Below are 72,089 nucleotides of genomic sequence, written 5' to 3'. Positions count from 1 at the left end.
GGAATATTTCTATAGATCTTTTCTATAAATACAAACTGAAAATCACGTGGGTATCACGTGGGTAGAAATGTCGTCACAGACATCTCTGTACCAAAAGTTCTATTTTACGCAGTAATTTCGCATAATATCTACGTTTCATAATAAAAATAAAACCAGAAAATGGTAAATATTAACAACATGATTTGATTACTTATTTATAAACTCTATAAATAACAACAAAAGGTGTTAGACATGACAATGGGAAAGCATTCGTAGCGAGTAATACATAATTTGATATTTTATGTATCAGTTCTATTATGTAACGAGCTCTTGACATTTCAGTTTGAAACTAATAACTTGTTTATACGTCAAACAAGAATAATCCACCTTTTTATATAACAGTTTTCATTTAACAAAAGAAGTGATCGTTGAAAGTAAAACTAAGTTTGATCATGTTGATACAAGAAGAAAACTGGAGTTAAAAGTATAAGGTACCTGCGGCAAATAAGGCCCACCTAACTTTAAAACTAAAAAACTCCAAAAATATTTTAAAATATTAAAAAGAAATGGGTTCAGGAAAAAGTTTTTTTTATTTAAGATGAGAATAAAAGATAAAGAGTAATATAGAAATCAGCATGAAAAGAAATATAACCATTTTTAAAAACTCTTGCCATGGGCCTTATTAAACTACCACTGTAAATTAAGGCCCAATATTAAAAGTTTCTTTTTTATGAAATTATCAACAAAATAAAGTATTTGACATTTTCAGCTAATCATTCCAACAATTTTTTTTTAACATTAACTTAAAGAGATATTGACAATGGGCTTTTTTAACTCCTAGGGTTACCACCTAGGAGTTAAAACTCCACTTAACTTAAGCCACTATTTAAGTTATCACAAAATTTCTTATGACTTAAATAACATATTCTAAATCAAACTTGCAATTAGGAGCTTCGGAACTATATTCATTTAGAAATATTGTCCTTTAACGACTAAGAACTTACGAGTAAACAAACATAATTTTTTTTTTTTAAAAAACAGGTACTAATTTGATGATGAATGATAACGATACTTATTCATCACCGTTTTGACAATAAAATAATTTCTTATCAATTTTGGTCAATCCTAGGCATTTTTCGTGGTACCATATGTGACATTTAACACACCGTCTCATATCCGACGCACAATCTTCTTTGCAAGCGCAGCAAAACCAAGATTCTTCTATGAATTCCAGAAATAATTCGGTTGTCATGCCTTTCGGTAACATTTTTATGAAACTGCCAGTTGGTAAATTGTCACTAAATTCAGGCTTCTGCCTCTGCTCTTTAAATATTATCATTAGCGGAATAAGAGTCCCGACAGCATTGATCCACATAGCGATTGATACATTTTCAGCATGCTCTGGTGCAATTAAATGGACTTGTCGAGCTCCTTTTTGCGCTAAAACAGTCTGCTGATTATGAAAGACAACCGGCATCCCTTTTCGTCTACGTTGTAAAGTTTTTCCAGGTGTGTTAATATGTACATCCAGTTCGTCATATAATTTTTTAACTTCTTCAAATTGTTGGCTTACGATTGGTCTGTTCAATTTTTGTGCCCTGGCTTTCATTCATGAACTGTGCCTTTGTTTTTGAAATTTCTGAATGCCGCTTCAAAAAAATCTTTAGCCAATCTTTGCCAGCAAGGCCAACCTGTTTGTTGAAGTTATGTTTTAGCTCATATTTGTCGCAAAACATTAATGCTTGTCTACGAATAAGCTTAGGGATTACTTGCAACACAACTTTTGCAAATCTTATGATTCTCTTGACAAGATCGAGTTCTTGAGCTTCATTTATCATTGAAATGCGTCCTAAGTGTCTTATTATATTTCCGCTTTTCAAGTGGATCCTCAGCGTACATCTAGGAATGTTATATTGGTCTGCTACACTACACTGCGTCAACAGCCCTCGTTCGAGAGCTGCCATAGCAGAACGCAAGTTTTAATGGGTCCACTGAGCTCGTCGTGGAGGCATATCTATTAAATCTGTGAGTAGAAAAAATATGTTGAGTTATTAAGAAAGGTAGGTAGGGTAATAAGGCCCATGACCTACTCCGGTGGGTCTTATTAGCCGCTTAGCATTATTTTATAAAATCATCGATTTAGGACAAAAAAGCTCTTACTTTGGATTAAAACCATAGAAATTATATACTCTTATATCTCAAGTGTAATAAAATTATCTTACGTTATTAATTAAAAGAAATTCAATCAAAATACTTACATTTATTTGTCACTAATAATTATAAATCCGAGTTCTGTAGCGTAGCCTGTCACAAATCATTTGCTACTGGCAAGATGGCAGCGCGAACCGGCCGCAAGCTAATGTCGCGGTATACCTATCGGTCTTATGCATGTGTGAGTTAAGTTTGAGTCAGAATAGAAGTATTTTAGCGCGAGTTTTCAAATGTGGGCCTTATTACACCTCGGGCCTTATATGCCGCAGGTACCTTACTAAGTTTTGTATTTATTTGCAGTCTATATAAATATTATACAAGAAAGTTTATGATGATAGATGGACAGATGGATTAATTGATTGATATTTCTTACTCTTTGACGCCAAAACGCGAAATCATGTGAGAATAAACTTTGATAGAACATGCACAGACTGACTTGGTTTAAGGCGTGAATTGGGACATTTTACACTATTTATTACAAACTTGTCACAGTATTAGCATGGGTTACTATGATATATATCTTTCTTCACGTTGAAATTAATTAAGGGCTATCTATGCAAAATGTCATTTATGTCATATACGAGTACTAGTTAGCCCCGCGATTTCTTACGCGTAGATTTAAAATTATTCCATATGTTATGCTATATATATAATATATATTTAATTTTTCCGTGATAAAAAGTAGCCTAGAATAGACTGCAACTTATTTGTGACAACTTTCATCCACATCCAGTTAAACATTAAAGCGTGATTAAGTGACAAACTCATCAAAACAATCTTATTTATAATAGAAGTAATATTACGCAAAAGAAAATAAAAAATAACAGGGTTTTAATGCAAGAATGTTTTGGCTTAAAATAAATTTTAAAAAATTTGTTGAGATATTTGATACTAGGTTATTTGATTGCTATATGTGTCGTAACGTTTGATGTCCCGGAAACAGGGCCACGAGCTTTTAGCACGCTCTCGACACACACCAACGCGCCGACGTGAAAATAACAAGCTTTGGAATTTCACTTAATGGTTTTAAGGTCTTTTGATTTTGTTTTTTCAGTAGGTTATATTGTTTTTTTTATGATTGTAATATGTGTTACAGAAATGTTTATTTGAATTATTTATTAGAGTTCATATTTATTTTTTGATATTTATGGAAACAAACAGTATATCATAAATTTTAAACATATATAGCACTTATTTTAAAATAATTACCAAAATAGTTTCCAATGATTATTTAATATAGGAATAATAAACTATGTGGCGTGGATGCGCCTTGCGAAACCAATCAAAACTTAATTTAAATAATTAAGATTACAGAGAGAGGGTGAAATATTCAAATAACCGATTAACATTAAAAATAATAATAATAATAAATACCAATTGTGTTAATCATTAACAACTTTGAATTATTAAATAAAATTTCAATTAAAAATGAATATAAAATGATAGTAATAACACTACTCGTATTTCAAATAGGATTACCGTTTGATAAAATATTTTCAATATGACAATTAAACTTGGTTAATGAAAGATGAAATATATGAAAGTCTAGAATAGCTAACCTGCCGCCGTAATTGCCCGCCCAGCTGGTGATTATCGGGTACCGACCGGGGGGATTTATCATCCGCATTTCACAGTCCCGAGGAGCGAGGCAACCTTAGTGTTCGAGGTAGCCTCTCGGAGGTCGCTTATGGTGACGGGCCCGGGTTGGGACGGGGAAATTGTGCAACGCCGGCGGGATCGCGGAAGTGCCTAGCTTCCCCGTGATCCCACCCCAGGCGAGCGCAGGAACACCCCAGAGGTTTTCATCATCATCATCATCATCATCATTTCAGCCGATCACAGTCCACTGCTGGACATAAGCCTCAATAAGTTCACGCCAAAAATGGCGTGAACTCGTGTGTTTTCCCCATAGTCACCACGCTGGGCAGGCGGGTTGGTGACCGCAGGGCTGGCTTTGTCGCACCTAAAACGCTGCTACCCGTCTTCGGCCTGAGTATTTCAAAGCCAGCAGTTGGATGGTTATCCCGCCATCGGTCGGCTTTGTAAGTTCCAAGGTGGTGGTAGTAGAACTGTGTTATTCCTTAGTCGCCTCTTACGACGCCCACGGGAAGAGAGGTGGTGGCTATATTCTTTACTACCGTAGCCACACAGAACTTTAGTCCGTGCAAATCGGACATACCCTCCAGCTCCTCTGGGCTGGAGGCATCCGTTAGGGATTTCTTCTGGGTCAATAAAAAAAATGTGACAGTCTAGAAACAACTTGTTGTACTTATAGCAACTTCTATTAAAAAACTAGCTGTGCCCGCGACTTCGTCCGCGTGAAATTTAACAAAAAAGTTATTGTTCAGATCGCAGAGTTATAAAATAAATAAATTTCTAAAATGAAAGTAGCCTAAGTTACTCCTTACTACATCAGTTATCAGCCTGTGAAAGTCCCGTCAAAATCTGTCCAGCCGTTTCAGAGATTAGCTGGAACAAACAGACAGACAGACAGACAGACAGACAAAAATTGTAAAAAAAAATATTTAGTATGTTTTACATATGCATTTGGTAAAAAGCGATTATTTTAATATTATAAACAGACACTCCAATTTTATATATTTCTATAGATAATATTATATACATATTGGTGTGTTGACAGCGTTGCAAGTGACTTTTTTCTGGTATCGTGGGTTCGATTCTCACCACGAGTCTAGGTGTTATATTTAAATACATGTATGTTTAATATTTATTAGAAAAAGACATAATAAATATCTATGTCAGTCGACTGTTACCTAAAACACAAACAATACGCTGCTTAGAAACAGATAACCGTGTGTGTAATGTTAATGTCTAATTGTGTATGTAGGTATTATTTAATAATATAGTCGTACATTTTTGAGGAAATTTAGAATATAATGTTAGATATTAAACCCTTATCGAAAAAAAACACGACATTAATTTCAATTATTTAAATTACTTTATTTCAACGCTATGCCAATCAAATAATTTTAATATAAAATATGAGTAATCAGCAAATATCCAAGTGTTAGAACAATAAAACAAACATCATCACCAATTGAACTATTGACAATTGATTTGATCTGTGATATCATTGGTGATATATCATTTCAAATTGGTAGGTCAATACGAATACAAAATATATATAACTACGAATTCACCACTTCACGTGTTGAAATGATTCAATTTAACATTTCCGTAGACCTCAAACTAGAGTCAACCGTCATTGTCTCTTGTCTGACAGCTACTTCATCTAATTATGATAGATCACGTGGAGGTGGAATAACTAATGATTTAAAGTGTACTGCAGTGAGTGGGATTTGTGACCTAACTAATTACTTTTAATTTCTCAAACTAGACTAGGAATTTAAAGTAGAAGATCCTAATCGAAGTTCGCAAGCTTAAATTCACTGACAGAATTGAGATGTTTTTATATGTATACAGTTTATATGATTTTGTACACATAAGTCTATAAAACCATTAAAATTATATAAATTCTTTATCAGTTGTTCAACTAAATATCATCATCATCATCATTACAGCCTATACAGTCCACTGCTGGACATAGGCCTCCACCTCGGCTCGGTCACCAACCCGCCTGCCCAGCGTGGTGACTATGGGCAAAACACATGAGTTCATGTTCTTTTTGGCGTAAACTTGTGGAGGCCTATGTCCAGCAACTAAATATAATAAATACGAAAACAATTTAAATACTAACTGTAAGATCTCCAACATATCCTGTGCGGATTCGCAAATAAATAATGGAAAGAAAATTCTTCAATTCTGTTGATTAAAAATTTCGCTATGTTTTATTTATTGCCAGAAATCGGATGAATTTAAACGAATTCAGCATTTGACTATACAGTTTACCTTGGCTTATTCATGGTTTTCATTGAGTTAAAAAAGAATTTGAATTCCTGAACTCACCTCAATGTCACTTTCCTCAGCAGCCATGGTCGCTTCCCTCTTCAAGTGTTCCTCTGCCTTATCAAATTCCTTATCTAAATCCAGCACCTCGAGCTCCAGTGGTGGAGACGCTTGCAGCTCCTCAATACCTATACAGTGTTCCGAATCATTTTGAAGCATTTGTGGAGTTGGTATTTTTACTACAAGCGGACGAAAGTTCAGACGAGAAGTTTCTGAAAACATGATAATTTACGTTCAAATGTCTAACAATTTATTAGGAACTATAGTCGTCACAAGATAAGAGGCCCGTTTGCACATTTGAGAAATACCCTAGAAAATTCCTTTTGTACTATTGTATTATTCCAAATAACCTGCAATATTCATGTTTAAGTTAAATTTCCGATCAAAATTTTAATCAAATGCACTTTACATTACATAATCAAATCGATCAAATACTCATACAAACTTGAATCGATTTATCGTGAGTATCGAATACCGGGTCGTATGGTTACTTCGCTATTTACGTCCCGATGATATATGTCCAAACGGGCCTATTATTTTGAGACGACTATAGAAGGTTTGCGCTGTGTTACCTTAGAGATTAGTCATTTGCATATAGGTCGTTGGTTAAGTGTGATATAGCCTAAAATATCAATATTAAACAGAATTAAACCGATCCAATAGATCCTGAGCTTAACGAGATCCAATAAACTAACGCTCTCGTCTTAATATTACTACAGATATAGAAATAATTGATTTGACCAGTGTGTGAAGTAGATTTTTTTTATTTTTTAATCTTAACCACTCTAAACTTTTTAGATGTTTTGAAGTATATAATTATCTCACTTTAAGTAATTAATAATGACGAAATAATGATATGTAGATGTAAATTATGTTTTAAAACATTCATCAAACTATCAATTAGTAGAGCTTGATTTTGAACGGTGTAGGTAAAATTTCTATTGACCTTCAGATATTAATGAACTTAAATAGCTACTTACATATGATATTGAAATTACAGTCCTATTCAATTTGCGTAGGTTAAATAACAAGTTTCGTCTAGTAGCCTTAACCGATTTTACTTCGGGCTTATTTAATTATATTGAATATTTAATAATAAATTCACTTACTTTTATTTTCAGTCTTTTCCTTTTTCAAGTTTTTGCCGGCCTCTCGCGTGTTATTTACTTGTGTTATGTTAGGACAAATTGGCTTAATCAATATTTTCTGAAGGCCACTACCAGGAAGTATCGTCGTAACCACTCGTTTAGGTCGTTCCCTTTCAGGACTTCTCTGGTAACTGTTAAAAACTTCTTCTGCATCTGCGTCTATATCCAGCAAACAATCTTCGAATTGTTCAAAGTTTTCTAAATCAGAATCAATTTCACTCCTCGACCCGTTGGAATCCGGCCTATAAAACGATTCTGAATTCCGATTACTGTTTGATTGTTTGGGCTCAGGCGATGAAAAACTGCGCATGACGAAACTTTTACTTGAGCTGCTTTTAGGACAAGTTTCATTTTGGGAAGCGGGTGTGGAGTAACTCCTCGGCAATTGACTTTTAAAACCTTGCATTCTTCGCTGTTGTTGATTTGTTCTATTCGCAATTAGACCGCCTCTTTGAGGTGGTGGTAGTTCCTTCCGACGCATCACTAAATCACAATTCAAGACGTGCTAATAACTATGGGACGTCCGACCAACTGTTCTGGAAACAGCCCATATGTAATTTTATCGTTTCAAACGCGTGTCAACTTCTTTATGATTGAATTACTATATCGAATAGCAAGGCCGGGTGCAGCTCAGAGTAGATGATATATAATATGATAATCACTAGCGAGCACGAACGATCCACAAACACTATTGCTCCATATTGAAATTTTATTAGTCTACTCGATTTTAGCCCACGCAGATCATTGATATGATTAATATGATAATCGACCGCTCACGCTGTCATGATCAGGTACCAGAGCAATGAATAATAGGAAGCTTTAAATTCACGGTTAATGGATTTAAAAGTATATGAGAACGAAATTTTGTAATTATAAAATTAACAACCTACACACAATACACGCGTGCTTTTGGGACTACGACTGAGTTGATCAATGACTGAGGTTACGCTACGTTACGAAGAAGCGTAGGTTACGCTCAGGAGGTGGACAACTTTCTCTTTGCGGTTTCTTGATGACCATAATAACTATTATCCATTAACGTGCCAAAAATATTGCAGTATTCGAGTCTCACCTCTTTATAAGGTCTTATATTTACCAACTAGCATGAACTGAAAGATTTTTTTTATGGATGTACCCATTACCTTGACCATCCTTAAATATTTTTTGAATTTAATAGTATCTTCGAATTGTATCGATAATAATATTATAAACCTGTTTATCTCTCTTGTCTCTCTACTTGACCTTCCGATACGCTGTAACGAATAAGCTACTAGATTGTTTAAGATGCAATTTAATGTGTGTTTGAAAGGAAATATACAAAAACGGTATAAAATAATTTAAAACATGAGCGGACAGGATGTTAGGTTAATTTTTAAGAATAAAGTAGCTTGTTTTTTCTCAGATAGCTCACAGATGTCATTTTTCTTTCCATTATGCATTCGAGTGCAACTGTGCTAAACTGTTTTACCTTGATATTATGAAGCCAGAAATGCAAAAAAAAAAAACATTAGAATATTCTAATAAAATATTCTGTCATAATATTATAAGTTCAATAATACCAACTCTTAATTGACTTAAAAGTCAAGATGTACAGATTAAAAAAGTGAGTTGGTATTTTTTATATTTTAAAATATTTTTACCTCCTTTTTAAAAAAATCTTTACATGGAGCATGAGGTAACTGTAATATATTCCCTACTTTTTTTTACTCTTTTTTTTACCCAGAGGAAATCCCTAACGGATGCCTCCAGCCCAGGGGAGCTGGAGGGTATGTCTAATTCGCACGGACTAAAACCTCTGGGGTGTTCCTTCGACACGCCAGGGGATCAAGGGGACGCGGTTATACTTCCGCGATAATATAATTATTATCTACCCTAACAAATGCGTTACACTATTGAAGTAGGCAATGATCGTCGTCATATAAAATATACTGCAAATATATATATATATATATATATATATATGGAAATATTAAGCTATAACTCTATTAATGATGACAATTACGAGTAAAATATGGACGAATACAACTTAACGTGTTTTACTACTAACTTAAAGTCTGTTGCACTGATTCCTGATAAAGCTACCTGACGTATAACGGTATCCAACAGATAAAAATGTGATAATAAAAGTTTTTACATATTTTTTGAGTAATTTCACTTTATTGAATATTTCGATTCGCAACTTGTTAATTCAAATTTGGAGTTAAGTAGTTTGGATACTGTTGATTAAATCTGATACCTATGTGATAAAATTTATCAACGCTCGGCGAAACAGCCCCTAGTCTCTAAGTGCCTAGTAGTCTAGTCGGGTTAAATCACAATAAACTGTTTTTGTAAAACGATTATTAAATGCCTAGTGATTTTGTAATAACTGACTAATAAGTATGATTTTTTTATCAATTATTTCTTTCAACATTTTATAATTTCAATAATAATACAGTTATTATGGTCTTAATCTAACAATAAATTGCTGTTAATACATATTCAAAATCACTGAATTACTAAATCGTAATTCAAAAACGTCGAACACTTATTTATAACTAAATATTTTAATTTTAAGCAATTACAGCGCCATCTAGGTTGAGTTTTGGAACTTTTTGATAAAACGACACTTTTTAACGCGACACAAGACACCAGATAGTTTTTACCCTTGTCACTAGATGGCGTAGTTTAAGCTACTAATAAAATTAAATGTTATCTACTTATAAATCGTTATGAGATGTTATATTACTATGCATAATATACTGGCAATACCCGTGCGAATAATTCGCATTAAATATCATATAGGGCAAGATCATTCCCTGCGAACTGTTGTGGCAGCGAAGCCTCAAAAAGAATCAGCGTGGAAAGCCACGATCTCCTTCTGTGAGACTGTAATGTCCCAGAAAGAGACATCTGAGAGAGATCGAGACAGGACCAATCCATCCATTGAATCGTCTACGCCGGGATGGACTACGGCGTCATCGTCTCGGCTTACTTGATCCTTCAATGCCCGGGGCACAATAAATAGGGCCTTTCCCCTTCGGGCTGTAGACGTGTGAGAGGAGTCGCATATTCATTTTTCGAACAGCCCAGTGGCAGCCGGGATGGCCTCGTGCTGTTGCTCATTCAAGTTTAGAGAAAGCATAATAATGCTTGTATGCCCTATGACGGGCTCTCTCAGGTGGAGCAAGGCACGGGTGCACATGCGCAAGCAATACCGTAGCTTCTCCACCTTTGTGTCGAAGACGACAATCGCAGAGATTTTAGTGGTTAACAAAAAAAAAAAGATTATTCTAATATGGGTATTAATTATACATAACTTGAATAAACTGAACGTTGTAGTTATAAGTTTGTAAATGTCTGTTATGTCCTTTTCTTTCTATAGGTTATATAGAAGCTTTAAGATCGCAAAAAATTAAAGTACCAGAACTACTCACAAGACTAAATGTTTCCATAATTATATTATTTACTAATATTCTTTTAAAGTTTTAATAAATTTCTACAGGAATAATTGTGTTTGCTCGCAAACGAAACAAGAAAACCGACTTCAAATACATCCACAAAGTTTTACAACGTTAGGTACACGAAAAAATAAATAGTAGGTACACGAAGAAGTAAATACACGCTATTAAAGGTTGCTCAAAAAGTAAATGGGACTACGTGGCAAGCATCAGCTTTCGATCATAACAAGAATCATCAAAATCGGTATACTCAGTGAAAAGTTATACGGTATAATACAACGTAAGTCGACGAAAAAATGGCCAAGTACGCATTATTTGATATAACTCGAAAAGTACTAGTCAGAAGTCAAATAAATTTAAATGGGACAACATGAGACGCAACACCATTAAATAAATAAAAAATATAGGTATATTGAAATCGGTCAACCCAGTCAAAAGTTCTGAGGTAGCATATCTAAAAATCCGAGTGTGCTTTAGACTACACGACTGAAGTAAAACTTCTTTAACTGCATCTAACTAATATCTCTAAACTTCCGTTCGTCTCGCCCAATCACAGTTTTCGTAACGCTCTCGTCACGCATTCACCGATTTACTAAACAAGTCAAGCGTGCTTCTCCCTTTTTGGAAGTTTGTTCAAAATCAGTGAAATTAGTAATAAAATGTTTTCAGAATATTATAAAAAAGCATTGCATGATTTGAAGTGCTTAGGTAATTTCGCGTAAGTGTTACGGAGCTGTATGTACTTTGCACGCAACTATGAATCTCCTACCAGCAGTCAGACGAGTGAGTATACAAGTTATACAATAGCGCGCCAGTTGGCCTGCGTCCGCGCGGAACGCATAGCGAAGTTAACGGTCTATTCTTAGAAAAATAGTTATTCGGTAAGCATTTTAATTTATTTTACGTATATTTATTTGATTTATTATTTTAAATTACGGGTAAGTTATCTTAATTATTATATTAACACAAAACTATTACTGTTTGGTCTTTATAGAAAAGTAGCGATAAAATAAATATTATTTTTAAATTACTTTATTTTATTTATTGTCAACTCTTTGCTAGCATATTTCTGCAAGACAATAATTATGTTTAGCAATGTATTTGTAAACTTTAAGTGAGAAACAGTTGTGAATGCAACTATGTACTTATTATGTATTACTTCATAATATTGGATTTCATTAACTCGATTACGCAACTAAGACTAAGGGAAATGTGTAAATAGTAACTAAGGTAAAGTGTGTTGGAAAAGTTTAAAATTAGTTATCGCAATAATAGTTTAGTTTTTTAGGAAAATAAATTGTTTGAAATAATTATATTTTGATAACTATTTTCTACGATAGCCTAGCCGTGCTTTTTAAGTAAGTATTTAATGTGTAACCAAAAGTGCGCGGAAATATATTTAAACTTTTAAGTTAAAAATGTACAAATTTTATTTAAGTTTGAATTCGTTTGTTAATAACTCCTTTATATGGGAACTTGTTTTCACGTTAACCATGTTTAGAGTGTGATGCGTTTGAAATAAATTACAATAAACAGTAGTTAATTATAATTGTTATCTATATCAAGACGAAAAGGACACTCAGTTTTTTTTATTGATTGATTGGTTTAATGGCTAGTTTTTTTTTAATTGTTTACATTATTACTTGTCATATATATTGACTGTTTCTTTAGTGCTGCCCTTACTTTGAACGCAGTATAACATTAATACCCTACGTATATTGATTGGTACTGTCTCCTTCCAAAACGGAATATTTAACATAAAAACGCAACGTAACTTGTAATCAATGAAATAGATTAATTAGATCCAAGACAATAAACCAGCAGACTCTCCCGCAGTCAGTAGGGCAAGAAATGTGCTCATGTAATGTTTGTTATAGGTAGCAGAGATCCGGTTCCCGTGTAGGTGCACTTTCTCTCTAATACCTCTCGGTAATGTCAGTAAACATACATAAATATATAATCTCATGTTATACCTATTAACACTATTGATATTTGTGAAAAGACTTTCTGAACGCATCTATAAATATTTGACAGCCAAGTGTCAATTTTTTTATTTCTAAATAACTTATAATAAATTAATTAAAAACAAAAACAAAAGACATCAAATGTGTCACAGCTTATTCTATTTCTCATCGCTTAAACCTTCCCTGAACTTCGATAAATATTTCAAGATCAAAATCAGCCAAATCAGTAAAATGATAGTACTTATATACAATATTCGCTGCGACTGGTCTTAGGTTTAACCTTTATGCTTTGTGTCTACGAATTAATTGCATTATCTACATCGCTACATTTTGTTAACTTGTGCTGTTGAAATATTTCCTATTCATTTATTTTGAACGACATTAAAAGAAAAAGCTAGTTAATAAAAATATATAATAAGGAAATAAAGTTCTATTTCGCTGAATACCTATACCTATAAGGTTTTAAAGATATAATTATAAAAATCACTATTGTTTTAGTCCATTGCAATCAGTATTGCTACTCTGTTTTAGTCTGTGATTGACTTACCACTACTACTACTTACGTAGCTGGACGAGGGTTGCGGAAAACAGGGATGTTTGGTGCGAACTTGGAGAGGCTTATGTCCAGCATTGGACTGCGATAAGTTGAAGTAGAAACAAAAAAATCCGTGTCATTGTTTGTATAGGTACTAATGTATTTAAATTTAGTTAGACGTGTCAGTAAATCAAAAAATACCACATGTAAGAAGATCCCTCGCACGTTCAATTCATTTTAAAACTTGAGATATGAATATTAAAATTGACATTTGACTTATAATTATAAGTACTACTTTGACTTATAATTATACTAGCCGACCTGGCGAACTTCGTACCGCCTAATTTTTTTTAACTTGAGTATATATCGAAATAAAATATAGCCTATCTTTCAAGTTAGATCAAACTGCATACGGTGTGCAAATTTGATTAAAATCGGTTAATTAGTTTAGGAGTCCATTGAGGATAAACATTGTGACACGAGATTTATATATATTAAGATATACTAATGAAGGTAAAACAACTAAATTAAATTCTTGTTTAACTCAACCCGTTTCTCAATAGAAGGATTTAATTTCTGTAGATTTGTTTTATGAATTGTGATTCTTAACAAAGCTATACAAAGTCACTTAGAATAACAAACACCTACGGGATATAACAGTTAGATTTCAATCGATATTCAATATTTTTTTTAAAACTAAAGTTGACACCTTCATTAAAATAAATCACACACATCACATTTATTGAATCAAGTCCTTGTCTCGGCAAAAATTATGAAACTTAAATTGCGTATGAGCCAATTCGTAGTTGGGAGGCATGAGGTTAAAAGTAACTATAATCCTTCTCATTACGTAGATAAGATCGTATGTGTTAACCTAAATAACCTTTATTTACTACAGTGGGTAATAGGTTACAAAGAATTCGAAAAACGTAAAATAACAAATTTAGCAAAAGCTTGTATTTAATTATTTGAACAATAAAATGGATTTTGACGTCGTCATACAGCTTTATTTACCAAAGTCAAGGTAACTTGTCATAGGTTACATTTGCCAATGGTATTTGCGTCAGCAAATACGTGTATTTAGGTAGAATTATGTTTTATGTAGTAAAATGTAATCCTATATTTTATCCTTTGTGATCATTTTGTGATAGACACAGGCACGGCACAAGCATATGAATCCAGTATGCTCCGAGCTGCTGTATTTTTCATTGTGAAAATATCCACTATTTTGTTAATTTTGTGCACACACACACAAGCGCGCGCACACACACACACTAGTGACCCGGCCCGGCTTCGCACGGTTGCAAAACTATCAGTGTTCCTCTAGTATATTGTGCATGTATTATAGGTACATAATTATAAACGTTTCTCTAGATACACTCTATTTACTAAAGAAAACCGCATCAAAATCCTTTGCGTAGTTGTAAAGATCCAAGCATACAGACAGCGGAAAGCGACTTTGTTTTTAACCGACTTCAAAAAAGGGGAGGTTACTCAATTCGACCGTATATGTTTTTTTATCTATATTCGGGCATAGTTTCGTCGTTTATAAACCGATTTTGATAATTCTTTTTTTTTGTCTAAAGATGAAAAGACAATACAGTCGTTCAAAATACATTTCGGCGAATCATTTTCATTTATTTCATTTTTCGAGTAAAATGCTTCTACGCCAAGTTTATTTACTAATTTCAATCTCGACTGACAATTTCGTAACAGACTCTATCGTAGAGTAACCCCATTTGAGAGAAATCTGCTTTACCACATAATATGTTCATGGAATGCGAGCGAATGAGCGAGTAGAAATGCAATAATAGATGTAGGATTTTAAATTATGAGCGCTCATAATACAAAATTAATAAAAGAAATTTCTTCATATTAAATAAGTATTTTATGACGTCTAATGATTACTAAATGTGGCGGTTATATACGATATAAATCATATATATGTCATACCTATATACAATATAATTATAGTTTTGATGAGGTTCAGATCGTGTAATAAAGGCTGCAAAATCTTGTATCATATTAAGTTAGGAAGTTAGTTAAAGAACAAATATTAATTACATAAAAGTATTTAGGAAATTAACAAATACCGTAAAATATAATAAATCAAACAAAATAATAATAATAATTCAAACTACATATTAAGTGAAATAAAAAACATGTGTCTTTATTTATTTTTGTTGAAGTATAAAATTACATAAATAATTTATAAAAAAGTTTACTAGTAATATTTTAGTTTTACAAACGTCATATTATACAGTCGTGTGACTGATATTACGTCACTTCCGTTATATATTTTTCTTACGGTTTTAGTATCGCATTTTTTTCAGTTCGGTCGCCCAGCCAAATGTCAAGCCTGCCGTAAGGAACATCATTCCAAAAATTAATTGTAATAATTATCATATTTTAGTTTAAATGTTTAGTGCTGAGGACTGGGACGTCTCTCGTGAGTGATTCTCCGTCTCCTCCGTAAATTGGTCAAGCTTATTAGCATACATTAAAATCGGTAATCACTCCTGGTTTTTTACCACCAACGCAAATATTCGTATGTTTTATCTCTGTTTTTAAGAGTGATAGAACTTTGTGTTTGGGTATTTCTGTTGTGTTTTTCTGGACTACCGTTAAAGGATTAGGTACTTATCTACTTTCGGGGGCCACTGAGTGTATGTTATTTATATAGTTTATAATAACTATAACCTAATATTTGCTGTGTGTGCACTGGTGAACGTATACGGTTCTAACAACGCTTCATAACATCTATTTATACGATAACAAGTAACAGAAAAGTGAAATACTCTTGTAACGTTACTTTAGTAATCATTATAACTGGAAAATATAAAAACAAGGACAGGGCTTACCAAACCTGCACAAATATAATAAAATAAGAGAAATAATAAAATATCTGTACTGTATTGTATTATATTGAAACGAAGTTAATGCTGATTGCTGCTAATTGTTGATAAAGCTACCTGACATATAACGATATGGGTATCAATTAAAGTATATAATGTTTTTTTTTTGTATGATGCTAAGCGGATACGGATACCGTAGCTCTTGGAAGCCTAAAATTTTAGTAGGTACTTAAGAATTTTATATTTTATATTTATGTTTATTACTTTACAGGTAAAATGGCGTCAGAAGTAAACGAGTGGTACAGAGGAAGAAAGGTGCTGGTGACTGGTGCTTCAGGACTAATGGGAAAGGTCCTGATAGAGAAACTTCTGTACAGCGTGTCTGACATTGGTTGTGTTTACGCACTCGTGCGCAGCAAACGCGGCAAAACGCCTGAATCGCGGATTGAGGATATGTGGAAATTACCTGTATGTATGCTAAGTAGTAAAAACCTGTTTTATATAGTTAACCTTGGTGTTCTTTGAAATCGTTTGAAATTAACCTGTAGGAAGTAATTATAGTTCTGAATACTATCAAATAATATAATTAGTTTTATGTAAAATAAGCCATGATAAAACTTTAAGTATGTATGAAACAAAAACATAACCAGTCTTTCATTTTTATGAACTTGTTGATGAATGTGTGAAACTTACAAATGTAGTGTTTGAATAATAATACTATTTACACTGTGTGACTGGCCCGTCCTTGGTAAAATTCTCACTGCGAGTCCGTTTTATTTACTCATGCATTACTTAAGATAATAAAAAGTACATACAATCACATAGGAATACACTGTACTACTGTAATCTGACTAATGTCAAGAACACTTAAAACACAGACTTATGTTGCCTTTGAAAGGAACTGTCTACCGTGCCGTTATGTAAAATTAAAAAAAAATTTAAGCTTGTTATATTCTAATTTCCAGTTATTCTCACGAATAAGAGAAGAGAAACCGCATGTCATGAAGAAACTGGTGCCAATTACAGGAGACATAATGTACGACGACCTTGGCATCGAAAAGACACAGCTGGAGAAAATGTATGACGAAGTGAGTATCATCACATAAGTATTAATTAAATAAATTGGAGAAATACATTTTTCGTAAAAAACAAGAAATATTTTTTTGTCCAAAAAGTAGAGCAATGTCTTAATAATCCTACCGTCTATTAGAAAACCTATATTCTACATATTTAGGTATTTAAAATTCGTGTAGTTTATTAAAATATTATATATTCACATTGCTGGAAAAACTTCAAACACATTGTTTTCAATAAACGAATGAATGTTGGTTACTTTTTCACAACAAAACTTCGCAATTTTACTAATTAAACTCAAACAAAGTTTAGATATTTATCTTAAAACTCCGACAGCATCAAGATTTGAAACAACAACAAACAACGTGTGTGCTTTAAGACCACACGACTGAAGTAAAACTTACGAAACGTAACTCTCTCTCTTTCTATCTTTACTAACTTATACTGTGAGGGATCACAACTTCCGTTGGCCTCAACCGATCACACTTTTCGTAACGCCCCCATCACGCATTCACCAGCTTACTACCCAAGTCAAGCGTGCGTAAAGAGGTTTTTACTTTTAAAAAGGTTGTGAATTCTTGCATGGATTTTTCAAATAAGATTTAGGTGAAATCTTCCGGACAGAAAACGAACATATAACATAAAAGCTGTAAATATATTATTGAAAAAATATCCGCCAACCCGCAGTGGAGCAGCGTGGTGGCTGGCTGAATCATGATAGTGAAACTTTTGATAGTTAAACCTTAAGAAAACTTAATCATGTATGTTAAGTATATAAAAATAAAAAAGTGCAAATAACATCGTGACGAATTAGAAAACGATCTGAATATTATCTGTTTCTTCTTTTTGTCTATAGTTTACATAATTATACCTACGTCAAATTTGACATTTCTCTTGCGTGTCGTACACTGGTTACGGTTACGGTTACGGACTTTGAACTCACAGACATTTTTTATATACGACACAAGCCTAAATTTGATTTCACTTTTAGCTATATATGTGTGTATAAACAATACAACTTACTTGCACACATAGATTATACACTTATATACTGGTACTTGCACATGTATACACATGTAATACGTTTGTTAATTTATGGTGAATGTAGATGTAATGTAAATTTACGTTTACGTTTTTACGTTTAAGGCATATTTCTACGCACAAGCTCCACAAATAGTTTTTTTGTGGGTTTTATATTATTAAAAGATTATTTTGAATTTTATAATAGACACCCTATAGACAAACTTACAAAATTAATTATCAACTACATTTTTTACGAAATCTATACTGATGTACTTGCAAGAAAAACTTGAATCGGTGTGAATGCGCTTATCAAAGTATAAAAATCTCCGATTGTACCGAATGTATATCACTCAGTAGTGTGTAAGATATACATATTGCTACACCTCACAGGAGTCATAGGTATTCGAGACCGTACGGAACATCTTTTATATTAGTAATTTGTAACTAGCTTTTCGCCCGCGACTTTGCCTGCGTGGAATACACGATTTTGGCTGTTCCCTTTTCTCACGTTAAAGTACATATGTTACTCAGTGATAACGTAACGTTATATTTGTAAAATAATTTTTACAACCGCCTTAAACGTTTGCAGTTTATCCAAAACATTTCATCAAGAAATAAAACCTATCCTCTATATAACATTTCACATAGGTAGAAGATACTATCAATAAACATCAACGAAACTACACAGCTGACGCACTATGTTCTTATATATAATATACTAGCTGATAGACCCGCAAACGTTGTTTTGCCATATATGTTATTAACCTCCTTAATCCCCCTCCCCCTTATAACTTAGGGTTATGAAAAATAGATGTTCGCCGATTCTCAGACCTACCCGAAATGCACACAAAATTTCATAAAAATCGGTCCAGCCGTTTCGGAGGAGTATTGTAACTAACATTGTGACACGAGAATTTTATATATAAGATTATGGTTGTTAACGACATACTCACTTAATTTTACGTGTACTTAAGTATACAGGTACGATCTCATTTTGTTAAAATAATTTACTGTACTTATTGTATTAAGATATTTTTGTACGAGTAAGTAACTGCCGCGGAGAAAGTACTTTTCCCTTCTACGCTCTAAGTGAGCAGAACTACGCCACTCTGTCTGATAAATATCTCATTATCTATGTTAGAGTAAAGAGAAACTGCGGTAATGCTACATACTTTATAGAATATATAATGTTTGTGTTATATAATGTATATTTTATCACCGTATCCATAAAGATTTTTAAGTTCGAATCATATATTCAATATTTTCCATTGCTCCAGTACCACCTTTTTATTATTTTGATATAACTATTGATTACGTTTTTATCAAGAAATCAATTGTAAAAATAAGAAATCGTCGGACATGATAGGGATATATGTGTGTATGTATTTTATCGAAAGAGGTGAATAATAGCAAAATAAAAATCGTTTAAATACACAACTATAAATTTTTTCCTATGCGCATACTCGTATTGTTGTTACAAGTCAGTTGTTGTGTAAGAAGTTAGTTAAACGGCATATAGGAAAACAATTAGGAGACAAAAATTACTCTATAATACCTACTGCATAGGTAGAGGTATAATTATAATGACTAAATGACAACAGTTTCAATAAATTACATATTTAATGGGAGATGCTTTTATTTATCAGAAGGATATTAACAAGATTTTACCACAAAGTTCTGTGATTCTTATACATTAGGTATCTTACTAAGAACAAAATAAAAATTTCTCAAGATTAAATAAAAAATTATCATCTATACAAATAAATAAAATTGGAATGTCTGTTTGTAATATTAAAATAACCGCTTTTTACCAAATTCACATGTATGTATACGCGGTACATACACCAAAATAACATTTTTTTATAATTTTTGTCTGTCTGCCCGTCTGTTTGTTAGGCTACTTTTATTTTAGATTTTTTATTCATTTTATGACTGAGAACTGAACAATAACTATTTTGTTAAATTAAACGCGGACGAAGTTGCGGGCACAGCTAGTTTAAAAATAATAATAAGATCTAATAACATCTTTGTTAGGTGTCTGTAGTGTTCCACTTTGCTGCCAGTCTTCGTTTAGAGGCACCACTGAAAGAGGGTCTCGAAATGAATACCAAAGGAACTCTCCGTGTGCTCGACGTTGCTAAGAAGATGAAGAATCTCGTGGCGTTCGTGCATTTGTCTACAGCTTTCTGTTACCCAGATTATGAGAGAATGGCTGAGAAGGTGAGTTTCATTATTCCTTCTACTGCTAATAAAATAATTTCAAAGAACAGTGATCATAATAATCTTGAGCTAATAACCTTTTGGTCAACAAACTTAAATTATATAGTTTCTTTTTTGAATTTTTTAATTAGTAAGCTCGTATAGATTATGGCATGTAGCGGAGATTTCCTCGCAATATTTTTTATAATTGCTGAGTTACCTGAATTTATAAAAAAAATATTTGGCACTTGATAATTTAGCGGCTATAGTCTGGATTTTGGATTCTAGTTCATAGGTTCACTGCAGCATTTTGGTCATCCTCGTATTTATACAAAACTTTTAAGCGGCTAAACTCATCTAGACTGTGCTTAAAGCAAACTATAATGTAATTGCGACTATCCCGTTGGCGCAGTTTACTGTGGCCCTACTTTCTGACCCAGGGGTTATGGATTCGATTCCCTCTTCGAGTCTGGGCATGATATAAAGATTTATTTATATATTATTTTAATATGTATATTTCTGATATGATTATTTTCTAAGGTAGGGCACAGCAGGACATTTCTTGCTCTTACAAGAAGATCACAACTAAGTTATACTGTTTTCAAGCAGTATTGCATTCCTGTTGGTGAGTAAGGTGACCAGAGCTTCTGGGGAGGGGATTGGAGATAGGGTCGGCAACGCGCTTGCGATGCTTCTGGTGTTGCAGGCGTCTATAAGCTACGGTAATCGCTTACCATCAGATGAGCCGTACGCTTGTTTGCCGACCTAGTTATATATTTAAAAAAATAGAAAAAAAAATACGTGCTATATCAGACAGCTTTTACCTAAAACCTAAGCACTAAGTAACTTATTTTAGGAACAAGCGACCATGTATTTGTATTTTAAATGTATTGATTTATTTGTATCATCGATGAGGATAGAAAAAAATAAGAAAATGTAGAACTCAATAATTTAAAATAAAACTGAAATTTAAAAAAAGTTTGTTCAGATCCTCAGGTTCTATACACCTACAACTTTCGGTTCAACTAAATACATATAAACTCTATTTAAACCAAAGTACTTTAAAATACAGGTTCACGATCCACCAGCGAACCCTCACGACGTGTTGCGCGCCGCGAGTTGGTTGTCGGAAGAACAGCTCAACGTTCTAGCGCCATCTATGATGCAGAAGCATCCAAACTCGTACACTTATTCCAAACGCCTAGCCGAAGCGCTCGTAAAAGAGAGCTACCCTCAAATCCCAGCAGTTGTAGTACGGCCGAGCATTGGTTTGTGTACATTGTATTTTTTAATTGTTATAATCTAAGTCACTAACTCTAAGGCATTGAAATAAATTTTACTTTACGCTTCAGCCTGTAATATCCCACTGTTGGGCATAGGCCTCTTTCCCCATGTAGGAGAAGGATCAGAGCTTAATCCACCACGCTGCTCCAATGCGGGTTGGCGGATAATTTTACTTTTATTTATAACAAATTTGTTTGCTAGCAAATGAAAAAACCAACAACAAGTAATTAATTATACAACGTAATTAGACGAAAAAATTAACAAACGCACTAGTCGAAAATAGTCAAGTAAATACGCATTATTAGATATAACGCGAAAAGTACTTGTCAGATCTCAATTAAATTTAAATAGGACCATATGACGCACACCACCTTTAAATAAAAAAAAAAATAGAATTCGGTCCACCCATTTCTAAAAAAAAAATCACTCCCCAAGTCAAGCGTGCGTAAAAAAGTTTTACTTGCGAAAAAAAAAACAGTCGAATTGAACCTGCGCCTTTTTGGAAGTCGATTAATAAAAAATGATAATCAAATGCGATTTTTTCATTTTAGTGACACCGTCATACAAGGAACCGACACCCGGTTGGGTAGACAATCTGAATGGACCGATTGGTTTGATGATCGGAGCTGGTAAAGGTGTTATCAGAACAATGCATTGCTATGGTTACTACCATGCAGAGGTTATACCCGTGGACATTGCTATCAATGCTATAATTCTCATACCATTTTATATTAACACAAAAATCGAAAGGTAAAAACTATTTAGTACTATTTTTATTTATTAACATAGGTGTTTCATACGTTTTTTACTAACAACGAATAGGTCATTATTATGTTGTCATTTCAACATTAACACTTAAAGCTGAAGAATCATAAAAGTTGGTTATTCGATATGCAGATACATTTGCCAGTTAGCTTAACATCTGGTACTAAGAGTTTCATGAGTTGGTTTAATCTTCTTAAAACTTTATATTTTACGTAATGTTTATACGCATAAGCAAGTATTGGTGAATAAGTTGAAAGAAGCCAGTGATTTGTTTAATATTTGTAATTTTGAAACAATATTTCTCTTTCAAATTCTGCTACATCTTCATTGAAAATCATAATTATAAAGTTTTAATTAGATAATTTTATTCCAAACCTTAAATTATATTATGCAGTGTCACAATTTACAGACCGGCTGAAATTCCAGTCTTCAATCTTACGTCAGGTGACGATAGAAACACGACATGGAAAGAAGTTTTGGACATTGGAAAGGCAACTGTCCGTAAATTTCCGTTTGAAGGTCCACTGTGGTATCCCAATGGAAATATTAGACATAGCAAAATAATCCATCAGTTGTGTGTGTTCTTCTACCACATAATTCCGGCATATTTTATAGATTTCTTGATGCTTTTATTTGGGCAGAAACGATTGTGAGTATTTCTCTCATGTAACACTTTTTATATCCTTAGTCCAAAACATTTTATACTATTATATTTATGAAATATCAAAAATATCACTTTGTATGCGTCGCTAAACTTGGGCTCACAAGAGCGTCCCTTTAATGATTACATGGCAAGAAAGTGGCAGAAAATTTACACCCTATCGTCGTTCTTACTTCCTAAAACAAAATATCAGCTATTATTAGACTGAAACAGTCTATACGTCTCACTAACACAGATTTATCCTCTTGTAAAGAAAGGGAAGAATTTAATATCTTCTATCCTATTCCAAAATATGGCAGAAAATTTGAGTTAGTGGATATAAAATTATCAGAATATCTTCGTAAACATGCACAAGATGAAATTAAAACATAAATTTAGTATCTTAAAAAAACAACAGATTCCAACATAGATTTCGCCCCCCGACCGCCTGATCTTTTTAATTTATCCATCCACCTGGTTCAAAAATTGATCCAAATTATTATTTTTTTCATTGAATGGTAACTACAATTGCGTCTCGTCCCTCATTCTCTTGTGCCACAAAGGTAATGTCCTTCTTTTTCATTTAGTGATATATTACAAGACGATAAAGTTGAAGATAAAGTTTAAAAATATATATGGAAACGAAATGACGTCCCTGAGTGTCTCACGGCATTACTAATCTGAGTAGTCGAAAATGATTGATTGTTTAATGAAAAATACTCAAAATCCCGTTGTATACTTATGAATCGAAAATGAAAATATGGTTCCAATAATAATTTATTTGGTTAAAATGCCAAGATAATCTTACTATTTTGTAACATGGTGACTAAGGGCAAAACACACGAGTTCACGTTATTTTTGGCGTTAACTTGTGGAGGCCTATGTCCAGCAGTGGACTGTATAGGCTGTAATTATGATGATGATTTTGTAACATACCTACATTTATTATATTTCAGCATGGTTCGCATACAGAATCGTATTTCCGTCGGTCTGGAGGTCCTCCAGTACTTTACAACTCGTGAATGGTGGTTCGACACGCACAATTTTAAGGCCCTAGCGACTAAACTGAATCACACGGACTTCGCTACTTTCCCGATGAATCTAGCTATTATCGAAGTTGGCCCATACATTGAAAGTTGCATGATAGGTGGTAAGCTGTACTGTTTAAAGGAAAAATTGGAGAATCTACCTAAAGCGAGACTGCAAAATAATATGTGAGTACATAAACAAAATAATAGTGGTGGGTGGTTCACACATTTTTCTTACTTAGAATTGAATATAATTGTAAATATTTTATTTAAATCTAAATACGGCATCGTTATTATTGTTGCTTATTTAATTATTACGTAATGTAATTGCGTTACATAATTTCTAATTTAAAAATTTACATAAAAAATCTAATCGTAATATTTTTCTATTTCAGATTATTCTTGTTAGATCTGCTGGTGTCTATATTCTTTTATTTATTAATTGTTTATTGGTTGGTTATTTTGTTTGAACCGCTACGTACACTACTGAGTTACGGAGGACCGTTTGTTAGATATTTGCCTTTAGTTGGAAACGCTGTGTTTGGACACACGTAAAGAGATTTATAAATTTTACTTATTTATATTTATACCAAACTAAACTAGAAATGCAAATAATATAAAATTATATAAAAGACATATGTCTTCTTTATATGCTTTTGACTTAATGGATTTTAATATAAACAACTCAATTGTAACTTTGGTCATTCCATGTTTAAATAATTATTATACTTACACTAATATTTAAATAAAGTGTAATAAGTAAAGAAGTCTTGCGACTACACAGAATTTGTATTCATTATACGATAATAATAGTAGAGGTCAGACTATATCAGTGGCAAATGTTATCGATACAAGAGCAAGAGTATACTTATTGCAGAATTACTTTAGAATACTTCTCACAAAGATTTTTTTTCGATTTTTCAAATAATATTTTGAAATTTAAAGTGGTTTCTTAATTAAACTTAATGTGTTTAATTATGTAATGTGTTAATTGAATACAAAATATAATATATAGTGTACAAATATATTTTTTCACAATAATTTTTGTTTTTATTTTTTATTTTTGCTACATTCAAATATAATTAAAATGTCTAATTTAAATAAATGCTTATAAATAATTGATAAAAAAGACATGTGTCCTTTTCATTTAAAAATATGATATAAGTATAACGATTATATTTTATTCAACTACGATTGATGATGATATATGAAAGTCTGAGGTTAATGTCTGATGATCTGTATATTATAGTTTTTATAACTTATGATTATGAATAGGTATTCATAATCATAAGTTATAGAAACTATTGCATAATGGAGTTTATAAGCCACAAAATACAATCAATAATGTATCATAATCTATATAATAAATACGCATACACATATTAGTAATGCATGGGCTCTATTTAGATGAAAATCTAAGGTTAAAAGTTTTTAAACTATTTCCTTTTATTTTAATATCAATCGTAAAGTATGTAAGATGAATAAATTAAATAAATCAACTCATCTTGGCGTCTGTGGACTCACTTTGCGGATTCGAATACTAAAGCTCAGTATGAAGTATGATTAAGTTATGAAGGTCATCTAAATTCTTACAGTGCAGATAACAAAAAATAAATAAATAACGTGCTTGTTACGCACCACAGGTAGTATATATGTATCGACATTTATATGATTGGAGCTAAATACGTATTAGCTTTGGACTTTAACAGTATACGACACAGAAAAACCCTATCAAAATCCGATGCGTGGTTTTGAAAATCTAAGCATACAAATAGCGGGATGTGACTTTGTTTTAGACTATGTCGTGATTACATTGTTGCAATGTAATAAGCGAATCATCGTTCAGACTGTCTATTTTATTGTAATTATAAATAAAATCTCAAAAATTGTTCTAAAATCTAAACTAATAAGTAAGGCTTATTTGTTTTGTCTAAATGTTCTTTCTAATACATTTGCTTCAGCTGCTTAAAAATTATAGGCTAAAAAATTCACCATAAATGCAAATTAACCGCTTGGGTCGACTTATTTAAGATTCGAATTTCTGAAGTCTCAGATTCACTTACATTAAATTGTGAGGTATGTTAAATTAACTGTTATTCGTACTGAAATTAAGCTCATATTGACCACAAATAATAAGCCCAGAATGCATAGCTGACAATGACAACACAACACAGCCATTACAAATACATACTTGCTGTGTTAATGAAGTTACACTGTGTTATTAAATAAACAATGATTATATGGATATAAAGTTACGAAAATTATCCATTGTTAGATTAAAGTTTTTTTTATTACTTATAAATGAATTAAGACTATAGTAAAGATATTTTAAGCTTTTGAATTATTTTGGTAAAGGTTAAGTTTTCCTTTCCCAAATAAAGCTGCTATGGTAATTTTGATGGTATTATTCGGTTATTACAATTTATGGTCAGGAGATTGCAATATGACGTGTCGTGTTATATGAATGAATAAAAGTACTATATGATTGATTATTCTACTTAGGACTCTATAATGAAGTCAGGCAGAGGAATATTTATTTTACATCCCCACATGCGGTTTCGCAGTTGTGAACACTTCTCCAAACCTTAGAATTTGACCGTTACGTAGTAAATCTATTTCGTGTTCGCAGATAAAGAATAAATTTATATCACAACGTATATCATTCAGCTGTCCGTTGTAAAACATAGAACCACATTTCTCTGCGCCTTTTCCATCAGGCTGGCCCCCTCCCCACTTAGTGTATCCGCTCTCTGACAATGGCATATCTGTAAAAATGTTATTAATATATTTAAAAATTCTACACTTCAGCCTATCGCAGTCCACTGCTGGACATAGGCCTCCCCAAGTTCGCGCCACACATCCCGGTCTTGCGCAATCCTCATCATAATAAAAAATAAAAAGCAATGGATACGGTATAGTGTGTAATGGTTGTATTCCTGGAAACAGTCGAGAATAAGGTAGGCAACGCGCTTGTAACGCTCCTGGTGTTGCAGGTGTCTAAAAGTTACGGTACCGCTTACCACCGGCGAAAAATACAATTATTATTATAGATACCTGGGTGTGGCGCTGTATTTCACACAAGAAATTACTTACATATATCATAGTTTATAACATATTAAATTATACGAGTACGTTGTTGTTGTTGTGGGCTCGATTTTCCTCTCATTTAGACTCAATACTGGTCCTTTATGTTTGAAAAAGGGCTGACTAGTTCAGCCAGCCCAGCTCCTTCCAGAAGCTCAGAAGCCTCCTGGGGCGTTCATAGGCTTCTCGGAACGTCCTTATTTCCTTAAGGAATTACACGAGTACGTTCCGTACACCAAATAATGTAATCTTTTCACTTGAAATGATTAGAAAACTGGCACATAAATTTAAAATACGAGTATCTCTATCTTTGCGAAGAATACAATCACAAGGAGGTCAATTATGTGTTATGTTTTCTCAAAAAAATAATTTGCGCCAGTTTTTTTTGTTAGTCGGATATTTTTTAATATATATATTATTATTTATTATATATATAAATTCGTATATATAATAAACACACTTCGATAAACATTTAAAGAAAAATAATAATAGTTTTAAGGTTACTGATGTGCGTCACTTCGAAAGGTACAGTTTGATGCGAAACAATACCGGTTTGCAGACAACTAATATTTTTGATGACGAAGACTGCTGCTGATGCAAAATAATACTGGTTTACAGACGACTTATTCAGGTATTTGGGACTTTTGGTAAATAATAATTCATTAATTTAAATTCACCACCAAATATTTAAATTAGAATAATTTTTATATGCAATCTTATCTTAAATAAATAAAACTGAATCCCTAAATGTGTCGCTAAGTCCAAAACACCAGAACAGATGGACAAATTAGGCTGATTTGTTTATACATTACATTCCTACTTGATATCTAACACCTTAAAAATACTAAACTTGAAAGCAAGCAAAAATACCTACAACAGTTAGTATTATTGTAATTATTAAAAAGTATAACTGTTCTTGTTGTAATAAAAGAGTAACTTACTTCTAATTATAGTCTGCCATCTATTTTTCTTAAACTGAAATCCTAAATGGACAGCACCTCTTAAAAAGTTTCCTTCAACATTATCTTTGGGTGTGTTATTTGTCAAGTTTACTAGGAAATCAGCTTCGTCTTGAGAGTTGATGACGGCTAAATATGATTGCTCCGTGTTGCAAACCGTATAGGCATCCGACCAATTCATTGGCGTCGTGTGGAATTTGTAACATCTACCTAGTTTCTGGACATATTGGTATTCTAAAATAAAATATTACATTCTTGATTAAGTTAAATATGTTTGATAAAATAAATTCAATTATGTGACCAGAACTCATAAAATAACTATATATATATATATGACTATATTTTTTAAATAAAGAACGACAAAGCTCCTTTAGTTTGTATTGTTTGTGTTGCTCTTTAGCATGTATTGTAACATATATACACATAAATTTTAGGACTCTATTGAAGGTAAATTGGATATTTTTTATATTCCCTTGTCATAGGTCATATATGCTAAATTATAAAGAGGAAAGATTTGATTGTTTGTTTGTTTGTTTGCATTGAATTTCATTGGCTCCGAAACTACTGAACCGATTTGAAAAATTCTTTCACTGTTGGGAAGCTACACTATCCGCGGATGATATAGGCTATATTATATTTAAAAAAAAAAAATTAGCGAAAAATATTTTGAAATTTTTGTTAAATACCCGTGCGAAGCCGTAGCGGGATACTAGTTATTAATAAATGACTAATTCCAAATTTGATGTCCTCACTACTTCTTCTTGTACAAAAACAAAGTAAAAAAAAGCAAAACGAAAAACCTGATCAAAAAAAACACACATATTTAATTATAAGTATTATAAATTTTATCAATTATAAATAAATACGACTATTGTAATTGATTATTATAATAGTAATTAAAGTGACTACCTCACTTGAACATATTTAGAGCTAGTTAGTAAATAGTTAACATGACGTTTTCCAAAATGGAATGAAATTTGTGATTGATATCTTAGTCTAAATATGATTAGTATTATCCAAAAAATAAACAAACTCTTTACCCATGTTAGGAATGTCGCACAACATGTTCCATTCTAACGAGCTTAGTGTTTTCTTGCAAATGAATGGAAATTTTTTTTCGCATTTGTCGTCATTAAGGGTACCATCCCTTCGCAGTATCACACAACCTTCCTCACCCCCAGCATCATTAGGCTCTCCTGGGCCCCATCTGTCGTATACTTCGGTTATTGGTACACCTGAAAAACTAATTCCATTATATCTTGTGAATAACACTTTGTACAACTGCAGTAAGTATTGAATAATTAAAAATATTAACCGAAAAAACTTTAAAAAGTTGTGAGGTTTAATACAACGTAGGTCGACGAAAAAATAGTCAAGTAAATGCGCATGCGCAGATCCCAATTAAATTTTATTGGGACCACATGACACGTACTACCTTTAAATTTAAAAAATAGCGTAATACAAAAAGTAAAAACTTATATACAACCTGCGTGTGTTAAAGAGATGGAAAGAGTATTTTGAAAGAGAGGAAGTGCAGGTACAACATACGACACCTTCCATGGAAGCGAGTATAAATGTTGATGAAAGTGAGATATCTATTTCATAAAAATAATTGAAGATGAAAAAAAAAATGTGCGTCAGCTCCGACACGCGATCGGAGGTTACTCCTTATAAACGATACTGCGATATTACAAAACATATTTGTCTTACTCGCAAGAAAGTCACTCTCAGGGCAGGCCGGCGTTTCTGAAGGAGTAAACGCCAAAAAATAAGACACCTCATAGTTGGACTTCCTTTTGGAAGTCTTCAGCGTGGTTGAACAGCATAGCCTAGATAGACATAATTCTGAATAACTTCGAGAAGAGTACCCTACTATCGACCGATACCAGTTTTGTTATGACTTGGATGTTAAACATAACTTTCGTTTTGTCCAAATTCATATTGAAACCGACTCGTCGGAAGAGTTCATTTAGCCGAATACGAATGCCACCCAGCATTTGGCATAGCTCTTCCAATGTCTCCGCAAAGGTGACGATATCGTCGACGAAACGAAGGTGAGAGATGTTTTCGCCGTTGACGTTGATGCCTCGTCCCCCCACTTAAAGATCTTAAAGACTTTCCGATCGAATTGAAGATCCTTCAGCGCAGTGGTGAACAGTTTCGGTGATATTACATCCCCCTGTCTTGCCCCACGATGAAGGAAAATGTGTCTTGTTCGCTGGTCTTGGATATGGACGGCCATCGTCGCCGCGTCGTACATACATCTCAGTACCTCGATATATCGTCAGCCGATATGAAATTTCTGTAGAGAATCCAGGACAGCCCAGGTCTCGACAGATTCGAACGGTTTCTCGTAGTCCAAAAATTCTGCCATCCGCTGTTTTGAGCTTCGCAAGAAGACTCTGCCCCAGTGGTCTTTGGGAAACTAGTAACCTCCTATTCTGCTTTACAAGAGTTTTAATCTCTCGTATTACAGCAGCGGAGGTCTCTGTGTACTAGTTTCCGTTTCCTCGCCGTATCGTCTTGTACTCCTTATTTAGCGTTGAAGTCCCATAACAACGTTGTAGAAGCTCGAAGTAGTACCATGTATGGGTTTTGTTATATCCTCATACAAGGTTTCGCAGGGTTTACCTGTCAGTGAGTTTAAGTACTAGGTATGTTAACCGGGTCGACATATTGCTGACTTCCACAACGTTACTAGTGAGATTCTTGTGGACCAGAAAACCGACGCTTTTTGGAAAACCCTATCACCTGCATGTAAGTAGAACAAGTTCGGTGAGGTGATGATCCAGCCGTAGAGTGCGTCCATTATACGTCACCGTGTGTAGTGTTGGGTGGCAGTCTCCTGTATCCTGGTGATTCCTAGTATCCTCCGCCCATCCTTGCCGCGGCCACTGCTATAGGCAAGAATATTGGGAATGCCGAGAACTGAGTTTCTGCCGCGACCTCATATGGTTTACTCATAGTATATTTGTCTTTGCCAAAATTTCACTTATTTTCTCACAAGATATTTTTTTTATATATATACTCAATTATTCGAGAACAGTCAAATAAAAAATATGAATTGATAAAAAGCTTGTTTATAAACTCGAATAAGCACCGTTAAAAACGCGATAAGTGTTATGACAAAAGCAGCTATTGGTAGTAAGTAGTCTTTTTTAACTTTGCAAAAATAACACTACATATACATATATTAGTTTTGTTACATCCGGTAAATAAAATATTGATCTCTAAAAATGTAGAGTTAATTTTATCAAATATATACCTAATAGACGATATACCTAAAAGACGATCGCCTTCAAAACACAGGTTTCAACACTTTACTAATTAATTTATTGTTCGAAACATGTATTGAGGTACTAAAACCAAATGATTGAAGTATTTTTGTATATAAACATAAATTTTCCGATTAAAAAAAAGTACTCACCATCAACTGTTTCAAAGACTTGTTTGACATTGGGTGTTGATATTCCCACGAATACCCAGGCAAAGGGTTGCGTTTCGTTCCAAAACTTGAGAATAGCATTCACTTCATCATCGTCATCAGGATAGAAAAGTGTTGCTCCTTCCATGTTACACTTGTCTTTAGCATCCTCCCATGTTCTATGCAGCGTATGTATTTTATAAAAAGATTTCACGTCTTCTAAATATTTATAGTCTTTACGGAAGAACTTTATACTTGGTTGACAATCTTAAATATGAGGTGTGTTTCGGATTACATATCATAATAAAAGACCAATTATTTAATTGGATAAGAAAAAATTATTGTTATTTTGAATACTTGTTGGTAAGAATTAAACCAGAATTACGATTTTTATTTACAGAATGTTACCGTACTTTACCCAAGTTAATTACTATTTTATAAGTTTTTATACTTACACGTTGTGTGAGAAACGTACTGTAAAACAACAACAACAATAAAATATTTTACGGACAACATTTTCTTTTATGTATTTTAACCGAACACGGGTGTAAACGACGAGGTTTCACAAGTGACTGGACAGAGCTAAGAAGATTCTCTTTATAATGTGAGATCAACAGGAAAATAAAATAACTCGGATACTCGTATATCTTACAAGCATATAATGTTAAGATACAAAAACGTGTACCTTATCCATGGCAAGAAGTGTATTACGCTCGTGTATAGTTTACATTATGAGAAATTCACAAACTAAAATTTAAAAATAAGTAAATGAGTAATTATATTATTATAAATAAAAATTAAACATACCATAATTTACATATATGTAAATATATTGTTAATGCGCATATGTAGGCATGACGCTACACATACCTACTAGCTGTTACTACGGCTTCGCTAGCGTAGAAATAGATTGTATTTACAAAGTGGTACTAAATTAGTACCAAATTACAATATAACAATAAATTGAGAGCTCTTTGTATACCACATTTATGGTTCAACTTTCGTACGCTATAACTACAAGACTGTAGATCAGGCTACATAAAACAATTCTTATTCAGAATATTCAATCAAAAGATTAAATAAAAAATTTGTCCAATATGGCAGACAAACTAGTAAGATATATTGAGACATAGGAATTCACAAAGACTGGAATACTTATTTATTGTTATTCAATACTAGAGTTTCTGAAACCGGTACTCTATTTGAGAACCAGGAATTTCGGCAATTTGTCTTAATAGTACCGGAATTTCCCGTTGTATTATTTCGTATAGAACAAGTGTTACTCCTTAATATTGTACTATAATTAAGTATTTAAATAGTTGCCATTAAAACTTTTAAGCCATTGCAAAAATAGTATTCGTATCAAACATAATCACACACAACTAGACTTCTCATTGGTATTTTCTTTCTATTTTGCTTTTCTCGAATTCCGTAGTAATTATAAACTAGTCAAAATCATTCATCCTTTTTTTTATGTATCTAGGTCGGCAAACAAGCGTATGGCTCACCTGATGGTAAGCGATTACCGTAGCTTATAGACGCCTGCAACACCAGAAGCATCGCAAGCGCGTTGCCGATCCAATCCCCAATCCCCCCAGGAGCTTCTCCATCCTTTTGTTTTAACGTCATCTACACAGTTACCGTCATAAATAGTCCGTGTCGATGGAGGGTTTCGGTGGTGGTATAATATCTCCTCTAAAGGAGTTGTAGCTCTAAGCAGGAGAGTTATTTGTAAAGGGCTGCGGCACACAGGTTACAATTGATTTACTACTCTGAATAAGGGATTCAATGCTACCTCCGAATTTCGCAAGAAGTAAACTGCTAGGATTCATTTAAAAAACATACGCAGATGCTTCGGGAGGCTATTGTGCCTTTTGATCTCTTGCCTTGTCTTTACTTCAACCAAGAGAGACAGAGAACTCTCTGACACAAGAGAAAAAGCCAAGTCAAATGGTCCTTCGCATTATCTACGTCGAATTCTTCCAATGACAATCATCCCCTAAAGCGGACACTCAATGCATGCAGTAAGTTTTGAATAGCAAGCTAGTCGTTGTGCTCTTCATTCCCTAGATGAGTCCGGTGGTCTTAGGGTATGCCGACCATCGAACTGAAAGCATACGCTCCTGAACTTGACTTCCTTATTCTCACTTTCGTACGACATTGATGTATTAATGTAGGTTTTAATCGCGCCGTTGAGCAACCACCATTGTTCGCAGAGGGGAAGCTATGGTAGTCAGCATTAAAATGGCAAAGGCTTTTGATCAGGTCTGACAATAAGCTCGTTTGACGAAGATTGCGTACTACGGTCTCTCCGAAGTACTATACACTTGGACAGTTGCTGTCGAAACAGTATGCTAGTAAACCATGCCCATTAGCGCTGGGTTTTCCCAAACTTAGTGTCAAAAGTTAGTTAGTTTATGAAACTTTATTCGTTACAACGCAGAAGGCCGTTTATACTGGCCGGTAATATATTTTGGATAGAAGTAAAGAAGAGAAAATTACAACCTGTGAAATAGAGACCTCCTTGAACATAACCTCGTCTAATTTAAACCCCCAAAGACACAAGTTTGAGCTCTTACCGCTAACAAACCCTCCTTTATTGAAACACCTAGTTTCCACACGTTCTTGAAAATTGATAAGATTATGACTATTGTGGACTGCGATAGGCTGATGTGTGTGTGTGTGTGTGTGTGTGAGTATTAAGATCTTTGAGGTGGACATAACGAATGAGATGAAGGGTGGGGAGGAGGTCAGTTGGAGAGTAAAGTTGTGAGCAGAGTCAGACAATGTTTCACATGGGAATATTGTTTTCTGCTTTAAATGTCCCCCCCCCCCCTCATATGTAACATACTGTTTGTATGTCCTCTAATACAACCCCTTTAATCCACCCAACGCCAGACAGCAACTTTCTACCGTGCCTTTGCCAGATCTAAGAATAAAGGTGGATATTTATAATTTCAAATGCAGACCATAAATAAAGGTTCGTACAAAAATAAAACGCACTTTGATACAAAATTTCATACAGACGGACTACCGCCCTAAGCTGTATTAGAATTGTCGAATTCATATTACACAACCTTAGAGGTAGAATTTCCGCAAACGGATGCAATAGAATCTTTTAGTAACAAAATTATTTTTTTTTTTTTTACTAATAACCTTGTAACGTAATAATACGAAGCGGTAAAAAAATGTTTTTGAAGTAAAACTTCTTTACGCACGCTTGACTTGGGGAGTAAGCTGGTGAATGCGTGATAGCTGGTCAGGCACTTTCGAAGATATTGACGATTTTCTAACCGACCCATTTTATTTGCAGTCCAGTTATTTTTTTATTCCTTTCATAATTGCATTCTTTAAAATGAAAATGTAGGTTACATTTATGTCATAATGGCACTTCTACCGATTTGATAAAATATTAAAGTTTGACATTTTCACCGCCCTATACCTATGTAGTTTTGATACTTTAATTTTTAATTAACAATGAGTTACTTCCACTCAAGCTACTCGTAACAAAATATTTTGAATGTATCATTATTTTTATATTTTTTTATTAAAACCAGTAATTTACACTTTTGTGGTAAAGAAATACATTGCACATCGATGTACGTCCACAAATACAGATCAAAACATAATCGTTGTTTTAGTTTCGCCACTACCACAATTTGTAGTCTTAAGAGGAAAGGGTACCGGGTCTTTCTCCATACAAACGTAGTCGACTGTTTTCTCCCTGGATAATGACACTAGATCAAATATTTTTGTGACATAGAACTCTTTGCTGCCATGACCATGCCCCTATGTTTTGATTTTTTTCATATTCTTATTATCATAGGAATTAGGAGACTTCAAAAACTCGAAATATTGCATAATTTTTTTGTACATTTTCAGACACTCATTAAAAAAAATATATGCATATTTTCAAAAAAATGAAAACATAGGGGCATAGCCGAAGTCTTCTTTTATTTTCTAAAAAAAAATTTTAAAAAAATTGCCATGTTTTGAGGAGAAAACAGTCGACTACGAAACACTGTTTTGGTCAAAAATTATATACCTAAAACGGTCTGAGCTGCAGTTGTCCCTTTCTTGCTTTTTGGGGGATAGGTCTGGGGGAGGGAAGGGTCAAAGCAATACGTATATACGCCAGCGAAGTGATGCCTCATAGTCGACAATTATATCGATACACTAGTGATGTTATTTTTAGTCGATATTTTCTAAAATTTGTATTAACAAAATTAAATAATTTCTCTTTTCATAACTACAATAAAACCGTATTTGTATATGCGGTTTTTATTGTAACACTGTGCAAACCTGGGCTAACGAAGGGTTTCGCTAACAAATAACAATGATAATTATGGTAAATAACTGTGTTGTTTGTTTTTGGTATCAAATGAAAGGGTTCAATACAAGGATTTCAAAAAAGTATATTATGATTATTATTATTACCGTAATACTAATAAAAAATAGAATAAGAAAGTTTAAAAAATTAGGACTGCTCTTTCCCATGCCTACGCCAAGCAAGCTGCGAGCCGCGCTTCTTCCTCGCCTCCTAGGCGAAAAACAACTTCGGGGTTTACTCTTTCCAATATATTTTTTTATCAATTTCGGAATACTCTGTAAAAAGCTATGCATGGTCAAACATAAATAAATATAGGTACGTAGCGACTTTAGAACCTCCTCTGTTTTTTTTCATCGGTAAAAATTGCTTATCTTGACATTACTGAGGAGCAGATTATTAAATTTGGTCGAATCTAAGAGCTTGTAGTTCCAAGCTGGAGAGTTATTAGCCTTGACTTGCAGCAATAGATGCGGGGGATCGTTCGCTTCAGCCTGTGAGGCCAATACTATTAGTGAATTCCTATGAATCTTCCGCATCTATATGGGGGATTCACAGGCGCATAACCTGAAGAAGAGATTCAACGCTGCCTCCAGGTCTTACAGGTAGTAAATCGCTAGGGCAAAGTTCAAACAGCAGAATTGGCGAGAGACTATTGGGCTTTCCAAATGGAACCCATGCCTTTTGTTTCTTACAAAAGCTGTCGAAGGTAACTTTTTTTAGTCTACACTTCCATCATTGCGCGAACCTGAAGGCTCTCTGGCATATTATGCGAAAAAGTAAGCGAAATTCTTTGCACTCTTTTTGCGTCGAATTCAACTCTTGACGATGAGGGAAAAGCACCACCAAGCATTCCACGGTGCGAACACGCGATGCGTAATGTGCACTATGAGCAGTGTCGTTTGTCGTGTTCTGCATTCTTTCGATGTCAAGAAGTCTAGTGGTGCTAATTGTATCCACCAGTGGTTTGCAACCAATGCGCGAGCTTCGTGCGCAATGTTTCCGCGTACATTCAAAGTGTGGAATGACCTTGCTAAAATTTGGGGGTTTTAAAGCGTCTAGTGTCTACATCTTTTCTCTAAAGGCCATGGACGACGGTAGCCGTTATAAATCAGATGGATTCGTCTGCTTGTGGGCCCCATTCTTATATAAAAAATATTAATTAATTGTTCATAATGATTACCTGAATCCCGAAATAAACGATACAGAATGTTATCAACAATTGGGCGCACGCTTGACTCGGATAAAATGGGACTGCTTTTCAGACTTCAGTCATTCCTGAAGTTAAAACTCTATAGGTATGTATGACAGTTTTTTTATTCTTTTTTCCAGGAAGCACAAGTTTAAGTGACATTGTGGATAACATTTTACTAATTTTTGCTTACACACCTTAGGGGCCCTGTAAATAGGAGGCCCCGTATCATTGATACGGCTGATACGGCAGTAGTTACGCCCTGAGTGGCACCCAATTCCCTACTTCGGGAATACGTATATTCTCAATTTACTTTACTCTATTCTTTTTAATCCTGTTGTACCTGCTTATCTAAAAACGACGATTTAAATTTCTTAGTGATTCCAATGAACGCAGTTTTCGTTCTGAGGAAAGCTTACTTCTTGAATTTCCCTCTCACTCCTCTTTCGTTTATACTAAATCTTTCACTGTTCAAGCTTGTCGACTTAGGAATTCTATAGACGTGTAAAATCGGTTTCTATTTTTAATCGACTCCCAAAAAAGGAGGAAGCTCTCAATTTAACTGTATTTTTTATGTATGTTACTTCAGAACTTTTGACTGAGTGGACCGATTTCTACAATTTTTTTTTAATCGAAAGGTGGTGTGTGTCATTTGGTCTCACTTGAGTTTATTTTAGATCTAACAACAACTTTTCGAGTAATATAAATAATACGTTTTTACTTGACTATTTTCGTCGACCTACGTTGTATTATACCGCATAACTTTTTACTAGGTGTACCGATTTTGATGATTTTTAATTTAATCGAAAGCTGATGTTTATCGTGTAGTCATATTTAAATTTCATCGAGGTCTAATAACAAATTTTTGAGTAATCTTTAATAACGCGTATTTACTTGACTATATTTTCGTCTACCTTTGTTGTATTACATGTCGATGTAATTGAAGTCGGCTTTTTTTCCTTTGCGTACAAGTCGAACTCGGTCCACCTACTCAAAAGTTCTGAAGTTACATATATACAAAAAAAAAGAAAAATACAGTCGAATTAAGAACCTCCTCCTTTTTTGGAAGTTGGTTAAAAATCAATCTGATACGTATTATTATTTTCTGTTGGTGTTCAATAAAGTGTATTGTTATGTCATGTTAATCAACCACTCTTTAAAAAATCAAATCGATTACGTAATTTGCCTAACTAAAAAAACATAAATAAAATAATAATTGAAAAAGTCGCCTTCATGATTTTTGTAAGTGTACAGTACATAATGTTTGAAATTTGTGTGATTTATTTAGCTATCTTTGTGTAATTATTGAATTTTTATCTTGTTCCAGCTTTTTCAATTGACTTTCTAATAGTTGTTCTTCACGCAGGCGGCTTTTCTTGTTTTTTTTTTTTAATTATAATATTATTTTTAACCATTGTTATATCGCCGCAATTATATGTTAATTAATATATATAACCTATACCTATGTATTAATAACTGCGACAAACATGAGACATTACAAATTATATAGATACTAAGGCAAACATTTTATACTGTGTATGTACTACATTACATATATATGCTATACTTACACTTATACTGTGTACTACATGTATACACTATAATTATGTATGTATTTCATTACCCATTCTTACACACACCTCAACCATGTAATTACATACCTAATTCAATTAATAAAGTACCTAAGTATTTCGATAATTACCCACAAAAATATAGACATGTATCAAGTCACAAAGAGTATTCAAGTCAAAATAATAAAACATAATAATAAGTAGTTTACGAAATTCAATAATAGTAAGCCGAGTCACAGCAGAACGAAGAGATGCAGAACAAATTCAATAAAACAAGCCAAATTCAGAAAAATAGCACTATGCGCTATATGTACTCGTAGTCAATCACAAACGAAAGATGCGAATACTAAAATATCGTCAACAATTAATAGCTGAATAGCCGGCGCACGCACACTAACAACACGACAGTCACACATAGAAAAAACGGGGCGGAGATGGCGCGGGGCGCGGTAGCGGCATGCAGCGCGACAGAAACATTTTATTCAAATACCTATTTTTGAAAAGTCTCTTCGGTACCCTTTCCTCTTAACCGGGAAATAAAGTCTACAGTAATACTTTATTTTTCAATTTTTGCTTTTCCTATGTACTATCGGTTATTTCTGGATCTATTTCTTATAGCACTGCTTTTATTCAATAGAGAGGGATATACTTAATACTTAAGGGTATTGTTTTGTAACCTTTGTATTATTACATATTCACTATACATATAAATAAAGAGGTGAAATAAAAGACAATATTTTTATATTGAGGTGTAAGTTTATTCGCATAACAATGTTTCATACAAATTTCCTCGTTTTGTACACACCTTTTCACGTTTGTTTTGTAGTTATCTTTTATAAAAGTTGACTCTAAAATTTTTAACATATCGTCTGTTCCCTATATCTAATTCGCTTCACCACTGTTAAATCATACATTAAGGATTTACTAAGGCAACTTATTAGGAGGAAAATTATAGTTACATCGGACAAATAGAATTAAGAAACGATATACAAAAAGATTTTAAATTAACATGGTTACTTTCATCACTAAAATTATTTAAAACGGGATATTTACCAGTCTCGTGGTAAATATCCCGTTTTAAATAATTTTAGTGATATACAAAAACGTTAAAAGTCGGAATGGGCTCTTAACCTTTAAAATAAGCCTTCCTGTATCATTTGTCGTGGCACTAGAGCAATGGGAGCAGAAAGCATCAGAGGAAACCCCTGCCGTAGATTCACATCGATTACACATAGTTCGAACGAAAGCGTGCTAACGATAAGACTCGAGCAAACTACAATAACAAGCAAAGTCAGGCACTGACTGGCTTTCGATTACACATGCCTATTTACACACACAGTTTTAATTAATTCCATATCATGACATGCGTTGCACACATTTAAAAATAAATAATTTTAATTATAAAGCTGTGTGTGTAAGTGTAGGCCGATTTAGTTTGCTTTGTCAACATGTTCATAGAGCGCGTGGTTTCGTTCGCTACGTCTACTCGAACCGTACGCGCATAACGAGGCACCCGTATTCAAACAGTTTTTCTAATAGACATTGCACAAATCACACTGGTATCAGCGGACTGGCCACGAGGCTGCCAGTTACACCTAAGAAAATTCATTACTAAATAACAACTAAATCACTTTAAAATCAATTCAAAATGTACATTATTTATCTTATACGAGTAAACAAATCTAATCTGCTACAAAAAATTAGCAAATTTAAATACGAAGATCACCTAGTCCGTCTATGTAAAATTAATCGCTTAAGTATTAGAAAACACAATAGTGAGAGTGGGCCGCTCCGGGGCCACTTGTGATAATATTTTATTATGCTTCCCGGTGTACATTCAACGAATGAATAGCGAAAGATATTGCGTTGACATTAAAACTAAACATTACTGTACATTTAATATTTTATATGTAAATATTTGTACATATTGCACTCTGAAGTAACAAAAAAACTGTCGATATGAAGAAAAATTACAATATATACGCAGAATGAAAAAAAAAATCCGTAAATAAAATTCAAAGTAATCAATTTAAGATCACAATGTTCGCAGCTCGTACATTAATTAGTCTAAGTCCCTATGGCTTAAAAAGCTTAGAAATGATAAATACAGAAGTCATTTACAAAAAAATAATAATAATATAATTCTACCCAAATAATATAAAAATAACAACAGCCATCTGTACTTTCTTAGATGAATAAAATTAAACATATGTCAAACATATGACAATAGAATCTAAAGGTACCTATGTACAGGGTCGTACTGGAGACTGGACGTGCCACGTTCGGTCACACTTCTCGCATCCGACACAAATGAAACAGAGTTAAGGCTAAGGGTAGGGTATAAAGACCAAGTCTCACGAAACTACTCGCTGACGCCGACTTGCGCAGTTAAGCGTCTGGTAAAACCTACACCATGCAAAACGCAACGAACGCGAGCAAATTTGCGCGAGCAAACTCTTCCTTTTTTACAAAAGATGGATTTAGAAAACAATAACAACAAGGTACATATATATCAGTCAAAGTAAGCAAATATATCCGTAGCTCACTTACATCATATACATATATTCATATGTTAAATTCAGTTTTAACTGTACCATACAAATAAATTTGTCAATTGACAAATTCTATGTCCAAAAATGCCTAAAAACACGAATAACGTTTTTAGTGCTGGAACTTTTATTTTCCTATGTATAGCACATAATTAACTTAATAATTAAAATATCTCACTCAATCGTCAAAACATCTTTGCCTTAAGTTAGCTACAAATTTATCAAAATAAGTAGCATTGACAATATTTTTTTTTCCATTACATATTTTGCTCAACTTAGCTCAAATACAGACGCGTAACTGCGCAAGTTTTGCACGAGTAAGCACGTAACCGTCTTCGCCGTGTATGTCTGTATGTGTATGTGTTTAACAGTCGAGCCGTCCTTCGTCGTCCTTGTGCTCTTCTCGTCCCGTCCCACTCAGCGATGCTCACAAACACAAAGTCATCCCGAGCGATATAAACTTATTATCGTACTTATATTCCATTATCAGCTAAAGACACAAATTATATTAGGGTAATCATTACTTATTACTTTCTCGTGTGAGATTATTACGTACTTAATAAATCTATTACAATTTCGAAATTGAATAATATGTATCAAATACGACCGGCTGTGCACCGACGGAGACCGTAAACTATGAAGCTACCCTTCATGAACTTACTACGCGTCGAATGATGTATAACAATTTACTTATCGAATGGCAGTTATATTTGTCACAAACTTGAGATGCAAAGTATACAGCTGTAAGGCTTCGAGCGCTTACCGTCGCATCTCAGTTATAAGGCATCGTATCATAGCGTAAAGTTAATCTTGACTCGTATATTTATAACCCTAGACTCTTAAAGTTGTCATATAAAACCAGCTATAACCACAGTCATACGATCACACCGTGAACATACGTTTATAATGGCAGTGTGTGTTGTCAATACGCCGTCATCGTCGGAGCAACGTGAGACACTCCAGCGACGTTTGTGCTTCGTTAATTATTTTAGAAATCACCTACTGCTACAATAAAATTAATATATAATTCGAAAAGATGGATTAAAAGCGGACTAGCGCTCGGTCCGCGGTGCAAGCTCGATCGTCTCACGCTGAATTTTATACGTATAGTTAGAAATGCTTCCAAAAACCTCAGGCATACGTAATACGTAAATTTACAACACAGTTTCATGTAAAGAAGACACATTCAATACGCATCAGACAGACTTAATCTACATCTTAATGTGTTAAATGTTCGGGGTGGTTGAGTGTCGGCGAGTTCGTGAACGCTACCATGTAGGCTTCTCGCGAGCCAGTTGCATCGTGAAGGTTGAAATGCCCAGCGATAAACGAAAAACACGCTTAATTTATGCTTTAACAACGCTTACTGTTAATTGAGATCGATTATTTTAGTTTACATATAACTATGATATTCCATTCTCAACAATGTAGGTACACAGTACAGGTAACGCGAAATAAGGCATTTCGTATGTGTAATATATTGTACATGGGCAGTTTATTTATCTAAACGTGAATTATTTTTAGTTATTTATTGTTTTATTTATTTTTTAATGACATCTCCCTTAGTATATTTAAAGCGGAGACAGATTTGGTCGTTTATTGTGGACACGACATTGCGCGTACGATGATCTATCAACATTTACATATATACTCTATTCCAATATTGTTCCCATATAGTAAGCTCGGCTAAATAGTCGAAATATTAAAAATCATACATTTGACTTAATCCAGCTGCCATTTCAATTTGGATAACTATACGCTACAAGACAAAGTTAAATAAATTACACTTTAATAACAAGAAAACTATAAATAAAATAAAAATAGACAACATAGAAAAATTATAATCATAAAGCAGGATAGAGTTATGGGCACTATATGTCTAACCGTACACGTACCTACGTAATAGCTGCCGCAACATACACGCAATGTTATGTCGCTGTAAGTAGAATTACACAACATTATATAACATCTGAATTTTGTACATTTATCGAGGACACAGTAACTGGGATTATTAGCCATATCTGCCTCCGTTATTTCCTTATTTAATATAGATCAACGTGTGACACATATAGTATATTTATTATGAATCTATAAATTATTCTACGACGACCTATGGTAAATTGCACGTGATACGCCTTTAGCTTTCAACAACTCAACCTGCATAGCGACTCAACACCTAACACCAAACCGGTGACAGCAAAGATCAATAGCCTAAAGTAAAGACATCAGTGCATTGTGATCACTGTAGAAAATGAATCACCCATATACTATATACTTATGTCGTTAACTATCAAAATATTCAAACAGGTAGACAAGAAACCGGTGATGCTTTTATGAAAGCTACTGCGACAGTAGAACTTCTAAATGTAATAAGACACACTTATCTCAGCCTACCTAAGATACTTCAACATTTATAAATGTAATCACAGCAATAATAAATTATAATTATTCGTTAAAATTGAGGGACGCGGGCACAGGACAATGGAACATCAATCGGAACTAAAATCGACAGGACACGATAACACGTCTGACATAAACTATATATAAACAAACACAGTCGTAAATCATCAACAACGTCCACCGACAGATATCTCCTGCTGCGCGGGGCGTTCGAACTTTACAATATACATATAATATTAATTAAAAGGGTTAATCAACGTACCGTTAATTTTGGTAAATAAACATAACTATCAACTTTTCACCCAATAGAAACATCTCTCATATATTACTTTTTGTGTTATAACTCTCATAGTACGTACGTATGCGTAATTTAGGAGGACGTACTCATCCGAGTCTCATCGGCCGTATCCGAGCGACCGACTCATCCAGTCATATCCTAACTATCAACACTAAATATATTCTCGGAACGTTCAACAGCACATATATTCACTATACTCGCACGTCGGTCACCGAACACGCGCGAGACCGGCGGCCGAACACTGTCCTTAAAAATAGTTCAATCGAGTCCGTCTAGTGTCCGAGCACTCCACTAAAACTAGCCAGTCTATGAGCGTTTCTCTCCGGGGGCTTGCGGCCGGGGCGGGCGGGGCGCCAGCGTGGGCCCACTGGGGGCCCAGAGGGCGCCACTGGTGGGCCAGGGGGGGCCAGGGGGGCCAGTGGGGGCCAGTGGGCGGTCAGCGGCCAGTCGCGCGCAGGCGGGGCGCGCGCAGGGGCTAGAGCTCGGTGGGGGGCTCGACGAGTGTAGGCGGATGCGATGTCGACACTTCCGCTACGTCCCATATCTCCTCCAAAAACGGCGGTAGCTTCCTATTCTTGAGTTTCAGTGATATACACATGTTAGAGTTCTGCATGCCCAGTGTACGTAGTTCGGACAGTATGGACAATATCTTGCCGAACATGACCGGGCAGCGCGAGGACGCGCTCAGCTGGTTCATGATGTACACGCGCAGAGTGTTCAGGTAATACCGCTGGATCTCCTCCACCAAGTGCGGTTGCTCAAGCCCCGGCCGGTCTGGAATTTGCAAGTTTCATTTTTAGTGTTAATTGTAGAAGTAGAATATTATAAACTATACTCCATAGTATACACATTATTTACTTTTATTAGACTGGGTCGGCAAACAAGCGTGCAGTCCACCTGATGGCAAGGGCTTACCCATAGCCTATAGGCGCAAAACCAGAGGCATCGAAAGCGCGCCGACCCTCCCCAGAATCTGTGGCCACCTTACTGACCACTAAAAGAAACACTAACTGAAAGCAGTATTATTTAGCTGTGATCTTCTGTGAGGTATGTCCCTACTCGGGCTGCTACTACAGTATACTTCCTGCTATGCCCAATGTACCATCTGTACTTGCTACACATTGTTTATTTGGTTTGGAGATTGCCAAAAATTTCGTAGGATCAAAAAAAAATAGTATAAAAACCTGAGAAGATGACGATAGCGGTGAGGAGGGAATAGTGCACGTTGTCCATGGACATGGTGTACATGCAGCGGCAGAAGTGTAGCAGGTTCTCGATAACGTACGACATGCCCGCCTTGCGATAGTTTTCGCGGGTGTACGCGCGGTTGTTCGCGAAGAGAACGCTGTCTGTCGACGCGTCATATCGTCGTGCCACTCGCAACATCATCACCTCACTGGAGCAAGCCTGGAGAACATAATTCGCATTAAAACTTTTACTTCTTAAATCTAAGATATGATATAATATTGATTATTACAGGAATCAAAATTGAATGTTTAATTTTACGTTTTTTGCGTTAATTACTAATTTTCTCTTGAAATTCTTGTTTTTGGTATTATAATCTTAATGTTACAAATTTTTTTCGTACCTTTAAAAGGGTGATTTGATCAGGTTGAGAGATCTTGGCAAATCCCGGTAGGCCTTTAGCGAACTCGACGATCAGTTGAACGGTCAGGATAGTCATCTCAGTGATCTGACGGAACGGCAAGTCAGATTCCTCCTCGTCTTCCTCCCCTTCCTGCCAAGTCTAGACAGATCAAATTTTGCTCTTAACGAATAATATTCGTTAATATATTAATAAATGAACTAAATATTCAACACAAAATACTAAAATAAAAACTAAAATAAAAAATGTTACAGTACTAATATAATTTTTATACTAATAGTAAACATGAGATAAAATATGCTGCAATAGACTGAACTGACTGACTGACTGACTGATTGAATGGATAAAATAAAAAAAGAAATAATACAAGTGCATTTCAAAATAAAATAAAGGCGAATGAAACCCACCTGTGTAACCCTTTTTAAATCTTCGTCAGAAGGCTGCTCGTAGCCATCTTGATACCAGACCAGCCTCGCGATCAAGAACTGCTGATTTGCCGTTAGTGGAGGGATGTTCTTCAGCCTGTTCTGCTCCAGGAGCTTTTCTGAGAGGAACCGCGGGACCACTTCGTGCTGCAAACATTCCAGCTTCACGTAGGAAACAACAAACATTAATATTTTGTTGCTATTAATTAGGGTGGGAATGCAAAACGTGCGTGCAATCATAAATACTTTAAATATACAATTTACGAGTATAACTAAAATAAATATAGCTAAGACTAATAGTTATATTAGTCTAAGCTAAATTATGAATAAAAATATAAAATCAACTTACAATCCTGGCAGCTTCGGGTGGCGGTGGATCGCATTGCATTATGGGCGGCATGTGATCATCAACTGTCGTTGTGCTGACTGGCAGTTTGTCTTTTTCTCTTTGTGCTTTCTTTTCTTTTCTTTTGATTGCACACGTTGTTTCCGGAACTACACATTCTGGCCTCATACCCACTGCGAGACATTTCTTTAACCTACATTCCTGACATTTTCTTCTCATATACATATCCATTTCACACGCGTGACCAAATTTGCAAATGTATACAGCATTTTTAGTAACACTCCGCCTAAAGAATCCTGAAAAAAATAACATCGATTGGTAGATTTTCTTTTGTGTCTTGAAATTCATAAAAAACGAACCAAAACTTATCTTGTTCTGTTAACCACGTGGTTTTAAAAGATTGGCAAGACAAATTGTAATAACTGACTACGTTATAGAATTGGATGAATCAAGGAATAGACGCGGTGCAGACGGCTATTGTGACGTTACGTCTCGACTTGGATACATTGTGTACGTTTCGCTAACAGTCTTGATAACCGGTACAATGCGCCAATTTAGCACTGAATATGAATACTCGTGGGCGCTTGTTAGGCAAGGGCTTTCTATTTTGGTATCTTTACACATCTGATGTTGTTCAAATCTGACTTAACTTACCTTTACAGCCTTCACATGTGAGTGCGTTGTAGTGGTATCCGGAGGCTCTGTCACCACATACGAGACACAGCTCTTCTTGCTGGCGAGGTGCTGGACCTTTCTTTTGCCGTCTTGCTTCTCCATCTGTGCTACATCCATTTACACTTGATGCCGGCGACAGTTCTTCACGACCTGTAATAGAATGATAAAAAAATTAATAATGTTTTTTTTAACAGTTTTGTTTAAATATTATCTCATTAATATTTTGAACTAACTGAATTTTAAATTTATCCGTCGAATATACGTCACATTAAATATTTGATATAATATTTAGTATATATACTTTACATATTTTTTTATATATTTATATTAAGTAAATTTAATTCTAGTGACCAAGAAGCCAAGGCATCCAGTTAAAACAAATGAAATCTTCGACGCTTAATGCAACAATAAATAAAGTTCGAAACTGGTGGCCCAAAGGTGCCGGCTGTCGAGAACATCTATAATTGGACGCTATAAAATTTGCATACATTTCATGACCGATTCGTTGGCTCGGCGGACAAACGAAGAAGTGAAGACTGTTTGTTTTCAATTTTTACATGCGAGTTGCTCTCCCTTTGACGAAGAGATGTTTTTGTAAAAAGACACGATCAAGTCATTTTCGGTGGAAGTCTGAACGTTTCCTGCCCAAACAAAAGGTGGCTATACCCTGTCAGAATACTAATGATGTTTGGCACGTCGGTTTTGTATTCAAGGTGCATGAAGGAGTAGGGTATGCGATGCGCAATGAAAATTAAATCGGCAATTGTCAATCACGCGGTAGGAACTCCTTAAATATAATAGGCAGTGTTGCAAGTTTATTATTACTTCGTTTACCTTTAACCACAATACACGAGAACACGATTATATCACAATAGATTATAATAGCTTTCTATTGTGATTAATCTATTGTGATTGATAATGTTTGCTGTTATGTCGATCGAGTGTTTTAATGTCTTTGTTTTAGTCAATTAACAATATGTTGATAACATATGTTTTCTGAATTCAAATACGTGAGCAAAAACCACCCAAAAAAGTACTTAGACGAATATATAGTATGACGAATGAAAAACAAAAATAAATTAGATATAAAGATTTACATTAAGCACATTAACTGAAGCGTGCAAAGCAGTTAAGTTCCTAGCAGATAATTTTATTTACATTTTATTGAGACCATTATACGGACTTATGCCGGGGTCGGTGGCCTTTACCGCGTACCTGTCTTGAACAATCGGTTGTTACAAAATGTTGCCAAAAAACTAAATCTACATACATGAGGGATAAAAAGACTGAAAGTGTGAGAGTTCGTTTATTATACTTTAGTTTATGACTCAAATTTCAAATATCATAACATTAATCGGTTTCGATAGCTTTATTTACCTATGAAATTCATACGCTGCATTACTCTCGCTGCAGATTGTTTAGGTTTAATGTCGCATGCATCGTTGGCGATGTAGACGATAAACTCGACGTTATAAAATGTCCTTCATTCATGATAATAAATTTAAAAATAAAACTGAATAAGTGCGATTTTATTACAAACTATTAACATATTTTGAAAGTTGCAAAGTGTGATGATTATATCATTAAATAGCGTTTAGTGGGTTATTAAGATGATACAACCTATCGAACGCGGTGAAAGTGTCTGAGATGGCTAGAACTGGTTCGGTTCATCGGACATACCCATGCTTCGTGTTTACCTACGGTCCTTTAATAAGTAAATAATAAACTAGAAATATAATAATGATATGATTATCAACAAATCAAAGATTTGTCAATGTATACTATAGAGTACTATTGGTTTAATAGCTTACAATAGCATGCTTTATATCCGCTATACTTAAACTGCGGCCCGCGGGCCGTATGCAAATATAATATAATATCTTTGTCAAAACTTATTTTTTCATTAATAAAGTAACTACATTGTGAACTTGGAATTACGTTTTAATTAAAACCTAAATAATTTTAAATAATTTTTGCTCCCTATAAAAAAAATAGAATATGGCTGCTTTATATCGTTTGAAAAACTTTATATGTAGTTACTTCTACCATCCCAGTTGATTCAAGATTAAGTATGTAGTTATTTTGTAACTCTGACTGTACACATTTAGAGTTTTAAAATAGTATAACTTTTAATGATATTTCAATTAAACAGAAATAGACAATGAGCAATCAATATTCATTCATTTGATAAATAATTATTTAGGAAAAGAAATCCAATCATAAGTTGAACGCACGGATGACCGAGTCAGTGTGTTATTACGTCTCAGCTGTTGTGCGCGAGCGCATAGAAGGTCTAGTTCGTGGTAGTTCGGGCGGCGTCGAGTATCCTCGGGCGCGGGAAGGAGTCGGCAATGTGAGCGACAAGTGGGGCGCGAGCGTCGACCGGGGGCAGCGTGCGGCCTTGACTCTTACGTACCGCCCTCCTCCCGCACATCTCTCCAACGTTCACCGCGCTGCCACATTATTTATGATAGCATCTGAGCTCAAAGCAAGCTCGCGATTCTCTACAGCTAATAATAACAAGTTTTTCCTCTCACGCGATTGTGAATTTTTCACTTATTAAGGACTATTCTCTGAAGTGATTCCAAACTTGGTATAAACAACACATCTGACAACGTTATTTATAGCTAACTTCTTTGATGTTCTGTTGTAGCTTTTGTTTCATTTATATCGAATAATAGGAACACGAACGAAGATAAACAAGGCTTAAGGTAAATAAGGCTTCATATGAAAGAATGCTACTTGTAGTTAAGGTCTAATGAGTTCCAAACTAGGTACTTTTTTTTACTTTTTATAAAGTATTTTCCCTCGCGAAGAATTAAAAATCACTGGGATAGTGACAACATTTAGGTTAGTTACATGAACACAGGTTATAAGTAAGTTAAATTATAACAACAAATAACGTATTTAAACTCTTTCGAGTTTTATACGTATATCAATTAGATAATTCCTATTAAAATAATGATGTCTTAATGACTATCAGACATCGTTTTCCCACGGAAATGAATTAGTATATTATTATTTAAAAGTGTGAGAAAAGTTCTGTTTGGTAATCTTTATTAATATTATAAAGCTAAGTAAAGAATTTGTTTATTTTGTTCGTATAGTCGTATTTTTTAAGCGTTAAAATCATATTTATTGAAGAAGATAAAAAAATAATGATATTTTTACGTCATATGGAAAACATAATGTCAATATATCTGCAAATTTCAAATTGTAAAGCGAGGGAAATCGCATGGTACGACTATTTTTTTAACGCCACGCAATGTATCTAACATTCAAATGAAACTAAAACTTATGGCTTATAACGTTGTTTAACGCAACCTTTAAAGGCTAGGCCTACAAATATTTCTTAGTGTTTCTAATTACTTTCTACAAAATACTATACATATAGGCGCAATAATATCTAAGCAAAGATTCAGAAAGTTATGTCGATTGAACAATACGCACTTTCACTATGACCCCAGAAACAGACGACGCAATGGTTTCGCAGGCGTACCGCGTAAGCATACACTAACTAGCTAGTGAAAGTTGCCCAAAGTTAGGTATTGCACAAACCCGTAGACAACCTCATTGAAATTCGGCTGCGGCGAAAGTAAGCGTAACATAGCGACATGTCCTTTATATTAAGTAGCTTGTGGTAATCCTATGGTTGTAAGTCAAATATAGCGTGAAACATACGAAACGTGGAGAATACATCTTTAAAAATACCACTATCAGCTGAAAAAAAATTGATGCATAAAAAGACACACGTGATCGGTGCATCGGATGGACGGAGATCGGATCATAATATTACTTTCTACAATACTTTCTAGCAAGAGATGTGGGCCGGACCCGGCGCAACTAGAGCGATCGGTTTCTCCACGCGCCGGGAAAATTGGATTGAAATAGAAATCGCGTGCAGTGAAAATCGCCTTTTTCACGTCACACGCTATCGTGGAAACTTCGATTACTATTTTATGTTGTACATGTATCTAATCTCATCCATCAATGGGGCGTTACATTAAAACCAAGATTCCAAACCTAATTGCAACTTGATTCATTAAAATATTTAGAGATTATAATTAAATACCCAAGCATCGCCTGATAATCTTGATGCGAATTGATTTCAAGTTTAATGTTTATCACAGGTTTTTCCAATTTTTAGAAACATGTTCTTCTATCCTCTTCTTGCCCTATTAAGATCTATAATCAGAGATTAATTCGTATATAAAACTAATTACTAGTAAAAATGTTTTAGAAGGAAATTTTCATGCAATAAAATGTCGTTAATAGTAAATTCATTGCGGCTGTTTTAACCTTCAACTTTAATATATTAAAATAAAAGGTCATTCGCATATGACTATTATACAAATTTAGACCTAAATTTGTTAGATTGACTAGAGTATAACTTTTTTTTCGTATGCAAATCCTATTAAATATTGTAATTCTCATTCGACACATATTTTCCCAAAAATATTATGCCTCAATGTGAAGTATGAATATTGAAACCTAAACCTATTAAAAAGTTTAAGACGTAATAAAAATTATATACCATCACCACAGCTGTACTCAAAGTAAAACATAAAAAATAAAAGTAGATCAAGTAGCGACAACATTGTTATTACAACATTCTCTTTACATATTTCGTCGCTCGTATCGTAAAGTCGAAAGTGCCTATCAGTTATCACGTACACAAAAGTGTTTCCATGGGTGGACGTAATGGATATGTCTCAGCTCCCCGACATTTCGCTGTTTGTTTACAGTACTAGATTACATCGTACCTCTCTTTTTTCTAACGTTTTTGTCTCTCTCTCTCTCTGTTCACTAATTTAGTACAGACGGACTGCGCACCCACGCTTGTACGCCTTTTTGAGTAAACATGGAAATGGGTAAAATAGTAAAGGAAGGGGAGTATAATTAGAATTAATACCGCATGCTTTCTTGACGTTTAAAGCCCGGTGCAGCTGTACATATGAATACCATATTTAAACGTCACAATGTCGGAGCATGTTTAATTGCTACGGAATTTTGTGGATGTGTTTTTAAAGAATACGTGCATAACAGATATAAGTTAGAAGTTATCTATGTGTAATGGCCCTTGCCTGACGCAGCTCGACCTCGTTAGCACAATACGATGGAAATGTTGACGCCGTAGTTGTTCTATCTATACGCCCTTGACACTTGGACATTGCTCTTTAAACGCTTTCTATTACGTTATGTTATTGGAACTTAGAATTACTCATAACGTTTATGTATAAATCTAATTCTATAAAATTATTATATAGAACGGGAAACCAGGTCAAGGCACGTTTAAGTGACGTCAACCTGTTATCGTCCGTCGAGCTTCGGCCATAAGGGCTAATTAGAACGACGCGCGACCAACTGGGTCAACGACTCTTTGTTCTAAAACCTGATAAGAAGTTTCATAATTAATTAAAACAGATCAATATGCTAACAATCGTTTCTACTCTGATTTTATTCAGTGACATATAATCACGATAATATTAATCATAATTAATTATTTAATTAGAACCGCTAAATATTTGAACATCTTCTATGTCGTAGTTGTTTATAACGAGGAAAATACATAATCAAAACAATTTAATAACAACAAGTTTATTTTGTTTTTTAGGTCATTAACATTTTATAAGTAATGAGGATACTGTAGTACTCAAGAGGAAAACGTGCTTTCAAAGTAGGTCGAGTCTCAACAAATGCAGTATTCAGGTTCAAACATTTACAACAAAGTGTATGCCACAATGGTATAGTGTGGTAAAGTTAAATACGAATAACATTGTATGTAAAAAATGATGTAAAACTATAATAACAAGGTAGAAGGAAAAATATTTACTGATTTGAAATCATTTAGCGATTCTTAGAAGTTTCAATATAATTCTGACTATAAAAATAAATTATTGATAAATCTTATTTGTAATGATAATAATCATATTCATTAACTTACATTGAAACAATAACTAACTGGTATAAGTCCACATTGCACTTGATTAAGACAAATATTAAAATATAAACTTATAAATCAAATACAAGTCGCTTTTCAGTTTAATGTGCCAAGCCATCCGGGAACGTATGGGGTCAGCAACCGTGTATCAGAAAGATAAGCCGACTACGAAACTCTTATCAGCCGCCAAAGAACGCCTTTGTTTTTGTTGAATTTAACGCAAAATACTCTGACACTGATTAGGTATAAAATCAAATACATATAAATTTATTTCATTTTGATTGACAATTAATTTTTAAACGTTGGCACCCATAATATAAAGAGCGGGATTTTTTTTTCTTAGTGTAACGACATTTTCGATAACGAGCAAAAAGTTGTTCGTCAGTCCAAAGAAAAAATATAATATAAAAACATTATTCATACTTGTTCCTTAAATTTTGGCAAGGCGTTGTAGGCAAACATTGACTAAAAATATGTACGCCCTTAGACGAACCGTGGTCCAAGCCGTTGCGTTTTAACGCAGAAACATAATATGAGGTAAATAATATGCTAACATGACGTCGCAAATTCTATCTTTATCACTGTTGATATCTGATATTACTTGTAGTCTTAGGACAATATAACAAGCGTTTGTAACAAGCGTTTGTTTTTGAATATTAATGACGTCATAATATTAAAATGGAAAATATGGGACAGAAATAATCCTTTGTAGTGGAAGATCTCGTGAATTGTGTCATGGGCTCAGCCCACGCGCGGCGGAAGGTCGACCGCCCTCCGCGTTCAGCCGTTCACTCAATATCGTCGCCTGAGACTAAAAACATGCAATAAATCTTATTTTTAATTTAAAACAAACAAAGATGGTTTGAACAATTGTGTTTACCGAATTTCTAAAATAAAATTATGACAATTCACCTAATAAACATGGCTATCAAACCATTTTAACAAACGAAACTGATGAACCACTATAAAATTATTTAAATTAGATATACAGTATTCTATTGCCTTATATATATTTTATTGAGTAGGTATAAAAAAGTAATAAATAATTTGATAAAAAAAAACCAACTTCGTATCAATTGGGCAGTAGTAACCTGTGATCTAGGAAAATGGCACACCTAGTTTTTTCACTGTTATTACTACATATTTATTTACCTGTAATCTAGACAGAATCATAGAGAACTATTTGGTATCTTTAACAACGTTACATGGGTAAAAATCCTTTTTAGGATACAAGAATTCTGTAGAGTCTGATAAATGAGTCTGTTACATTAATCGGTGCTGTCAGCTTGATGGATGGATGGGCGATGACGTTGCGGAGACACATAAAGCTTCTCCCCGTGCCCTACTACCACCCTCTCCCATTCATAGCTTCTATTATACACTATGCGGAACATTTCCTAATATTACTTACAAATATGTATGGCTTAAGTTTCAGTAAACGTAATATCTTTTGTATTCTTTTCAAATATCATCATATCATAATTATACAATATACATATATGTAACAAAAGATTAGTTGTAGCAAATATATTCCGCTATAATATTATTAAACCTATTGTGTGACAAAAATTTTAAACTGTGAACAAAATAACAACTCAACTCAATATTTGCTTCGGAGACTATAGTAGAATACACAAATAGACAAAATAATGAAAATGTATAGGGTTTATTAGAATCCTTGAGAGTAGAGGTGCAGAAACATTGTTAGCACATTTGCAATCGCCCTGTTCACAGTGATAGCTGCAGTAGTTAGCGAGAGCAAAAGCATTCCTCGGCTGGGCTGACCGGTTTCCCGACGCAGGCTGTTTACGGCCGGACCAGATATAAATAGATACACTGCAACATCCATCTTCTTTATGTTTTAGTTTTAACTCTGAAGATGAAACACTAAGTTTTGAAATATATTCAGAATATTGCTTCATTACTTCTATAAAATTTTACAAGCAAGTAGTAAACAAAATAATACAGGCACTTTGTAATTACAAATTGAAATAAATTTTAACAAACAATATCTATACATATAATAAAATGGTAGGAAAGTCAAGCTGTACATTGAATATTTTTTTAAAAGAATACTTGTGGTGTGATCTTCAATCGATACCGAAGCCAAAAATATAGTTTTTAGAATTTTTGTCTGTCTGTTTGTCTGTATGTATGTCCGGGATAAACTCAAAAAGTACTGAATATTATTAAGAAGTCGGGTCAACGTATAGGCTACATATTATCATGCCATCACCTACCGGGAACGAGCAGTGAACCTTTATTTCCTCAAAGCATTCTGTAACAACGTGTAATCTAACGATGCATATTTGAATGTTGTTGTTATTATGTTAATAACCATGCTATATAAGCTAGCTTCACACTATAAAAATCACGCAATATAACCAACTAAGCCGATAAACATAATTAAATGAATATAAGTAGACAAGACAATTTTAAAGCAGCGCCATCTATGAGATTTTTTTGTAGATATGAAATGTAAAGAAGAAACGGGTAAATGGATGTTATTTTAAAAAGTATAATCGTAGGTATTTTTGGTGCTGTATAGCGTTCACGCAGACGACGTCGCGGGCAGCAGCTAGTAGTTAACTTATTTTAAGAATTAATACAAAAACCCTGAAAATCATAAGTGCTAATTCTGAATATTACGAAGAGACCTCGTCGCTATTCTGATATTTAGTTGTTTATCGAACACTCGGAAATAATAACGAATCAGTAAATTAAGTGGGAAGTATACATCTAACTCTAGTTAGCAAATGTAAAACATTTCACTTTCACACATAGCTATCTTCGTTTTTTATTGTTGCGCAATTAATACATACGTTATATTTAAAATTACATAGGTGTAGACTATTGACATTTGTCTGAAAAGTAAAAAATTTACATAATAAAAACGCCATATATAGTATTCTAAAGACACCAGAGTTGCATAAATAGCCACGTGGAGACGAGATCGTTAACCCCAGAAAAGTGTCGCTGATACTACGTATCAACTTAGCATCTGATAAAATATTTCGTTGAACGATAACAAATATCAACAACACTTTAATCGCGAAACGACACAACCGAAAACATCGGGTTATCTATCAGTTGCGTGATAGTCTTGCAAAGTCTGCGCGGCCTTGCTCAATCATCTCTACATTCTGCGCTATTGCTGGAGTCACCCACTTTAGCTCTCTATTGCATAAACGACCTCGTAATGTCAAAGGAGGTCATTGTCGCGCTTTGCAGTCGCGTTCACCCGCGGATTGCAGGTAAAGTACTTCTCGCTGCCAGTTAGATGAATTATATCGATTCGACGGTCTCCTTCGACGTGTCTGTGACCCCGATGTAAATAACCTGAGACGGTAGTGCTGTAAACAACTGACGCTGTTTGCGTCAATCATTTGCTCGCCACAGTTCTGCCTCACCCTACCATTGATGTTCGTTATGCATATAAAACATCTTTTTTAAGAGATCGGAAAAGTTACTCCAAGCAATGTTATAATATGGTTTAACATTAGATATGTTAAGTAAGTTGTAGCAAGCAACCTAATATGGTAAAACGTAATATGTTTGCGTAATAAGAGAATGAATAAAGGTAAAATTTATTTCACAATAAGAGAAAGTAAACATGAAATTTTATTCGTCCATGAAATATTTTCAAAACAAGTAATAAACACAGCGTGAGAGGTAAGAAGGTATACAAAGTGTCCGAAATAGTAAGTATTTTAATATTAAATTGTGTTTGCAGTTTATCTACAATTCGTACACAATAGAATTTATTTAAATTAATCTAAATAACTGCTTATAGAGCATTAGAGCTGTGCACCCAACGTACATCAATGTACATGCAATCAGTACATATTTATAATCTACAGTGTAAGGTGACCTACATGATAAGATTACTTCAATAGCTCGACAACACACAAAGCTGCAACTCGTGTCAGTGTGTGAATTCGCGGCAAGCTCGTACAATGACATTGTCGACCTTGACTACTGCCTCTTAGTTGTATACGAAGCTATATACGTTTACACACACATTCGCAGCAGGAATGTGTTCGTCACGAATGTATTTAAAGCTAGCGAATAGGTTTTATTCGTCAAATTTAAGATGTACACTCGAGCATCGAGCGTTTCTATTCTTTTAAAAATACATGTATATTTTTATTCATGACAGATTAAAACAGCTCTGAATTTAGACCCATCTCTGGTCGTTTTGATATAGAACAGTTCAACACACGATAAGGTGAATGCCAACGCGCCGTGCAGCGATGCACAACGATCAAGGCCAAGATACTTAAATTATAACCAGTAAGATTTAGTTTAAATGCAATGCGTCTGCACTAAAATCATACAAACACAGTGACACACTCGTACACTTGCAATTGAACAAACTTACTCTTCCTAATCTATATTAATATAACAAGGATTAAAAGTTTGTTTAAACGCGCAAATCTCAGGAACTACTGGTTCGTATTGTTTTTTTGTTTTTTTTTTTTTGTTTTTGTGTTAGCCTATTTACCGAAGAAGGCTATAAATAATTTCCTCAAAATCCAAAAAGTAATTTCCTCAAATTAACACGTGTCAAACAGCAGGGCACAGCTAGTAACACAAATGCAGGTAGATATTCGTTTTAGATACGCTACTTAAGGAGACTAAAACTTTTTTGCGTATATGCGACTTTTATGTGAACATTTAGCGACAAGCATAGCTACAATCTAAATGATTCGTTGGACAAGAAATATATCTATTCGTATGGTTTCATATTATGATCAAGAGGATGATAAAACGTCAAAATATTTTGTCATATTACCGCTAATATACCGTAAATCTAAGAACATAATTTATGTTAACAATGTATATTACACAGACTCTAAATAAATGATTGGATGAAATTGTTTGATGAAAAGTCTCGATATTATCTCGGCGTGTTTTTCACGGATAAGTCATTATTTTTTGTGAAAAATTTTTACTTTGAAGCCAAGCAAATGTCTGCCTCATTAGAGCTCGTATGAATAGCACGATATTTTTTAACTACTTTGATGATTCGAAATAAGACACTTTATTTTCCATTAGCTTCTTTATGTGCAGTGAGTACATGTAATGAATTCTTACATGTCATTGGACTTTTGTTATTCGTTTTCTTTTTATTTTAACAACAAATCAGGCTTTATCAACAATTTAATAAAATCGTCTCCGTTTTTTAAGGCAAAATTTGTAGTATCCCTTATTTTATATATTTTTTCATACTTATTAAAAATATACTAAATCCATTTATATTTTAAATAAATTTATAAAAACAATCGTATAACTGACAAAAATAGTCGAATTAATATTATCCTACTGATTCGACATCGGTTGAAAAAAATCCACAGTTAAAATAACTTTAACCTTGATATAACTTTGATATTTTCGTACTTATTTTATTACAAATATAATAAATATGTTTACATATTGCAAAAAATAATTTCGTAACAGACAAAAATAGTCGAATCAATATTATCAGACTTATTCAACATCGGTTGATAAAAAATTCTTTTTGTGTAACGTTTTCAATGTTACCTAATTTTCTTGGAATAAATTTAATATATGGGGATAAATCAAAGTTATTTATATAATTGTAAGAAGTTAAGAAATAATAAAACTTGAATTTATATCTAAAAATAGCATTTATTTTCAATAAACATATAGCTTAAAGGAATCTATTCGATACTAAATTATATGTGTGGGTCGTACACGATGATGGCACAATAAAGCGTCGAGGAACACGCGTGAGGGGGCGGGCTAACAAGGTCCAAAGGGATATTGATATTATCCCGATAAAGCTATTCTCGGTACATACTTGAACGGACTCTGTATTCAGTCAAAAACACTTATCTCATAAGATTTCACTCATAACTTGGAACTTACGTTGAAAGTAGCTGGACACTGAATTGTTAGTTAAATATTTATTAAAAACCTTCAAATGAAATTTTATTGTATGAAACTGATTATAATTTTAAAAAGCGCTTAAAGCCTTTTAACAACATGGATTCTCTATTTTAAATTTTAATTTTTTTTAACATTTTTTGCCTAATAGCATACAAAATTTTTATTCATATATTTTCTTTTATTTTATTTTATTTAATGGTTTACCAACAGATATACATCAAATATAGTTTTAAGAGTACAGTTATATAAATCATCATGTTAGGATGTAGATCCAATTACAGGCAACACAACTTCCTCATTTTAAGTCAAATAATGAAGGCGAGAGATTAATAATTAAAGGTTAAGTTAAGATAATCATTTTTATGTTAAGTTACGAGCTTTAAAATGTTTGACTAATTTTCTATATGCACCAAAACAACTGTGAAATATATCTATTTTTATTTTTTTGATAAAAAATGTTAGTTTTTTGTAAAATACGACATTATCGCCTGTGCAGGTATTATTGCAGAACAAATAAAGGTGAATTGACACAAGCCTAGCACACTTGAGGAAGTACGTGAGTTACGCCTGTTATGCGGATCGCGTAGGTGTATTTCCTTTTCTATTGCTTAGTTCTTTTCCTAGTGACATAATTCAACGCCCATACAACGTGTCATACAATTCATGATCCGATGCAACAATAGCATATTGAAAATTAACATTTATAAGACATATAATAATAATAATTATCGTTGTTATTAATAAATTGGCTGAGCGAACAAAATCATAACTGGTTTTGTCAACAATGCCCATGTCATGACTTCCATTAAAAATTAAAGTGCTACCCGTCGCCGTCGTGGATATTAGATCTAACGTGCCATCTTTTCTTTGTAACATAATATTGTACAGAATACATTTGACAACAATGGTTCAACAAATATTCGTGATTCCGTTATGATTATCAGATTTAGATCAATGATCTAGTAATCCAGGATGTAGTTTCAAGTTAAACACTACAGCAAGTAGTTCTTGAGTCGCGAGTTATAAAGATTAAAATCGAATTACATTTTCGATATTAAGTTGGGGCCCGCGGTACAACGAAGTATAGTCAACAATGCCAACTCTATTTAAACGTTCTTTGCGATACAACAGATGCCCTCGACAAGATAAATGAAACCATTAGTGGCGGATAAAAAATCAGCGGCAATGTTGATCATAACCGCCGCATTGTTTTTTTAAAGCTTGATTATTGTCTAAAATATATATGTTAATAGTTATTTTTATCTATATTTATATCTTTTTTTTTATAATGAGAGCAACCTGACTCAGCAGTTTTATCTATGGATCTTAACAAGTACAATTCAGAAACAATGTATACTCGTAATAATGAATTTCCGACGTAAAATCCGTCCTACGACATAGTTTTGTTTTGTTGAACAGGTTCTAATCTTCGTAATGGTCTTATCTAAAAATAGTGTAAAGAAGATAAAACTCTAGGGACTCGCATCAAGGTTGTACATTTCGTGGTTACAGCGCCTGGTTGAAGGGAGATAATAGAATTAACGAGGGACGCGATGGCAGCGCGGGCGCAGCCAACCGAGACGAGCGCTCGACCGCATATCCGCCGTACTTACTGCCTTCCTAGACTACATTCTGTAGAACATTTTAAGAAAAACTTTCAACTAGCCTTACTTCAGAATATAACAATCTGAAAGATTTACAGGACACATTATCAGGACAGTATTTATTTGATAAATATTCTATATGAAGACTAAAAACAAAAACGAATATTATCATAAAAACCGGCCAAGTGCGAATCGGACTCGCGCATCGAGGGTTCCGTACAAACAAAATTATCAAAATATTTTGATTCTATGTTGTAACTAAAAATTTATGCGTCTCGCAATTTTTCTTTTATCTGTGCTATGAGACGTTGCTTCGTAACAAATTTCAAAATTATGAGTTCACGAGAAGTACCCTGTAGGTTTTGATTCCCTTGCGAGTGCCGAAAATTTGCAGCATAAACGGCTGTATCATTTGCGTTGGCTTTGAGTTTGATTTTTTCACAGCTCCAAGGGACAGTAGACTTGAGTATTTGATATGAAATTCAGCTTGATACCTCCACGCGTTCCTGAGATAAAGGGTCTTGACATACACACGGCCAACAGTGATCCTATAAGGGTTCCGTTTTTTCCTTATGAGGTATTTATTTATTTATTCTTAATGTACACCAAAATACAGACACATATAAAGAAAGATAGAATACAAGATGTACAAAGGCGGTCTTATCGCTAAATAGCGATTTCTTCCAGATAACCTTTGGGTACTGGACACAATACAGTAGCAGCGGTTAGAAGTGTGCATATAATTATTAAGGAAGAAAAATCAATAATAAATAACGTTAAACAAATTGTTAACATGTTTAATATTAAAAATACGAGGCATTATCAGACATACGTAGATATAAACTACGATATGATAGACTTACATAAATATAAAAAACTTATATATAAATAAGTAAATATTTTAGTATATATAATATATAAAACACATATACATTACACACATATACACATATACTTATATAAATATATACATATAAATTAAACTACAAATCAGACAGTACGTGACAGTTGTGACCTAATGAGCGACGGAGCTTGTCTTATTGAAAGCGGAAGAGAATTCCACAGACGGACAGCATTAACAGTAAAGGAATTGGAGTAAAAGGAAGTAGAATGGGGAGAAATTTTCAGAAGCAAATTGGATTCAGATCTAAGGGAAGAGGTACGGAATCCTAAAAACATCTCAATCCACATTTATTATGCATCATCTCTTTGTGATAATTATTTAAACGAATTATACACATTCACGTTATTAGACACAAAGTACGTACTAAATAATTTGAAGCTACACGATACATCATAATACTTTCTTTTAGAGCGAACGTGAGCTTAGAAAATAAGGGGGGCAGATCGACCATTAGATACGATCAAAGGGTTGCGAAATCACGGTGCAATAATGAAATTTGTTCCCTACTCGCAAACGCCAGCTGCTAGCGGAGCATGGATTAAGTAATATTATTCTAATACCAGATTGTAAGCGAGTTTATAGCTTGTGGAGTTGATCAGATTTACATGCTAATTTGCCACGTAAAAAAATAATAATTTAGAAAACTCAAAACGAAAACAAACTTAACGATGTTTCAATAAACAACCATATTGATGGGACTATTTTTGTTATTACTTATGCTATTTAAAACAGATGAAGTCATAAGCTATCTTCTCTTTATACGGAGTGAGGTCAGCGACCTTTTTGATTAAGGAATCATCAATCATGACTCGCGTACACGGAGAGGATATCGCATTACACGATATTGAAATGTTATATTTTATCGCATACTTGTTCACACCGTGTTCGGTGTAATTAGAAATGGGCGTCCGTGACATGAATTATTATTAAAGGATGTCATCGTAAAGATAGCAAGATTAACAAAATAAAGAAGACAATTTCAAATTAGGTAGCTTTACGTAGGGAGTTAAAACATATAATTGTGTGTAAAATCGAATATTTAAAGCAGTTACATTCAATTACTAATCACTTTTATATTAATATAAGAATTTAAAAGTAATTCGTGTAATTAAATAGCGTTAGCGTTTCGATTGTATGCATGTAGGCATGCATTTAACCTGTATCCCACTGCAGGGCATAGGCCTCTTTGTCCACGTAGAAGGATTGAAGCTTAATCCACCACGCTGCTCCACTGCGAGTTGGCGGATGTTCCCTACTATGAGTAACGATCGTTATCAGGTATTTATGATATCAAACGGGAGCGACGGCTTAACGTGCTCTCCTAGTCGCGGTGGAGTGACCCACATGTGAACATCATGTGAACAGACATCCAAACCGGAAAGAAATATTTATACAAATATAAATATCCATCCCGAGCGGGATTCGAACCCGCAAACCGTCGGTGTTGTGAGCGATTGTTAGCGTTTCGATTGCCGAAATAGAAATCAATTGAAGGTCCTTCTATCGGGTTCGTAACCCTATCGCTGCGACAAAATTAATGATTATTCAAAAACCGAAACAAATAATTTCCGGCTAAGTGAATATAACAAAAGTGGCGTGCTAGGTACATGATGGTTCGATTTGCCACTATTTATATAACGACGTGTCAAAAAACCGCAGTGACCTTGGCGCCCCCACGCGGACGCAGATACATTCACCTCAGGTGGGGCCTCTGGGGTATGAAAATGTGCCCTACAGGTATTTTCACACGGTATAATTTCTAATGGCTAAAACAAAACAAGATTTATTGACGAAAACACGGTCTGGACATGACCAAGTTCACGGATTTAGAGTTTTACGGGTGAATGAATACACAACACTAGTTCGCAATGAGTAATGAAACTTCGTAAGTATTCTTTGTGAAAACTAAAACTAAACTTTGTAACTTTTTTAATTCCTAATATTATTTGAAAAGATTACTTGTGATTAACATATTCGTATAAATCTTTCATAATATTTTGAAATAACTAAAGTTCTTAACAGAAAAACAACTGTTTAAAACCCGAATTTCTAATTACTGAAATGAAACATGATAATACCTAAATTTAATACGTTTTTATGTTGAAATTCAATATTTCTTCTACAAATGCAACAAGAGTACCCGCATGTTTGTGTTGCTACACTATTTATCTCGGAGTTTTAATTCCCCGTGACATAGACAACTTTTATTGATGTGTTTAGTTGACGACTGATGCGGGTTACTTTATAAGAGGATAATCCTCAATATTACATCAGAAAATTTCATACAATGAATAAAATAACTCAATGCAGTTATTATGAAAAATGTTAATGTTCTTACACTTGTAATATTTATTGTTGGTTACTAGATACTCAAATGTAAAGCATTCATTAAAACTTATAATTAATACCTTTAGAGTATAGACATTTAAATATACGAATAAAGTCAATATAGAGTATTGCTACAATTTAATGCGTAAAAAAATTGGTCGTTAAAATAATATGGATATTTATGTCGTGTCAGGAAAGGCCAAATACATATTCATCTAAATGTGCTTTCGCATGCTTGAATAATAAGAACGAAGAAAATAACAACACTAGTAAATCGCTCGCTCATCGCTTCAGCCTGTAATATCCCACAGCTGGGCATAGGCCTCTTTCCCCATGTAGGAGAAGGATCGGAGCAAATTATGGAGGACCGGTAATGATAAATAAAAATTCTTAATTGCAAAAAAATTTGTGTTTATATAATTATGCTGGGTAAAATAATGAATCAAAACTAAGAACGACAAGCAAAGCAAACTTTGGAGGTTAAAAATATTATGTTCGCATTATTTAAGCGGTCACTGACATTATTTGAATATACACTAGAAATCATGAAACAATGCTCGCGAAACGCGAACTGATTTAATAGATACATTGTCAATTTGACTAAAAGGTATAATTATAAATAATTCTCTTTTTGTACACCACTTAAGGTCAATAAAGCAATCGAGTAAAGGGGATAATTAGTACTTTTAGTACATACAAATACATTATTTTAAATTAAAATAAGTTTGAACAATTAACATAAACGCATTTCAAATAGGTTATTAGTTTAATAAATCACCTGATAACAAATACAGGTAGAAAATTTTAAGTAGAAAGTAAAACAATGAAGTGATAATACTTACGTGCGGTATTTAATACGACCTTAACATTTTATTTTTTGTATTGCTTGTAATTTGACAGTTTAGTGTTATAGAAAGATGTGAGACATGTTTTTTAACATTGACATTGACGGTTCTTGTACATATATATTTTACATGAAAATAAATTAATTCAGCAGATATATTACAAAGAATCTTCAACAAAGACATGCGAGATGGAAAGCAAAAAAAACATACATCAATTATAACATGATAAGTGTATGAAACGCATAATGCATTGCTTCGCTGCACTTAGAAGAAAGTGACTTACTATAAGGCAATGTACATAATATATACTGTATAAATAATATACTACTTGTACTACATTGAACGTTCCTTCAATCTTAGATATTAACTGCTTAAAACAAACAATTGTTGTTATTAAAAAATTTCTCTTCTCCTGATGGGTTTGCCTACTAGGCTCTATGATCACGTACAGACGTCGCGCGTTGGTTTCGGTTGTATACTATTATAAAACCGGTAGGGAAATTATGCCCAATACCGCAGTGGGGCAGCGTGGTAGATTATGTCCTAAGTCTTCTCCTATATGGACAAGCGGCATATCATCATCATCAATTAGTTCACAATAAGATAGCTGAATTACGCAGAAATAGCAAGCATGCGTAAAGCAAATGCAACGCGGTATTAAAAGACATAATTATGCTACTCTCTAGTTTTAGGGCAAATAGAAGTTCTTGTAAGCATTATATTAATGAAATGTCAAGAAGATGTCTTCTACATACTTGTACGAAAAGCTGAAGGTTATTATTCGGTTCAAGATGATATTAATGAAAAAGACGTGGGAGTTTAGTGATACTGTATTTCATGCCAAACATGACTAAATATATGATTGGCAGTTTTTCAATCGAATATCTCTGGATATTTTTTTTATTGCAGATTCTTCAGTGCAGAATGTACATCCAAATAGTTGCAACATTAGTCTAATTCAATTGCTGCTGCTGTATGGTTACGCCAGTAAAGAATATAGCACCCACTCTCTTTCCGTGAGTTTCATAAGAGGCGACTAAGGGATAACACAGTTCCGCTACCACTTTGAAACTTAAAAAGCCGACCGATGGCGGGATAACCGTCCAACTGCTGGCTTTGTGCTGGGTGTGTGTAGTAAAATGACAATTGAAAAGAGCTTGATAAGCCTACTGGAATAAAAAAAGATTTTATTTTTGTTTGAATATATCTAGTCTTGTATGTAGGATATGTACCTATTTTGCACCCCAAGCCACTAGACTGTTGCTAATCTTCTATTATCTACTTATATAATTCCCGCTTTAGAGGTGCATACATTTAACGACTAATCCGCATTTGTGCAAGAGTAATAAACAAACTTTTTACCTACATTAAAATAAGATATAATTTTTAACACAAATATAATAAGTACATTATTTTCATTCCCAATAAATAATTATAAATAAATTATATAAGTTTACATCATTATATAATAAGAATTCGTTGCAAAAAAAGTGGAACATTTACCTTTTTTTTTAATAATTAATGAGGTACTAAATAGACGGCAACATGTTTTTCAAGTTCGGATTCTTCGCTAGTTTTTGAACAATTTATAAAAAAGCGCCAGAGCGAATGAAGTAAAAATAAAAATTTAATATGTATAAAAAGAAGTTAAGAGCAAGCCAAGAATGGCGACGTCGTTGTCTGAAGAAAATTAACTTTGAATGGGCCAATTTCTTTATAAAGAACTAAATTACTTTTTTTCTCTTAGAGCTATATTCGAGAATACCCTTTCAATTTAATAATGGAATCAAAATGACGACTAATATTGACGCTGCTTTTCTAAAGATTTTATAATTATAATTATCTCCGATATGTCAGATATTGCGCAAACAACTTTATTAAACGACATTCTACATAAGTTATTACTTTATAATTAGAAATTTTATTTTTAGATACTATGTATAATACCTTGAATATACGTGCGCTGGTTCTTCTATTTTAATTTTCATGACATTTTTATTCAACTAACTTATATAAGTATCTATGTATTTTAGAGGCCATTCAGTATATTTTATCGAACCTACATACAGTTAGGTAAACCTAACTTACACAAAAAAATAAACCACGAAAAGTACAATACAATATCACCTTTTGGTATTTCACCTTGCGAATTTTAAAGTTTTAGTAACAAATAGTCATAAATTACGCTAAACCTGAAACATCCTAAAATAAGATAAAATTTATACATACGCCAAATAAACTGAAACATACATTTAATTGATTATTATATATCATGAACGTATACTTGCGGCTTGTCAGGCGCGATTTACCATCAGAAGTGGCCTCTAAACCGGTCGAACCGGCGCGCCAGCTCTTCGACGAAACTTTTGCATCCAGTTCACTCTTAAATTGTTTATATTGTATGTTTTATCGCATATTAAAAGGACTTCAAATGGAAGCCACTATACAGTCAAGTTTAAAACAGACCGATAATAAAACGAGATATTTAAAAATACGTCCACATTGCGTCTCGTTTTATTACTTTATTGAAAAAATACTTCTTTTTAAGTTTGAGGCTCCTAAATAACGATTGATGAGATAATGAAAGATAATAATTGACGTAAAAATATAAAACGCAGATTAAATAGAATGATCGTGTTTTAAGGAAAAAAGCTTTTTAGATTATTATAATAAAAAGTATGAAAAAGACCATTATAAGAATGAGAATCAAATTTCAAACAATAGATGATGATGCTCATTTTATAATGAATTTAAAATTACGGTTTCCATTTAGTAGTTTCTTAACTAAAAATGTATTATACGTTACTAGTCGGTTACTAACTAATAAGAGGGAGCGCCCCCGCCCTCGCTGCCTCCATCCTCCCCGTAGATTGATGATAGATTAAAATATCGTACTGTTCTGGCAATGAATGTACATATTTTAGGCCTTCTGAGCTAAAGTGGATAATTTAAAAAACACATTTGTCTAAGTGCACATGCGTATTATCTGTCACTTATTATAAAACCACGTTAAACCACTGTTAAAATTTATAATTATACAAATATATTTTTTTAATTTAGGTATTTTCAGATGTTTTGAAATTTCAAGTATGCTAAACCTGTTTTTTTTTTTACTATTAATTTCTATGAATGCATTTTTTTTTTTGCAATTTGCTTGTAGAAAACATATTCTAAGTAAATAGTACGTTCACAAAGTAGGTATTGCTATTCTAACAGTGAGTTACTAATGTTGCAAAGAAGTTTGTTAAAGATTTGGAAATACGTCCATTTGTTATAATACTTAAATAATAATGCAACATTATTTTCCCATAATTATGTACAAAGTAATTAAGAATTCCCATAGGAGTTACTCTGTTTATATTTAGGGGACCACAAATAAGATGTCTCTAAGGAATAGGATACCTACTCGTCTCGTAAAGCCAACACTTCGATAATGGTGACGAATATATAATAAGACGATGTAACGCAATGTCGTGATTGAAGATTAGCTTTGGAATTCATATTTCATAAAATATTATCTTTATGTTGCTAAGGGCCTCTTTCATCAGTTGTGAATAACGCTATTTGACAGATGATGGTATCCAGCGGATAAAAGTTTATGATGTATTATTCTTTATCACCATCGAATTCCACAATATTTATGATACATTTCCATTCGCAATTGTGAATCTAAGTTGTAGTTTCTTAATTGTAGCGAACATGTCCTGGCGTATTCTGCTCTGTCTTATTAGTCTATTCGTAAATTCTTTACAGGATAAACTATCCACATCTGGTGAAAAAATGCCCCTAAAATATCTTTATTATAGGCAATTAAATTTAATACAACCTGTTTTCATTGTCACACGATTTCGTACTTAACGTTGCCGTTTTTGGATAAAAATGAAAATCGTTTCTGGGCCACGATGTTTGTTAAATTTTCCATTTTAACCTTGAACGTGTCGCGATAAGAATTACTCATGCAGTGTTCCTCCTACTAGCTGTTTAGCGTCCACTAATCAAACATAGGCAAGCGTTGTTTACTAATGAATAGGTAGAGCGAACCTACATACACAAATAACCTTGCCAATAAGTTTTATACGTGTATTCTATGATCTCTAGGAGCGAAATATGACGTGTTATTTTAAGTTTCACATTAATGTCGCAAGCATCATGTCATTCTACGTATTAGTCATCCATAGTTGAACATAACCATATATTTACTAAACTTCAAAATATCGCTTCACATCCAGCATAATGATAAAGAATATTCCAAATGTCTAAAATCATTGTGTTTGCTAGCAAACGAAAAAAATACACCGTAAGGAGAGGGAAAAAAGGGGTTTCCCTCGATTTCTCTGGGATTCCATCATCAGATCCTGGTTTCCTTATCACGGTACTACCCTTGGGAAATTTCCTTTCTAACAAAAAAAGAATTATCAAAATCGGTTTATAAACGACGAAGTTATCCCCATATATAACGTACCCATTATAACGTAAACAACGAATAAAAGTAATGTAATAGTGATAAAAGGAAAATTGTAATTTATAAAATATTTCGTTTGCAAAACCGGCGAACATAAACAAAACATTAGGATTATCAGTATTGTGCAGCGAGTGGAGACATCGGCCTGTGGCGCCCGGTCAAGGTATCCGGGCCAAAGGTCGATGACAGCGCCGCAAGTCGTAACGCCTCAGCTACTGACTTTGACATCGGCGTACTTGCCGCCAAAATTTATATTTACACTTCTAATAACGAATTACATTGTAAAACAAAACACATTCGAGAATATTCGTAATCTTAAAAATCTGACCTGATGATATGGATTCGTTTTCTGATTTGGGCGTCGTGGGCGGCATCGGCAACGGCATGGAAGGTAATGGTTGTGTGGGCTGCTGCTGCTGCTGCTGCATGGTACAAGTGTTGCCGAGCAACGACTGAGCAGTGTTGTATGTGATTCCATCATCGTAGCCCCATAGCTCGAGCCCAGCGTACTCTGGCGAGGCGAGCGACTCCGGTGACATAACCATTGCCGGTGGTAATCCTAGAGCTGACGACGAAGTCACTTCTGAGGAGCTCTCTTCAAGCATTCGCAGCGGAAAGCCTCCGTTGTTAGACCAGCGGCGTCTCATGTCGAAGAGCGTGTCACACGCCCTCGTATCCTCGACCGCCGAATGACATCCTCCGCTCCTCCAACACTTCACTTTTGCTTCGCACTTAACTCCCTAACGCTATTTATTATCAACATCCACTAGTCTCGGCGGCGTCGAAACCGAAACGAATCGTTTCTCACAGTCGACCGGCTTCGAGTTCACTCCAGTAAAACTCGATATTTCCTTTAGTAACTCTCTACAGGCACAACACTATGTAATGGACCGAAAAAGTTCACAAATTCTCCTCTAATACAATTTCGGAGGAAGTTACCGCGTAAGTTTGATAGAAATATAAGAACGTTACACGCGCGCGACCGTCGTCAACGAAGTACGTAGAGCGAGCGAACAAGCGACGCGATCGCTCTCACTACTCACTGCCACGGTCGAGCGTGACGTCACGCCGCCCCGCGCCCGCAGCGCGCCCCGCGCGTCTCACCACGGCGCGCAGCCGTGGCACAGAAAGTCAAGTCACCGGGCGACAAAATGTGGCGCGCCGATAACACCATCACTTCAATTTATAAAGTAGATTCTTCCTCGCATTATCAAAACAATTTGTTACGCAACTTTTGAACTTGACGAATTAATTTCTTAATTAAGACGATATTTATTACACGTGTTGTCTCATTGAACATTTTGAGGAGTTTATAATTAGTAAAGTTATTTCTAACTAAGAGTTCGAAATATTTGACAGCAATAAATTTGATATCCCTAATAGTTGAAATATGTTAATGAATTACTTGAAAAATAAAAATAAAAGTGTGTGTACCTACTCATGTACGCACGTAAGAAGTTATACTTCATTGGCTAGCTAACTTCACGTTGCTTCTTCGTTGACTAGCTAACTTCATGGTGTCGATTTTTTGTGACGGTGTGCTCGCGCATCCTAAAAATTTACTCCTATAATTTTTCCCTAACGTGCCAAAAGAAGTATACCTAACTTAATAAATTTTTGCAACGTGAAGTTAGCTAGCCAATGAATAAGCGCACCTTTTTTAAATTACTTTATAAATATAAATACAATATTTTAATAACCCTAGTAGGGTTAACGTAAAATTTATAGTTTACATTTACGTTAATTTAAAATGAATCAAAATGATGCCTACAGTTAGAGCTCAACACCACAATTTCGAATAGATAAATGCATAAAGGAAAAGAAATTTAATATTTTTAAAAGAACAGGTTGTTTATTTTTGAAAAGAAAAATGCAATCGCTTTCCTTTTCTCACTAAATTATATCACTGCTCTATTACAAAAAGGTGCAAATGTTAAGTTAAAAAATATACAATAAAGATATAGATACGTACTTTTATATAGAATACTTTGAAACCTTGGTCGTTTTTCGCGATATCCATGCACAATATATCTTGATTTAAGATGATAAAGTGAAGGTTGTTAACGTAAAATGGCACATTGTCCTAAATTTCATGTAGGTTATCTAGGATTTCGCGCTGGCATACTTTGTAATCGGTGTGAATTTATACTTGATCAATGTACCTAATTGGAAATCCGAATATGAGGGACGTTTGGATATCCGTTTGCAAATTTAATGCAGACTTGGAGAGGGTAACAAAACAGTATTAAACACTCAGCATGTATCAATGCATGAGCAGTGAGAACAAAATATCGCGTAGATTAGATTAGGTGGTATGACGTACCCATCATTCTCGTCACACAATCACGTGTTGGCGCGGATCGTTGACCTCTATGTTTTGGAAATACGCATAGAGATTCTCGAGTTAAGAGAATCCGCAATCCAATAGACCAGCCACCGTGGCATCCAAACTATTTATCAGCTAGCGTTCGTTGGTCCATGAAATGTATAATTTATAAACTTTGATTTTCTATCACTAATAGTGGGTGTTAAAGTAATTTGTATATTTCGCAATGATTTATTTGTAATCGTTAAGATATTTATTTAATCTCAACAATATTTTTAGTTGTCTAATTCCTAACAAAGTGGTCACCATCGAAGCGTCCTGGGATTTATTACATTATTTATTATTATTTCGTCTTTGTTAATCCAACACCAAGATAAACGTGAACGTGACTCGCCTTAGAATTTGACGATTCGGCTGAATAACAATAAAACTCTAAATTACGTTACTTGATTATTATTCAATTTGGTAAAACTTTAAAAATGCTTTTGTCCGCTTGGAAGCGGTATTTTAATCTCTAGATTTTTAGATAGTATTAATAACAATTACAACAAAGAAGCCAGCTAACAATGATTGTAAGTTTCCTCAATTCTTTATACTGTAAACTTATTTACTTTAGTTAAAAAAGTAGATATTATAAAAATGTGCCTCATATAGTTCGATCCACGTATAAATCATTACAGTTGAAATGAGGTAACAATAAGTTTTTTGTTATCTGCGATTGTACTTGTAGTCGTGATGTTGGCTAGTCGTGCGTGCAACATTATTCGATTGGCTTGTCCCCCCTTCCCGCCTTCGTGTCGATAAAAATCTTTATATCCAATTTTAAATTAAACTTATT

At 34.0% G+C, this 72,089-nt stretch overlaps 3 protein-coding genes across 3 annotated transcripts; 1 reads left to right on the top strand and 2 right to left on the bottom strand.

The window, feature by feature from the left end:
• The first annotated feature begins 11,507 nt into the window (after window positions 1–11,507).
• LOC123653479 (putative fatty acyl-CoA reductase CG5065) lies at window positions 11,508–24,853 on the top strand. The gene is made up of 9 exons (XM_045589474.1): window positions 11,508–11,586; window positions 16,331–16,527; window positions 17,025–17,147; window positions 20,191–20,376; window positions 21,428–21,623; window positions 22,191–22,389; window positions 22,814–23,053; window positions 24,001–24,258; window positions 24,468–24,853. The coding sequence occupies exons 2-9, from the start codon at window positions 16,336–16,338 to the stop codon at window positions 24,625–24,627; spliced, it is 1,554 nt and encodes a 517-aa protein (XP_045445430.1). The 5' UTR covers window positions 11,508–11,586; window positions 16,331–16,335; the 3' UTR covers window positions 24,628–24,853.
• A 349-nt stretch (window positions 24,854–25,202) lies between these two features.
• Window positions 25,203–32,111, bottom strand: LOC123653480 (secretory phospholipase A2 receptor-like). Its single transcript, XM_045589475.1, has 5 exons — window positions 31,995–32,111; window positions 31,543–31,806; window positions 29,156–29,350; window positions 28,098–28,349; window positions 25,203–26,837 (listed from the first exon to the last, which is right to left on the bottom strand). Exons 1-5 carry the CDS (start codon window positions 32,053–32,055, stop codon window positions 26,611–26,613), a joined length of 999 nt encoding a protein of 332 aa, XP_045445431.1. The 5' UTR covers window positions 32,056–32,111; the 3' UTR covers window positions 25,203–26,610.
• Window positions 32,112–44,351: 12,240 nt separating this feature from the next.
• LOC123653478 (ecdysone receptor) lies at window positions 44,352–69,956 on the bottom strand. Its single transcript, XM_045589473.1, has 7 exons — window positions 69,254–69,956; window positions 46,908–47,078; window positions 46,257–46,549; window positions 45,890–46,054; window positions 45,465–45,623; window positions 45,061–45,283; window positions 44,352–44,650 (listed from the first exon to the last, which is right to left on the bottom strand). Exons 1-7 carry the CDS (start codon window positions 69,570–69,572, stop codon window positions 44,352–44,354), a joined length of 1,629 nt encoding a protein of 542 aa, XP_045445429.1. The 5' UTR covers window positions 69,573–69,956.
• Window positions 69,957–72,089: the final 2,133 nt, after the last annotated feature.

The sequence above is a fragment of the Melitaea cinxia genome, chromosome 5, assembly GCF_905220565.1.
Source record: "Melitaea cinxia chromosome 5, ilMelCinx1.1, whole genome shotgun sequence".
NCBI lineage: Eukaryota > Metazoa > Arthropoda > Insecta > Lepidoptera > Nymphalidae > Melitaea > Melitaea cinxia.
The sequence above is the reverse complement of the archived record's forward strand: the minus strand, read 5'-3'. Positions and strand labels throughout refer to the sequence as shown.

Bases quoted from the DNA above. Each gene is read 5' to 3' on its own strand.
- LOC123653480 (XM_045589475.1), bottom strand. From the start codon at position 32,055: ATGTTGTCCGTAAAATATTTTATTGTTGTTGTTGTTTTACAGTACGTT. The intron at 31,807-31,994 runs GTAAGTATAAAA...CTCATATTTAAG, and splicing joins GTACGTTTCTCACACAACGT to ATTGTCAACCAAGTATAAAG. The intron at 28,350-29,155 runs GTAAAGAGTTTG...ATTTTATTTTAG, and splicing joins GTGCGACATTCCTAACATGG to AATACCAATATGTCCAGAAA.
- LOC123653479 (XM_045589474.1), top strand. From the start codon at position 16,336: ATGGCGTCAGAAGTAAACGAGTGGTACAGAGGAAGAAAGGTGCTGGTG. The intron at 16,528-17,024 runs GTATGTATGCTA...TCTAATTTCCAG, and splicing joins AGGATATGTGGAAATTACCT to TTATTCTCACGAATAAGAGA. The intron at 22,390-22,813 runs GTAAAAACTATT...CACAATTTACAG, and splicing joins ATTAACACAAAAATCGAAAG to ACCGGCTGAAATTCCAGTCT.
- LOC123653478 (XM_045589473.1), bottom strand. From the start codon at position 69,572: ATGAGACGCCGCTGGTCTAACAACGGAGGCTTTCCGCTGCGAATGCTT. The intron at 47,079-69,253 runs GTCAGATTTTTA...ATTCTATTACAG, and splicing joins AAACGAATCCATATCATCAG to GTCGTGAAGAACTGTCGCCG. The intron at 45,284-45,464 runs GTACGAAAAAAA...TATGTTCTCCAG, and splicing joins ATCAAATCACCCTTTTAAAG to GCTTGCTCCAGTGAGGTGAT.